Source organism: Mastigoproctus giganteus, chromosome 8 (genome assembly GCF_048544385.1).
Source record: "Mastigoproctus giganteus isolate SK-2022 chromosome 8, ASM4854438v1, whole genome shotgun sequence".
NCBI classification, from domain to species: domain Eukaryota; kingdom Metazoa; phylum Arthropoda; class Arachnida; order Uropygi; family Thelyphonidae; genus Mastigoproctus; species Mastigoproctus giganteus.
Genome location: NC_143582.1, coordinates 34,582,324 through 34,643,271, shown reverse-complemented (window position 1 = coordinate 34,643,271; position 60,948 = coordinate 34,582,324). Strand labels below are relative to the sequence as shown.

At 37.0% G+C, this 60,948-nt stretch overlaps 1 protein-coding gene across 1 annotated transcript; it reads right to left on the bottom strand.

The window, feature by feature from the left end:
• Window positions 1-965: 965 nt before the first annotated feature.
• On the bottom strand, window positions 966-23,057 carry LOC150081435 (superoxide dismutase [Cu-Zn]-like). Its single transcript, XM_090379837.1, has 5 exons — window positions 22,870-23,057; window positions 12,099-12,195; window positions 10,770-10,839; window positions 4,305-4,416; window positions 966-1,135 (listed from the first exon to the last, which is right to left on the bottom strand). Exons 1-5 carry the CDS (start codon window positions 23,005-23,007, stop codon window positions 1,031-1,033), a joined length of 522 nt encoding a protein of 173 aa, XP_090235963.1. The 5' UTR covers window positions 23,008-23,057; the 3' UTR covers window positions 966-1,030.
• Between the last annotated feature and the right edge of the window lie 37,891 nt (window positions 23,058-60,948).

Here is a 60,948-nt window from a genome sequence, read left to right as displayed (position 1 = left end):
TTATCCGGCAGGCAGACAAATCAACCACAGAACACGCGAGTTACAGACATGATATACTTACACCTTATAGCAGGTGCGGACCATCCCAAGGGTGCAAGGGTTGTATTGTACCTGTGCGCCAACATTCAAGGAGCACCTGAAACTTATATACACATAGGGAGAAAATTTTAAAGGGGGAAACAACAAATTTTTATTGGCACCTGGACACCACATAATCTTGGAACGCCCCTGCCTTATAGCCTTGTTGCTTTAACACACACACACACACACACACACACACACACACACACACACACACACACACACACACACACTTGAAACCTGAGTCATAATTTCTGGCAATAAAAGTGCAATTTAAACTGTGTAAAGCTTCATTGTAAATTGTATAATTTTTAGTGAAACAATCTATTTATTCATTTATAAATTTTAAAAAAATCAATTTTTTTCACATTGGGAAGAGTGCCACCAGCAAAAGCCACTTGTGCTATGAGTTTGCCAAAATTTGTGTGGTTGCTTTGCTATAGAGATTAAAGTATCAAACAAAAAAAAAAAAAAATATATATATATATATATATATCTTTCTATCACAAGTACTTCTGGATGAAAACAAATCTTTTTTTTGAACTCTTCCCCCTCATAATTATAGTTTTTCAAAATTACTCATTTTATGTTACAATAAATTTCAGAACCTGACAAATCCTTTCAAAAATAAGTGCTAACAATAACGAAAAATATAATTTAAGTTTTAAATATTTCAAACACATACCTGCAAACAATAAAAACTACAAACTAACTGTTACACAAATATAGAAAAATAAGGGAGAAAAATGTAAAAATTAATTAAAATTCTAAATAATCAAAAATATTTTGACCCACTACATTTGTGTAACATGGTAGTTATGCATATTATTAACACACTTCATAAATTGAGAAAATACTCCATATATTATATATTAACAAATCAGGAGGTTTGAAAGTGGTTTATTATACAGTTTATGCTGAAGTTACATTTAAGTAAATATCCATTAACTTATGCAATGCCAATAACACAACAAGCCAGTCTGCCACCAGCATTTCCTGTTGTTTTACTTGATGGGGCACCACCTCTGCCAAGATCATCTTGGTTTTCATGAACCTATCAGAAAGTTTAAATTAAATAGTTAAAATTCCTTTCTTCAAATGTTTAATTTTAATGTAATCTTGTTAACACATTCACTGCCAAAACGCAAATTTGCATCAAAACATACTGCAATTTTTGTGCCTTAATGCAAATACACATCCATTCAACTGAAGTCACTAAAAGAGCACTGCAAAAGGAAAGGCATGTAAAATGAACAATTGAGTGATGTCGGCATATTGATTGACACATGTGTTATTGAGCCATGTGCCACGCCTCTGATCACAACTGCATCATGGCTGGGATTTTTCTTATTTAATCACTGTCTAGAGTGTTTTGAAAGACTGTATACTTGGTTCACAGTTTCACATGTTCTTTGCTTATGATGAAGTTATTTTATCTAGTTTAGTATTTTCCACAAGGGAAAAAAGGTAAAATTTTTTGAAGATTATGCTTGCTGAATTTCAGTTCTTCAGTTTATGAAAAACAAAAGACCATCCTTAGTCAGAAATTGGGCTAGCGTTTGTGGCATCCAAGGCAAAACCTTGTCATGGCACCCAATTCATATTGTATCTTAACATGCATATATATGCAGTAGTGCATCTAGCAACACCTATTTTAGGCGACACCTGTGGCCAGTGCCTCACTTGTGCACTCTTAGCACCAGACCTGTCCTTAGTATGTCTACTGATAAAATTTTTCCTAAACAGTGTTATCCTATAAAATTTTGCCCAGTAAAGGGATCCAGAGTCTGAAATTTTACCCAGTATAATGGATTCAGAGCCTGAAACAGGACTGAAAAGGAACAGGGATGGACAGCATGCTGAAGTTAATGACATTGAATCAGCTCCTTATAATATGTCATCTGATACCGAAATAGAATTCTATTCTAGTGATGCAGATTCTGAATCTCGTTCAAATGCAGCTGTTGATGTTTGAATGCTACAAACAAAAATAGTGCCTACTTGTTCCAGCATCTCAGAAAGTGCCCCAAGGCATGAGTGGCAACAAATGTGTTAACAATATTTTTATATGCATTCTCTAGTGGTGAAAACAAATTTTGTATTGTAATCATTAATTCAAACAGAAAAAAAAAAAAAAAAAATTATGCTTATTTATTACTACTTGGAATAAAAAAAAAAAGCAAAATGTTTTAGGAGGCCAGCAACAAATACATTCCGTAGGGGTGTATTATTAAATATAACCTGAGCAAGGCTTCAGTTGTCCACCAACTACCTTCTTTTTATGAAAACCCCAAACATAAAAGGTTGATCTGCTAAATACGCTGCTGTTTCGTGTATTCTCTTTATCTTGTGAACTCCTCTGACCATGTAGTCATTCTGGAGTATAAAAAGAAAATTTATTTTTTATTAGAACCTATAATATTTAGTGCAGAGCACAGGTTTACAGCAAAGGCAGAAAATACAAACTTGTTGACAGACTATTTTTGTAGATTATAATTTTTGGGGGAAAAAAAAATATATATATATATATATATATATATATATATATATATATTTTTTTTTTTTTAATATATATACAGAGAATAATATATATAAGTTACACAGAATAATGAAAGAGGTTTTGGACACACCACCCCACATGTGGAAATAATATTCCATAGCAGAGCAGATTTGAACAGATTGAGTAGTTTAGAGGAATGTGGATGGATAAGTGCAAATAGTCATAGCACAATCATAGCTGATTAGTCATATAGAAGTATAGGGTAATACCATGTTCAAATCTGCACAATGCCAAGAAACATGACAAAATGCTTATAAATAGTTATAAATTCTGTTACTTTCCAGAATACAAACATTTTATTTAAAAGCCTGCCAGGTAAAACCTGTTGAACAATTAACAGGTGCAATGTTGGCAGTACTAATGAGGATGCTGTTGCTGGATAACTGATGGTCTGAGCTGCTTAAATTTTTAGAACAAAGTCCCAGTATAACACAACTGCTTGTAGTGCTCTCCTGCTGCTAACATCCTTTCCTTCTGGTCTCAGGCGCCTCCATAGCCAGGTGGGCAGGAGCAGTGGTGCGTAGCACACGCTTCTTGATTAGACTGGGGTTCGAGCCCATGCCCACCAAATACGGAGGATGCAGAAAGGTCAGGGAATGACCACCGCATATCCCCGGAGCAATATGACCTTAGTTGCTAATGCTCCTAAAAGCCAAATAACATCTTCTGGTCTCATGGTCGGTCCTATGAAGTATTATGCATTTTTAACTTCTATTTTGCTCCTGTTTAAAACCTTTGTGTATTCAACTCATTATTATTATTATTAGCCCTATGGTGCAAGGAAGCCAGAGGCTTTTGCTGCACCAGCCAAAAAAAAAAAATTTTCTGAATTACCCCGAGAGAGAGAGAGAGAGAGAGAGAGAGAGAGAGAGAGAGAGAGAGAGAGAGAGAGAGAGAGAGAAGTAGAAGGGAATCACCAAGAAAAAGAAGAATGATGATATTCAGCTCAGGACCCCTGGGTGTGCCAAGCCCAAACTCACCAAATGTGAGCCCCTGGGGTTACTATTAACCACTGCTTCATAAAAAGTGCAATAAAAAAAAAAAAAAAACAATGTTATCTACCAAAATATTGAAGAAATATGGGGGGGAGAAAGCCCCCCTCGCCCAAAAAAAGCACTTCTACTTATAATACTTTCCGAGTTATAATATGCTTTGGAGCTAGTCCCTTTGAAAGTGCTATAATAGGAGTTTACTGTATAAATTAAAAAAAAATAAATAAATAAAAAAACAGCTGTTAAAAATGCATTCCCATCCCATATTTACAGTATTTCATCACTTTTGGTAAAAATTAATGCTGAAAAGTGTATTTAAAATCAATATGAGGCTAAGTTACACAGAAACTATATCATATGTGGAGGTATTGCCTTACCATAGACTTTCCAAGTTCAGATTTAAAATGCTATTACAGAAATAGCACTGTAGTTTGTTAATGGGAGCAATCTTGATTCAAAACAATTTATTTTTATCTTGCTCTAAAATAACCTTTATTCAAGATTTGTTATCTGAGACTTGCCCATCCACACACCTACTTGCCCTGGTGCATTATAGCCTGAGACACTAATGTGCCATAAAATCCTAAAACAACAAACCAACCTACTTGCCCATACATGAAGTTAACCTGCCAGTTTACAAATCTTGACATATTAGCTAGTATAATACATACCACAATTCCTCTTCCAGGAAGATTTTTATATAATGAAATCATGCGATCCTTTATATTGATAGAGGCAACACCAGCCTGAGATGCTTCTATGTTTCCAAGGTCACCAACATGTCTAAGAAAAATAAATTGTTTCATTTCAGATAACTGAAAGTTATTACTAGAAGCAAAACTTATCTTTTATCTAAAATTGAAAAATATTAATTAAAAAATTATTCTGTAAATTCTAAAACAAACTATTTATGAGGAGAGCCAAATGAAAACAAGTATTATGTTTTTAAACAATAATTGCTAATCTATTTTTTCAAAAAATCTCCACAGTTTAGGCACTTATCACTCCACATACCAAATTTTTTATACCCCACTCATAGAAGGCTTTTGGTTGATTGTTCATGTTAACTGATCAGTTCATTGTTTGGTCTTCTGAAACAATGAAAATTTCAAAGCAACAAACAAGTCAGGACTGTATGGAGGATGCTCACCCTCCAGTGTAGCTTCTAGATGATTGCTGTAGACTGTTGAAACATGTCATTGTGCATTGCCATGTAAGAAAATCACTGTCAGATAAACATTTAATTTTTTTTTGATGACATGTCACAGATTAGTTTTGCAAGTTGGCTGTTTCATCTCCAAGCACAAAATGACACAGCAGTGAGTCAAAGAACAGCAAGAGCATAAACATCTCAGCACCTTTAAAAGTTTTCAATTTCATTGGCTGTGGCAATAACTGATGTTTCCACCACGTCCCATGTAGTTTTCTCCCTGTTTCAAAGTGCATTCAGATGACTATAGATTTAGATATAAATCTATAGTCACTATGTGATTTAAGAATTCGTTTTCTTCTTCTTCATAACATATTAAGCGCTACAGACAATTCCAATAACAAATGTTCCTTTTCATTGTTGAAACACTTGGGAGACCTTCCTGTACCAAGGACAGATAAGTCTTCCTGTTTTGGAGACTGTTTTGGTGGGGTTAAGAGTATAAGAAAACAAGAGAGACTCTAAATGGAACCTGAGTAATCCAAATATCCCAATGGGTCATGTTTGAAAAAAATTTTTTTCAAGGAGAAAATAAAATCATTATTTCAGTTGTAGCAGCAAAGTTTACTTAACAACTTGAAGGGTTAATTTAGTAACATTTTAATTACTAATCTATAATTTCTGTACCAGAAGCATTATCTAAATTAATCTCTGTGAGCAAGCACTGATGACTGTCCTTAACAAATTTACCCAAACAAAATTAAATCTTATTATCTTATCTTATCTGCAGATTTTAACAAATTTGTTTGTTAAAAAAAATTTACTGGAAGCAACTATTTTTTGCAGCAGCAAAATATCAAAACTTCAGTTTAGAAAACTGAAAATTTCAATTTATTTCACATATGGATACTTCTATTTTGTTACCTCAAAAAACTAATTTTAATTCTGCAATGTGTTGTAAATCAATTATCTCTATCTTCAGATCTTTTTTTCATTACTTGGGTATTTTTCAAATCTAACTTTCAAAGCTAACATATTCATCAAATTTACATTAAAAAAAAAGGAAAAAAAAAAAAAATCCATTCCCAGGAATACAATTATATTAACAGTAGAAGGAAGAGATTGAATCACATTGGACCACTTCATGTCAATGGGGTAACTGTTGATGACTATGCTCAGGTTGCAGACAAATTGAATAGGCATTTTGCATTTACATTCACACATGAGGATTAGGGGAGAGGATACCAGAAGTTTATCAAACTCTAATGGGGAGCTAAATGATTTTATGAAAACTGAAAGGCAAGCTGTATATCATTGTATTCTGTATATCACTGACAAAATCTCATGAGCTGCCACAACAGCTCATGGGGTTATGTCAATGATATACAAAACTTTGCTAGCAGGTATAAGGAGGTGATTATCCCCTTGTACAAGGCCATGGTTAAGCCACATCTTGAATACTGTATATAGGTCTGGAGGTCTCACTTTAGGAAGGATGTAGACCTGCTGGAACAGGTGCAGAGAATGGCAACCAGATTGGTGGAAGGAACAAAAGGGTGCTCTTACTTAGAAAGAGCACCCTTTTGTTCACATTCATATTCTCTTTGTGATTAATATGAAAAACTAACAACATATTCAAATGTTAATTCCTCCACCTTTCATCCAAGAAATTTTGGGAGATTTCATCAGTTTGAGTTTATCTATAGGGCTGCATGAAGCTTTGTGGGGAGGAAACTGTGTATGGATTACCCAGGCCAGTCAGTCTTAAATGATCAAATCAACTGTCTGATATAACCCATCAAACCCTTAACAAAAATTATGACAAATGGGAACATCACGACCTAGCAGTTATCATGTTAGGAACAAATTCTGTATACAATACATTCAAATCTGTATTACACAACAAATATGCAGTACTAGAATGTGTCCTTGAGAGTAATTACAGATATTCTACCAGATGTCGGGGACTATACATACTGCGGTGCCAACTGACACTTTCATTAGGAATTAAAAATACTGATGAAACTAATATTTAGGTCATGACCATGAATTGCACACAGAATTTCAGTACATATCAGGTTGATCTTTGGTGATCAAATCCTCTGCTTCTTGATGTTGTGTCTATTACTAACCTTTGTTTACCTCTGGACAAAGAGGCATTTAAAAAAAAAAAAAAGTACTATTATATAAAATGGTTGGTTAAAATATTCAGAACACTGCATTTGAGATCATGAAGAAACAACTAAAAAGAGTTCCTAAAACCACTAAGTGCAGTGGTTTTAGAAAATTTTGACCATGCAGTTTTGTTGTTGTTATTAAACTCACAGGAAACTCATAGGAAACCCTACTCTCTTTGACTGAGATCACAACTAACTATAGCCCTAATTGAAGAGGCCTTCAAAAATTCCTCCATTACCTGATGGATTCGAATCCAGTCCTCTCCAATCATATGCAAATCTTGACTGACCACATAATATCATCACACTGAGGACATAAAATCAAACAAAAGATTAGTCTCATGTTGTCTATATGAAGACTGCTATACACCCCACATGTGAAATGCAGTGATAAGACTATTTCATTCAAGCTAGTACTGACCCTGTGTGCCTGCTAGTGTTGCCCTCTGACAGCACATAATTAGTTTCTGCACTCATCACTGAAATGCTTGGTCCCCCACCTTCAAACTTAGAATGCAACCCATGTGTCCTTTTGGCTGTGGGGCTTCTCAGGGACAAAGTATACTAGGAATTTATTCAATCTCTGCTGAATATAAAGCTAAATATCATAAAGATATATTGCCAACACATTTCTCAGTAAATGCTGCAGGCATCCGTGGAGCATGAAAATTTTAATTTTATTTAGAGTATTTTGATGTAAATGGTTCTTACATAAGAAGACATGAGAATGATGTGATATTTACCTATCTATGCAATCACTGCTTTATGGATGATTTTGGGAAATATTTTTATTTTACTGATAGCTTCTACATAATTTGGACCAAAAATCTCAGTGTGCTCCAATTACTTGTTTTTCTTTCTTCAGTATTCCAAATTGAGATATTGTACACATAAAATCTGAGAACATAAATAAACTGCTCTTTATTAATACAGTCTATTATGGTTATTTGGGACACACTGGGACTAGTGCATTTTGGCCTGATTAAGAGACTGCCCCAATTATCCGAAGTTTCACATAAATAGTTAAAAATACCATGTCCCCCCCGCCTTTTTACAATTGGTTCACTGTATAATCAAATCATGTTACGACGAACTCAACATAGTAAAGTACCGTTCACTATACGATGTGCAGTAAGCGCCGGTCATTGTGATCACGTTTGTGAATTGAATTTTAATTCTATTAAACAGCGATTCTAATTAGAGAAAATAGGCGGAATATTATCCACAGGCTATAAAAGTAAAGATATATTAAGCACAAATTTACCCTTTATTATCTTACCAATTAAAAAATTAAATGATACGTGAAATTCTGAAGAATGTACATGATAATCAGAATAATTAATATGTACTGTAATCAGGAGCGGATTAAGGTCGGTTGAGGCCCCGGGCGCAGAAGAAAATATTGGGCCCCTTAAAAAAAAAGAGAGACAGGGAAAATAAAAATACATGTTAACCATTTTTTTTTAAATAAATAAAAAAATATTATGTACTATTAATGTTTTATTTCCAATAAAATTTGAATATAATATATGTATAATATAATTAATAATAGCATAATGATAATAATCACAAAGTTTTGACTAATATGTTCAACTAATTTGTTGGGGTTTTGCGTGGGCCCTTCAGAAGTCGGGGCCCAGGGCGCGCCCGCCATTAAATCCGCCTCTGACTGTAATATGTACATACTAACTAAACTAGCTGACATTTCTGTTCACTGACATTTGTGGGTGAGGGTTAAAATTTAAAACAGGAAAAAGATAAGTAAATCAATAATAAAAAACATGGCACACACAAATTGCAAGTAATGTTGTTGTTTTTGGTTTTTAGGAGCATTAGCAACTAAGGCCATATTGCTCCGGGATATGCAGTGATCATTCCCTGACCTTTCCGTATCCCCCGTATTTGGTGGTGACGGGCTCGAACCTCGATCTAATCAAGAAGCGTGTGCTACACACTGCTGCTCCTTCCCACCTGGCTACGGAGGCACCCACACACACAAATTGCAAGTAATACAATACGTGCAAGTGAGAACGGAGTAGCAAATTACGAAGCTTTAAAAATAGGAATGAAGAGAAGATTCTGAAAATTATTTTTTTTTATATGATTGAAGATTCCATAGAAGCGTAAACACATTTTACCATAAATACCAACAGCTGGAATTCTGTGGGTTAATATCACAAATTCAATAAGATCGAGTTTACTATCAGTTTATGATAGATTTCACTAACACAGAAGCCCAATAAACAGGTGATTGCTAATTATTTTATGGTTGTGACCTCCAGAAATCCGACCGAACTACATGGTATGGTCGGAGACAATCGTAGGGTAATCTCCAGTGCTGCGGTCTCCTGCCCCAATTAAACGGCATTTTGTTCCAATTAAGCGAAGTAAACCCTGGCTATTTTCTCGATTGGTTTCTGTTTTTTTAAGATTTGCCCCGAATAAACGGCTGCCCTGATTAACCAGTGGCCCAAATAACCGAAATCCACTGTATTAGCTATATGGTGAGAGAGAGAGAAGGGAAGGGAAGGGAATCACCAAGGAACCTGGGTGTACCAAGTCAGATGTGAGCCACTGGGGTTATCATACACACAGCAACAATAAAATGTTCACTACAGAGTGGCAGCAATAAACCTGGGATGACAAAATTCTAATGCTGAATCTCAGGTCTTAAGTACTTTTGTTATTATTATTATTAGCCATATGGTGCAAGGAAGCATGAGGCTTATGCTGCACCAGCCAAAAAAGTTACCCTGAGAGAGAGAGAGAAGTAGAAAGGAATCACCAAGAAAGAGAAGAATGATGATATCCAGCTCAGGACCCTGGGTGTGCCAAGCCCATACTCACCAGATGTGAGCCCCTGGGGTTGATTTGCCTTCATATAAAAATTATTTCCTCATCAGTTCTGTCTTGATTTCTGATGCAAAAAGGCTCACGACAGCCATCTTTATAAATGCAAATTGCAATAAAAAACAACAGAAGCAAATAAATAATTGTTTTTCTTTGTGTCTCCTTAATTAAGAACTAACATACTAACAACTGTGTTCATCTGCTGATTCAATACCATTGCTGCTATACAAAACAATTATACACAAAATGCCAATTGGCATGAGCAGAATGATAATTTGTCCAGTTCTAAAAATGTAACAATCCAGTTCTGCTCCAAATGTTGTCACACTGTCTACTTCAACCAGCTTTGGAGTCAATTTATTCCAATAATTAACATGCTGCCAAAGGAAAACTTCATGAGATCTGATCTTCTAGGTGGTTCCCAGAATTATATATTTTGGTCTGCTTGTTCCACTTTCTGGGGTGAAAATAACCCTCCCCACTCATTCATTCTGCTTATTCTTTTAACTATCATTCAATATAAGGCATAAAATCCCTACATCAGGACATCAAATTAAAGATAAGTAACTATCGTTGAAGAACACAAACAATTAATACACAAATATGAATTACAAAGCAATACTTTAAATCTTGCCCAGTAGTACATCATGCTAGGTAGACTTGTTTAGTACAAATTCCACATTTGCCCTATATTGTTCCTATATCTGGAGAAGTATTCAAAAACTAGAAAATCCTAAAACTTTATTTAAAACAAATAAAATTTTTCATCCGCAAATCTGCCCCCTTTCTCTCTCACACAGACACCCTTGTCTGCTGCATGCCTAATTCATATCGATGGACATAAACTTTCTAAACAAAATTAAATTTATCAATTTATTCTAAACCAATCAAAGGAGTACAACAATTACTCAGCATCTTCCCTTGTTTCCAAACATTCTCAAATAATAAAAACTGGTTACCTGATTTCGTCACTTGGTGCTCCGTGATCTAGGCCAAATGGATTGTAATGAGCTCCCATACTGGTACATCCTACGTAATACAAAAATCTTATCAAAATTTTTAATTTAGAAAATTTAGTGACTGTAGTTGACAAATGCAAAACTATACATACTTAAGACATCTAGTAATAAAATTGTTTAAAGATAAAATGTCTGGAATATTGAACATTAGACATATTGAGCATTTCAATATCGATAATAAAATCCTTAATGAAATAAAATGAGCACAATAGTGTTCACTTTATTTTCACTAAGTTTTCTTTCTGAAAATAAAAGGCGTAAAAAATACTGCATTTTTTTTTTTAAATTTTTAATTAAAAACCAAAAAAATGCAGGTAGTAGTACGGCAGTCCATTAAGAAAAGATGAAATACTGGCATACTCCAAGCAGAATTCAAAACACCTGCAAGCCTTTTCAAGAAATTAAAAAGAAAGTTGACACCTGTCAAGTATAGTGCTGCCATGTTTGTAACAATTAGTGGCAGAGTTAATATATATAGTTAACAGAGTTATAAGTAGTGGCATAACTAGGGCGAGGCAGGTGGGGCACGTACCTTAGCCACCAAATTTGGGGGGGGTGCCTTTTTGATGATAAAAAAAATGCAAAAATTCCAAAAGAACAGTTTTCAAGGGGTGCCATTTTTTTTTTTTTTTTAATTTGCCCTGGGTGCCATCAACCCTAGTTATGCCACTAGTTATATGCAGTTATAACTTAAATTTCATTATTCACTATTATCTTTAATTTCGAATAATGTGCAGTTTCCTGACCACATCTAAACCTATTATAAAGATAGGTGGTAACAGCCATAATCAATTTTCAGTTTGGTTCCAAATTCAAAGCAGGTTTTCTTCAATTATTCATTTCTTCTGCTTACATTCTTTGGGTCAACCTTCAATCCAGCCTACGGCTGGATTGAAGGTTGGCCCAAAGAATTTAAGGCATAGCCAAGATTTTTTGTCAGCAGGTACATTCACATAAAAAAAAAAAAAAAAGGCACCTATTACCCAATGCTAAAAAGCATCACAATACCAGATTTCAGCATCAGGCAGTACAATGTACCTGCTGACCCTACCCTGGCTATGCCACTGCTTCATTCATCTACAATATTTCCAAAAAATTATTCCTTACAGAAATGGATATCCAATGTTAGCAAGTTTCTTTTTACTTCTCAACCCATCCATCATACTAGAATATTACAATCTCAACAAACCTTCACATGTGGGATTAACACGATACAAATACAAATAAAAAATAAATGTAAATAGGAGGTAAATAAAAAATTAAACTTACCATTAGTGAGATTTCCATACTGGTGGACATGAAATCCATGAAGGCCAGGAGTCAAGCCTGTTACCTCTCCAGTCACAGAGACTGGACTGTCTTCATTCTAAATTGTGAATGAAAAAAGTATTTTTGTAAATTCTTGCTCCAATTATGTGACAATGAACTACCTCAGTGGCAAGTCAAATTAAAAATCTCATAATTAAATTAATTGTTAAAATCAACTCTGATTTACTGATATAAGACAAAAGATAACAAAAAAAAAATAAAAAATACTTGAAACCAATACATTTATTGTATGTAATTTTATTTATTAACAATTCTAGTCTTTCTATAGTCTTTAACATATATCGGTAGTCAACTTTATATTATCAGATAACATCAGTATGATTATATCAACTCTTATCTTGGCAGGGTCTGGTGGACCTGCCAAGATGATGGCCTTAAGGCAGTTAAGAATTGATATAATTTAACATATATCAGCAGTAGTTTTTAGGGAATATCCCAGCCTTACAAAAATGTCTACAGCTAACTTGGTTACATATGCCAGATTTAGGTAGTTTGGAGCCCAGTACACATTTTACTGTCCAATAAACAAATTAAGAAAAACACTGGACACATAAATATCAGTGGTTTTTTTTACATTTTATAATTTCTTATTGTTTTATAAGTGTTAACTTAATTTCAGTTATAACTGCAGCTGTCTTCTTGAGTTTTAATAAATTTTGCAACCACTGTTTTTGTTTACTCAGAACTGTATTCTTAATTATTATTCACACGTTTTCTGAATAATTAACTTTTAACAGTTTCAATAAATTTCAATTTCTGTTAACAGAAAAGAAATATAACTTTGTAGGCTATTATAAATTACTTACTATGATCTATCCTTTTCCAATAAGACAATTCTCTCTCCCTCTCACTCCCGCTTTTATTCAATTTTTCCTTTTTTGCTTCAAACTTTCTTTCCTCGTGGGTGCCCAGTATTTTTATGGTAACCATCCCGAAAGATCACCGACTCAGAAGTACTGTAAATGAACAACGAAATCGGAAGAACTGCGCCTCAGTATATTGGACAGAAGAAATAAAATATTTTATAACATGTCTACCAACTTGTATATACATTATCCCTACAGCCCGCCCTTTCTACACCCTTTTAGTTAAGATTTCTCCGCGTCAGGTTCTCTTGTTGTTATTATTATTATTATACAGAGTCGTAAGATATCTTATTACTCTGTGTATTATTATTAGCTATATGGTACAAGGAAGCCTGAGGCTTATGGTGCGCCAGCCAAAAAAAAAAAAAAAAAAAAATTAACGAGTATTTATTCAAAACCCTATAAAAATGTGAACGAGTTAAAATAATGTAAATTTAAAAATTTTAAATAATTTATTTTAATGCTTTCATACAGTATATATATTTATCTCAATGAGTGCTTGAAATATGCGTCGCCTCTATTGCATTCAGCGTCACTCTCCAAAGTATTCTCAAGTTTCTTTTTTGATCAGACTGAAATACAGCAAGTTGCAGATAGTATACACACACTGGCCAAAAAAAAAAAAAACCCTTTGCATTAAGACACTCGCCCAGAGGCTCATATCTAATGAGTATGGGCTTGGCAAACCCAGGGTCCTGAGCTGGATATCATCATTCTTCTCTTTCTTGGTGATTCTCCTCTCTCTCTCTCTCTCTCTCTCAGGGTAACTGAGGTTTTTTTTGTTGGCTAGTGCAGCATAATAATAATAATAATAATAATAATAAATGCAGTAGATGCAAAGAAAAGTGACTTGGGGTGATCACTCGTTGCTTCGTTGAGTATAAAGACTACACAGACTGTTCGACTGCACTAATCTGAAGCAAGAATGGGGAAAATGAGTGATCCACCACACTTTGAAAAGGTATCGTATCACGTTTAGCAGGAGCCGCGATTCAAGAAACGAAAGACATAACTGGTTTCTCAAAAGCATCCAGCTCAAAGATTTTTAATGACTGGAAAGCGGTTCTTCCACATCTCAAAGACGTAAAGATGGCAGAAAAACAATACTTCAAGAGCGAAGTCGTAGTACTCGAAGGAGGAGGATTGTGCGAGAAAAATAGACCATCCAGTGTGCAGCAAATAACATCTGAATTCAACCAAGCTCGGAACTGCCCTATTTCACCACGTACAATGCACGGGGAATTGGAGAAATTGGGTGTCGGCAGTCGCCTGCCTATTCGAAAGCCACTGGTTTCAGAGAAAAACAAAAAATATGCTTGCACTGGTGCCGAGAACCTCGTTATTGGACAGTGAAACAATAGAAGAAAGTCACGTGGCCAGACAAATCACGATACACTTATGAATTGTTCTGCACTGATGGTAGGCAGAGAGTATGGCCAGAACAGTGGCGTAGCCAGGGTAGGCGCAGCAGGCACATTGCAACCCCTGATGGTACTATTCGGCAATGAAGTCTTCAAAACAGCCTGAATTCGTTTAGGCATGAATTGAACAAGATGCTGAAAACGTTGTGCAGGAATGGATTACCATGCAGACACGAGTGTGTCACACAGTTCCTTGAGATTCGACGGAGGTGTAGGCCTGCAGTGAACAGCTCTTTCCAGCTCATCCCAAAGATGTTCAATAGGATTGAGATCCGCGGACTGAGCGGACCGCTGCAGCAAAGAAAAGTCATTGCCATGTTCCTGGAACCATTCCATAGTGATTCGGGCTTTGTGCACCGGCGCGTTATCCTGCTGGAAGTAACCATCTGACTGAGGATAAACTGTCAACATGAACGGATGCACTTGGTCAGCAACGATGTTTAGGTACAGTGTGGCATTCAGACGTGAATCTATGGGTATCAGTGGACCCAACGTGTGCCAAGAAAACATTCTCCACACCATAACACTTCCCCCACCACCTTGCACAGTAGTCATCAGACATGATGGATCGAGGGATTCATGCTGTTTTCGCAAAATTCAAAAAAAAATAAAATAAATAAAAAAAATAAAATTATAATAATCCGGAGTTGACAAGTCACGGAATGTAGTGTCCATAATTCTTTTCAAGGCATGTACAGACCAAGAAATTCTTCCAACAGATTTCATAGATGAATTGGTTTATTTTTCACCTACTTCGAGCAAAGCAACAAATTGTGTGATAGCCTTTTGATAAAGTTCAGCAGTACCGTTTCTTTTAAAAACATTGGCCCAAGAATATGCTTTCATGATAGAGCACACCACACTCAAATTTTAATTAGGTGCTAGGGTGTTCAAAATTGTTATGGGGATTCACTCAACTCAAGATGTGATTGTTATAACTGACAAGACAATGAAACCACGCCTTGTCAGACAGAGAGAGAGAACAAACTAAGGTAGAGATGTTCTAGGCCCTAGGGCAAGAGTGCCAAATTCAAAAATATTCAGAGGTCAAGAAGCGGTTCTAGAGTGGCTCACGGGCCGCACTAGTTGCAAACAGCTATCAGTGGCATTATTCAGCAAAATATATTAAAAATAGTAATAGGTAATATTACTATTATTTAATTTAATTTAATTAGGTAATATTAAATAATAGTAATGGAGGTATGTGATGCAAGAAAGCAAGCTTATGCAGCATCAGCCAAAAAAAAAAAAAAACAATTTCACACATCCATTCCCTCTAAAAGGTTGTCCAGTTCCTTCCTGAATTTATTTAAGCTATCAACTTCCACGACAGATGAAAGTTTGTTCCAACAATTAACCACCAGCTGGCTAAAGTCAAATTTCGGCAAATCTATTCTACAACTGTCTTTCCTCAAATTTGAATCTATGCCCCCTCAGGTTCGTAATCTGAGCAAGCGGAAGAATCCCATCAGAATCCAGCGTGCTCAACCCATTCAAGGCCTTCTACACCTCAATCAGATTACCTCGCAAGTGCCTAATTTTTGCGCAAGTATAATTATTTTATCCTTGCGTAAAAATATGCCATCTCACAACCACAATATTTATGAAGGTTTGCATGACTTATGAATTTTATTGAAATTTTATATTTGTATATCTTCTTTACACAAAAAGTTGTTTCGCATTAGTATCCAGTATAGGAACTGTTTCGTTCCTTTCAAAAAGGAATCAAAATGACAATATTTGTATGCAAGATTTTATATACAAACAAATATATAAGAAAATTTCTTGGTATTTCAGAGAGAATCTTCAATTACAGTTGATTTTTGGAGGTGTCAATAAATTTCATTAGTTTACAACTCTGCTTTCATCTATTATTTTACAAGGATCATTGGAAGTGTTTACAAACAAGATTAAATTTACATGATTATTTCACCAGAAAGTGCTGCCATCTACTGCAAGTTCTAGTAATTTCGAATAGTTCGGATTCTTCGAACTGTTGCGACAAGCTATTTTTTCTTTTCACATGAAAATTGATGAATACAGTGTTAAGAAATGAATATCGGGATATTTTCCAACCTTAACTTTATAAAAATGCACATTTAGATCCTTTTGGAAAAATGGGGTAAGAAAAAACTATTTAAGCGCGGCTGGGTGTGTTCAAAACCTACCAGTGGCGTAGCCAATATTTTTTATGGGGGAAAGGAGAGTGGGTAGCTTTTTCATTAGTAGCTTTTATGAGGCTTTATCCTCCTCGCCCGCTTGGGTGCACATATAGTACACGCTATACACAACGATTTATCATTAGATAATAAGCACAGATACTGATGACAAATCTAACAGTAGTAAAATCTAACAGTAGTAAAATCGAAGCCCAATACATGCTGCTCTACTGTGATCTCTAGGCCCAAGCTGAGGAAGAAAAAAAAATAATAATAAAAATAAAAGATAAACTAAACACGCTATACAAGTAATGACCAACTTTATTTACTTTTACGTGATTATGCCCAAATTATACTTGGCTATTCATTTTTTTTTCCTTTTTAAAACTTATTAAAATCGACAGCAGTAAGAAGAGGTCAGAGTTTGAATTCCATCAGAGAATGAAGGAATAGCTAAAGGCCTCTTCAAACGGTAGTTAGCTGATCTCACATTTGCACGATAGAACTCATGAACTTATATACCAAGCCATAAGCCTATTTAATAAGACTGTTCAAGAGCTTTTAATTCAAATAGCTAGCACACATAGTAGAGACACCTTCGTAAAGTGAGAAAAGATAGTGGGGCCTGTATGGCAGTCCCAACCCTCTTGGGCATATGCTCTAACAACTTCCAGAAAAAAAAACTGTAATAGTAGGAGCACCTGAGAATTACCTCATCTACCGTTGTGTGCTATGTCTATTAAAAGTACGTGTGTTCTCTGGTCAGTTTGCCTATTTTACTAGACAAAAAATCCGAGTTTCCGAGGGAGGAGAACTTGTTGTCCACGCCTGAGACCGACTAAGTCAGCCACACAGTGAAAAATGTCCATAATAGTCCTCGCGTCACTTACAGGATTCGAATTCGGACCTTTTCCACTTCTTGTGGGAAGGACGGTAATTACAGCTACTGTGATACTGCAAAGACTAACGACTTCCGGTAAGTGCCAGTCGGAATTCGCCTCCATTCCATTCTCTATTAATTAATGTACTGACAGAACCGATTTCTAAGGTCATTTTGGTACAGCTAAATACGGCGTTCAAATTTGTCCTACAGGTGTTCAGTGGTGATTAAAGTCCGCCAGCCCATCTTCTCTATGTCATTTCCACAAACTGGTCCTATACAACCCTTGCTACATAAAATGGAACGCTGTCATGCTGATATATTGAGCCCGTTTAAATAGTAGGTCATGGCCTTCACTGTTTCAGCACTACCACAAACTGACCAAGTCCAAAACAGCTGAAACAATAACAGTCCCAAACCATCAGACCGTGTCTCCTAAGAATCATTGTCCAGACCAGCGTTTCCCGAACTTGTTTAGTTACAGAACACTTTTCATCTCACAATATATTTACGGAACACAAGTTTAGCGGGATCCAAAGAACTGTTTGCTAATATAGTATTTTCAACGTAATGACCAAGGGGAAATCAAAAAAGTTCGCTACATACAAAATTTCGCTATACAGAAGTTCGTTAAAGAGAGGTCCGAATGTATTTTATTACATAGGACGCATATGCATCAGGAGCATCTTTATTTCCAACGCATGTAAAGCCGAAAAATATGTGTATATATGTATATACACACACATATTTATTTATATAATATTAAAAAATATGTTATATGATAGTTATTACAATAATATAACTATAAACAAAATTACAATTCACAATGCAAATTATATATATAATTTTATTATTCATATAGAGGTACTAAATAAACATCAATTATAGATCACCACAAATTGAAAAAGGTACCGCACCTTTTTATAACAAAATAAATATATAAATTTAAAAAAATTAAATAACTTAAAAACCCAAATTACGTGGCACCCCTGGAATGTTGTTGCGGCATCCCGGTTAAAAAGCACTGATCCAAATCGAACTTCCCTGAACGATGGATTGGTCGCGGTGGTCCTGTTCATTGGCCACCAGGGTTTCCAGACCTCACTCTGTTAGCTTTTTGTTTGTGGGGGTGGATGAAAAGCGCAGTATACAAAGACAAGGTGAATACAAGAGACTAATTGCTCGCTCGCATTTTAGATACTGCTGTCCTCATAAAGGAACGCCAAGACGACCTCAGAAGAACAAAACATCATATTACCACAAGAGTTGCAAAGTGCATTGAGGTTGGCGGTGGGATTTTCGAACATTTATTGTGAACTGTAAAAAATTTGTCAATTATTTGTGTTTTGTGTCATTCAAAGAGTCAATATATACAAACAATAAGTCATTTATTGTTCTTTAATACCTCTCATAATGGTTTTGTGCGCGCCAGTTTCAAACAGCTGTATCTTCGTATCCATTGAGAATTGGACACACGTTTATATGAACTTTTTTTATTCAGAATAATCGATACTATAATCTCCCAAAATATTTATCTTGTATAAGCTTGCTTTTTTTGCTCCTGAATCACCCTGTATAAGCTTGCTTTTTTTTTTTTGTATCATATGCCTCTACTAATGCTAATACCTGGTGCACACGCCGACGGACGCTCGCGTATGTGGCGCAAGCTACACGAGCTCATGGATCCATCGTGCATGGTGCCCACTATCCAGACAGGTGGCGGTGGTTGCTTAATATGGGGCATGTTTCGCTGGCAAGAACTAGAACCCCAGGAGCGTATGCACCAACGTTTCACTGTTGAGGTCTACCGGCAGCTCTTCTGTCTGCACCTTTTTTTCGGAGAGAAATGGATCCTCCAAGACCCGTTTGACTTCCAATGAGCCGTGTCGCTGGGCGCGCACTACGCACGAATGGTTCGAGGAAGTGAAGATTCACCCATTTTGATTGATCTCCAAATTCGCCTGATTTCAATCTTATTGAATGCCTGTGGGATGTTTTGGTATAGGAAGTGAGGCATATTGACACGCATCCGTTATCTATTCCGACAACGTGGAAAGCCTTGAAGGCAGCATGGCTGCATATACTTACGCACGTCTTTAAACATCTAGTGGAGTTAATGCCTTGGCGAATAGCGGCTGTTATCCGTGTGAACGGTGGCCCAACATAGTACAGTATTAGGTAGTTGAGCATAATTCAGTGATCACTGAGTGTATAGTGCAGTGGTTTTCAACCGGGTTCCACGGCACCCTAGGATGCCGCAACAACATTCCAGGGGTGCCACGTAATTTGGGTTTAAACTACTTAAACTTATTTTTTTTTAAAATTTATATATTTATTTCATTATAAAAAGGTACATCCTCGTCTTACCTATGTGAGTTAGGATCTTCTGTGCTTACCACTATAAAAACTAACAAGAGGAAAAGACTAGAAATGATTGAGGAAGAAATGAGAGTATGTCTCTCCAATAATTTCACATAATATCAAAAAGATCTTCGAATCACACCAGTCACAAATATCTCATTGAAAAGTTATGTAAACCAAGTGTTTAAATACCTTCCATTGTACGGTATCTTTTTAATTTTGTAGTGATCTATAATTGATGTTCATTTAGTACTTATTTTTAAAGAATAAAATTATTATATAAGTACTATATAATTTGTATCATGAATTGTAATTTTGTTTATAATTATATTATTATAATAACGATCATACAATATATTTTTTTAATATTAGATACATATATACAGAGAGAAAAGAATCGGATCTAACGGGCAGAAAATTAAGTGGGGTGCCACAAAATAAAATAAATTACTTAAGGATGTCATTATTCAAAAAAAAGGTCGAAAACCACTGGTATAATGGTATGTTTAAGCCAAGTTATATGCCATTTAATTGATCACATGGCTAGCACACTTGTTATGATCGCTACTTCCGTATAATTATCGATGGGAGGAATTTTATTTGGCTTTTTTCTAACCACATCCTAGTTAGTTCGCCTTAGGTGTAAGTTGTATGGTTTGTACTGAAGGTAAATAGTTTTTCATCCGGTAAAAACTACAGAATACATACAGTTTCCAGCCATTATATACCAACGCCCGTTGGCCTTAACTGCTTTAATGGTAAATCCTTAAACACAACAAAGACAACTTTATGGGTAACAAGTCACTGGCATGGTGACCTTCGGCACTTTCAGAGACAGTTACTGATACGTAATGTGGCATGATCAAACACACACGCAATACCAGAATCTTGACGACTGGAGGTTCTTGCATCAGCTAAATATTATTACCTTCCCGGTAATATTAACAATGATTTCGCATATGATCTCTGAAATTAAAGAGGATCTGAACCAAACGACTGGATAAACCCGTATAAGTTCAATCATCCACCTCGATACTCTGGACTGCGGGTTACTTATCTTTCGATCTTAGCTATTGTGTAAAAGTTTTCTCAGTCTTTATTTTTATGAAATTATTTGTTTCAACATCAAACAAACCGATATCTGCACAAATATAGGAGTGATGCAATATTTAACTTTATTTTTGTATTAAAAAGGTGTTAGCTGCCCCTCCTCCTTTTTTCGGGGGGGAGCTAAGTTTCCAAGGTACAAGTGTTTAATGACGTTGAACGAACAGATAAACAGAAGGAATCAAATCATCCTGTGAGCAATGCAGCGAATTTACAGTTTTTAAAGCTGATATACCGTAAGCAATTAATAGCAAAATTTTAGTATTCGAAAGTAATTCATACTAAGAATATTCAAATTGTGCTCTATTCTATTTTCATTCCTTAAATTAAAAAGGCTAATTAAGATTAAAATTAATAGAAAAATCAGTATTAGTATTATAAAAGTTCTATGTCTTTAAGTGTGGCCTCCAGACCTGAATACAATGTTCTAAATACAGCTCGTCATCTTTGGGAAGGTAACTTTCCAAGGTACAAGTGTATAATGACATTGCAGGAAACAGATAAACAGAAGGAAGCAAATCATCCTGTGAATAATGCGCTGAATTTACAGTTGACAATTTACAACTGAAATACTGTAAACAATTAATAGCAAAATTTTAGTATCCGAAAATAATTCTTACTAAGAATATTCAAATTGTGCTCTATTCTATATTTCTTTCCTTAAATTAAAAAAGGTTAATTAAGATTAAAATTAACAGAAAAATCAGTATTAGTATTATAAAAGCTACGTCTTTCTTCAAGTGTGGCTTCCAGACCTGAACACAATTTCCTAAACACAGCTGTCATCGTCTTAGACGAAGGGACATATTAAGAGTTGCATTCGCCAGCCATCAATAACAAGGAGCATCCAACTGATGAAAAGTCAAATTAGAAATTTTCGAATCGTAAAAACTGCAAAAAAAATCATCCTGTTTCATATGAAGTGCTATCTTATGGAGATTAAAATTGATCTTAAATTCAAGCATTGCTTACTTATTGTAAAACTGATAAGAGCTCTTCAATTTCATGACTCAAGAAAGTGTTTGAGCAGATGACCAAAATAGCAATTCCAGTGATTCTCGATAAGTCAGCAGGAAAACCAAATGTAATATTTAGAACAAGTACTATACAAAAATGGCTGATGTCAATGTAATGACAACGACAAGCCTAAATGTTTTGTGAATGCATAAGCATTGTTTGTAAAAACAATGTTAAGATTATCACTTTATGATTTCTATTATGTGAACCAAAATAAATAAAACTCATACTGTTGCTACTGGATCAAAATATTTACGTCAACAATATTTCTATTTACTAAAGTTGTCTGTAAATAATATTAAAGACTTGCTAATTATTTATTTCATTACTTAGTTTTTATTCACTTATTATTTATTTTTAATTGATTTTCGACGAGTTTAACATTATCAGTATGAAATTTTATTTATTTAATTATGGAAATTCGTATTTTTTTATGGATTTTTAAAGTTCGACTATTTTAGCGAGGCTATTAAACATTTAATTCAACGCACGATTTAGTTACATTTTATATACTACACGTAAGTAAATAAATTATTTACTATAACTAACTATAGACTAACTAAATAAAATAAATAAACTAACTATACGTACAGATTAAAATACGAAACCAAACTATTTACCAATTGATTAAATAAACATCGGAATTAACGCATGATTATGTGTATAAAATAAATTAAAACATATAATAAGATAAATACATGCTCACACATTTTAGATGATAAAAACTGAATTACGCCATTGCAAATTAAATAACATTTTAACTGCAGTTTTAAATAAATGACGCACTCCATTCATAGTGCGAAAATTTAACAAGTATTTAATTTATGAACCAAAATTTAAAAAAAAAAAAAAATGCATTTTAAACTTGTTGGCTTTGATCTGTGATTGAGTGTTGCTTACCTCCTGGGTGAAACGAATCGTACCCCTCACTCCGTTTCCGTAGCCGAGTACACAAACGCCTTCCAACTGCGCAGAACTTGTTTCGAAGCAGAATGTGACACACAATAAAAACAAGTAAGCTATAAGTTGTCCTGCCATCTTGAAAAAGTGTGCTGCTGCTGTTATCTTCACTGTCGTTTATATACTGTATAAGCTGCGTATCTTTGGAGTCCCGCTGATTTCGTCAAACGCGTCATTTTTACGTTTTATTACGTCCCACTTATTAAATACAAATCACTGCTGGTTTCGTTTCAAGGATTTGCGTAACTCTTATAGAAATCAAAACCCGTTTCGGGAGCGAGGTGTATATATGAAGGTATATAATTAAAGAACTATTTCATTTTTTCTACTTGCTAAGTTGTCATTATCTCAATAAGTTTTTACAGCAGCGGTTTGCAATTATTATTATCTTTTTTTTGTTACGATTGTACAGTTATATGAATTTAATACAGCTTGAATATCTCAACCAGAGGACGGCCCCAGATAGGGACTAAAAGGGCTATATCCCCTTATCAAAACAATGCGGATTTCTTTTATTGCTACATGATAACCGTAAAACTGTTTTAGTCTTCCCCCCACCTAACTGCTTTGTTAGGTGGGGGAAAGACTAAATTTTGGGAGTGTCCCTGATCTCAACGGTTCGCTGCGATGAATACATCCAAGTATACCTAGGTAGGCTCCTGATCAGGGTAATGGCATTGATTTTCATCACCAAGAGTTGCCTCAGTCTGATATTTACAACTAGAAACGCAACTTCGATTTTTAAAGCTCAGATATCGTAAAGGGACCTCCATGACTGCTTTAAATTACATATTTCAGAAGCCCGTGGGATTTTTTTCAATAGGATGGTTACATCACTAATGAGAATATTGCAAGTTTCCATGATTTAAAAAATAAAGAAGGAAAGGAAACTACACCTAACCCGAGACCTGCTCATTCTATGCTGGAGGGAAAATGCCTCTATAGAGAATGCTTCCGGTCTACGACAGCAATCGAACTTTAAACATTTTTCGGACTAGTAACGACTGTCGTACCCGAGCAGTGCTGTCACGGAGGACATATTACCTTCAAGTTTAAACCCCCACCACCTCGGAAAAAGGTGAAGTGAATGGCTACCATAAGGTTCGCCACCGAGGAGAGGCGTGCAAAAACCCAAGGGCTAGAAGATTGGTATAGTATGGCATGGTTATTAAAGAGAACAGTAAAGGTGCGTTTTCCAAGGCTTAAAAGGTTCCCAAATCCTAACAAAGGAGTTCTGATAATCCAGGTAAGGAGATCCTCCTCTTTGCTGTCCTTTTTCTCAAAATTAATTCTCGCGCCTGGCCCATTGGGAGGATGCGTTCTAAAATCATACAGGAAGGGGGGAAGTTTACGCTTCTCATTCAATGGATTCGAATCACGATAGCAGCTTTGATAGTAGTCAGTGTCACTGTAGGATTGTGGGTGCATTGTCTGATTTCTGTTTGCATCGTTCGCAAAAATTCCTATATAAAAGAATGGCATGAGGTCTTCTTCTCAGTCTTCTCTTTAATAGTCAAAATACGAACCTTTTCAAATCCTAAATATTGACAACATGCTTCTAATCTTAACAATCTTCTGACAAAATAATAATATAACCGTTTTAGGTCACGCATCATTTTAACCTGATTTAACCATGACACCTTTCTTCTGTTAAACCTTCCATTGAGTAGTATTTTTGCAATTAAAGTGAAAAAAAAAAAAAAAAAAAAGGAAAAAAAATCTCTTACAGAAATAAAATCTTTACAACGAAACTGTCATTTGATGATTTTTATTTTATAGATATACAGTATTCAGCACCTTTTATTTTCACACACAGTTGAACTGGGTACCGTGTGCTTATGGTGAAAGTGGACTCATTTCATCACGAAGAATGGAGAGCCTCGATAAATAAGAAAGCGGCTTTAGGGCAAAATGTGGGAGTTCAGGGTCCTTAGCTCATTGGTGCAAGTACTATAGCTTAGTGGACAAGGTACCACTGGTGCTAAGTGTTTACAGAGTGCTCTAGAGAAATTGGCATAGTCTACTTTTGAAGGGATGATTTCACTGCTTCATTAGTTTTGTAAATAAACTAGTTTCTTTTTAAAATTGGGGTCACCTTATTTATTAATCAGGTTTCGTCTTAGCATAGCCTTAGAGGAAGCTCTAATCCTAGTAACCCTAATCATGGAGATGAACAATTACCCTGAAAGGCCCCTTAAAAAAAGATTTGTTTGTGCTATTGACTAGTGGTGGTCCCAGGATTTTCTGATGGGAGATGGAGGACCACTAAACTTTAATCATGTATCAGTAAAAAAAAAAAAAAAAAAAATCCACATTATTTTTATCATAAGGGACGGCTATAACCCTTTCAGTTCCTATTTGGGACCGCCAAGATTTTCTAAAGGTGGAGGCTAAACCAGTTTCTTGGGGAAATAAGAATTTTCTAAGGGATATGCTAAAGTAGTATTCTTGGAATCATTAAGCCTTACTCATCATATGGTAGTAAAAAAAATTCTCATTATTTTGATCATAAGGGGAAGGCTATCTATCTACCTCTAACTGGGACTGCCACTGGGTCGTTCGACATCTTACTCATGTACAGTTGAGATCCGTGTTCTCCTCAAAAACGCCTGCCACCATCAGAAAAATGGTTTAAGCAGAATAATGGCTGAAGTTGACTCCTGGATCCATCACTATGATCCTGAATCAAAAGAAAAAGTTAGCAATGGTAGCACAGAACATCGCCACCTCTAAAAAAGCTACGGTGAGTAAAGTCTGCTGGCAAGTGTATGATCATCACCCTTTTCGATGTGAAGGGCATTATACGTATATTGTTGAAAAATGCTGCAATATTCCATGAATAATATACAGTGAACTTTAATAAATTGAACCAGAAAATGGGCGAGAAAAGATGTTGAAACAAAAGAGGGTCCGATCTTCTCTATAACTAAATCTTGCCCTTTTTAACATTTTTACTATCTTCGTAGGAATGAATTACTTGTAAAAGTGGCTACTTTTCATAGTATCACCGAGCACTGAATTAAACGTCACACGAGATATCTTAAATCGTTTCTGAAACAACGGCTTTTATGATGTATTTGGAAAATGGGGGGAGAGAAAGGGCAATTTGCATTGAACTAAATGGGCGCAGTAAATTTATCTTAAATGTATCTTGTATTTATGTTAATAATTTAAATGAACTATCAGTTCAATAATAAAAAAAAACTTTCATATTTTTAATTTCATTTATCTCTCAATTTTTTTTTTTTTTTTTTTTTTTGTCGCCCCTCGGAGTAATGGGGATCGAATAGAACATTGTCCTAAACCATTGGTTACGAAAATATAAAGAACGGCACTTCCTTGTAGAAAGGTCCTCTGTTGCTTAACCCCCCCCCCGAGCATTTTCATTTCGGATTTCCCGAGCAAGTAGCTCATACATTTATAGTATTCTACTGTATATTATGTCTGTAAACTGTGTGTATATTCTCTTGTCCGTTTGCTTTTTTGCTAGAAGAAAAACTCCAGTATCCAGAATTAAAAAAAAAAAAACCTCAGGACCGACTAACTTGGCCACCCTGAAGAGAGAGAGAGATAATAATAATAATAAAACATTACGAAAGTTCCTTCCGCTTTTGTAGGGACTCGAACGCAGGCCACTTCCACACAAAGGAGGGAAGGCAGGGTGATTACAAACAGTGGCGAGGACGTGACTTGGATGTGTTCCAACCCATGATCTACGTGCCTCACGAAGAAAATTGCTCGAATTACCAGAGATACAAACCAAGCTGCTGCCAACGGTAAAAATATCTGATGTTCATCTGAAGTAGACACATCCACCTGAAGAAGTCCAAAGCCACCATAAGACCTTGTTATTCTTGAAGACCTCAACAGATTGTACAAAGCTAGCTTTAAAAAACGAAAGTATCCTCAATAACAGAGAACCCTCGGGCTTCGACATTCGCAGTAACTTAGGTTTCTGTTTCTGCAACTGTATGATCAGTTACAGCCAGTACAAGGATTTACAGAGGCTTAATCGACAGATGCTATATGAACAATTTAATATTCCGTGGGACAACCACACGTTTGAACCTCTTAACTAGGCTCAAACCTATATAAATATTACAGACTGTATCAGAGGCTTGCGACATTTTGCTAAATGATATTCAACTCGGTGTGTCCTGATTATTGCATGCTGGTCACTTTGGCATTTAAGAGAAAAATTTACTGCGCCGTCTAGGTCCTGCTGAACATCTGTTTCCTGTAGGTAAAAGAATAAAGGAGCAAAACATAACTGAATGTCAATCTGTAAACACTACTCTCAGTTTTGTAAGTAAAGAATAAACATTACAAACTGGCGATGCTGTTAACCTACTTTGAAAACCCCTGCAGTTGAGGGTGGTACCCTTTTCTTGTCCCCTCTGGCTTTCGTTACCATTTCTTAGATATAACCTTCCCCTCACCCCCATTTTATCCTTGACATTGTGCGGTTTACCTCCAAGTGTCTATGGCAAATTTAATGTGCTGTAGGCATGAAAAGGTTGCAGCAGACTATTCTAATAAACAATTTTCAAAGAAAAGCATTAATCTTAAATGCAGGATTTCCTGGTTTCTGAGTTATGGGTTTCATAACTTCCTTGTTCTCTAACTGCACGGTCTTACAATTGCGACACAATGAGTAAGGAGATGTGATACATTAACTTGTTTCTTCACTTAGTATTCCATGCTTACATACGACATTTAATTCTGGTAAATAGTACAGAAAAATATAAAAATGTTTCTCAGGGAAGCGAAAGAAAAATATCAAAATGTAATCAAAAGTTCCTAGGAAGTTTCCATCTCAAAATTTACTTTTCATCCAAAGTTTGTCAACAATCCGTATTCTCCATTTTTCTTTTATTACATGAATAAATAAAATTTTGTTTATGTTCCGTTTGAAAAGGCGTAGTACAGATAGAAATATAGAAACTTGAATACTTATAAAACTGAAAGTTTTGACAAATAGGAAAAGGCAGTAACAGTTTTCATTAGATAATTTCTAACAGGTAAAGAAATGTTATGATATTCGAAAGAGTATTATAGCCAAGTTGTTGGCAGTTTCATTTTGAGGAGTGATATAGTTTTAAAGTGAGCATATCTTGCTTTCGGCAAGTCAGTTCGTCCTTGCCTCAGGTAAAGAAACGTTTGATAGCAAAAGGCAGGTTTTAATAGTTGAGTAAGTAGAAAAATTGATGTGATGTGCTGTGATGCAGTGAGAAAGAGAATTAAAAAGCAGCCAAGAGGCAGTTGATGGCTGGAATAAGTCATCCAATAGAATGCTGCAGATGTAGCACTCCATTGGATGACTGCGATCTGTCGCTTATTATGAGTCAGAGCATGAGTATATTGAAAGTGTCTGGTTGAGCTCAAGTGTAGCAGATGAATTGGGAACTGGAGATGTGAAAATATAATGGTCTGCGAAAAGAATGAAGCACTCTTACGTCATGAGGATGATCGGTTGATGCATATGTGGAGGCGCCGTTGTAAAATTTAATCGATACGGGCAGAACCGTCCATAAACATTAAGAGCTGTGTAAGCCTCCGTAGCCGAGTGGTCAGGAGCGGGAGTGCAGTGGCACACGCTCTTTGAGTAGACCAGGGTTCAAGCCCCTGACTGCTGAATACGGTCGATCTGCCAACCCGCACTGGACCAGCATGGCAGATTATGGTCCATTTCCCTCAGCATGAATTGTTGAGGAGGCTTCCATCCTGCAGTGGGTTGATAATGGCTGCACTTTACCTTTTTTAAGAACTGACAATTATAGTATAAAGGGGGGCTAACGTATGAGTTAGTGAATAAGCTAAAGTGAATATTTAGCTAGATTGCACATGTGGAAAGAAAATGGTTGGTTGTTAACTCGTCTACAGCTTCCTGTAATACAACTGAAACAAACAGCCGGTTTTCTGAAATCTGCAACATTACTTCTGTTGCAATCAGAGAGCACATTTGAGTATCAAGGTTGGGGACAACTACACAATCCAGAAACGTTATGTGTGAGGACCTACATGGGATAATTGTAGAAATAAAGCAAGTTAAAACGACACCCAGCTTGTCTCTGTTTTATAATTTCACGTAAAATAACTCGCTTACTAGACATAGGCGCCTGATCAGTAGAAGCTCAAATGGGCAAGATCGTAGGTTAAAAACGATGCAAGATATCGAGCCCCAGTGGCAATCAAGAAAAGCACATTATTCTGTGGACGCGTTGGATTATATTCGCTGTTTTGCACAAAACGTGAAGAGCATCTCAAATAAGCTCCACGCCTTACAAACAATAGTGTTGCAAGACTACTTTGATTTTCTCTGATTAATACAGTACACACCTGGTTACGAAATGGTAAACAGCTGAATTGGCTAAAAACGGCAGCAATCACAAACGTGTAGGAGCTGGAAGAACGAATATATGAGAGGAGGAGTTATAATTTGCTGTCAAAATGAATACTAACGGACAAAATAACGAAAAAATCCCTCAAATAATGTTGAAGGAATATGCGTTACCTTTGTAAAAAGAAGATATCAGGGAGGACAAAAGATTTCAATATCGACAATTGAAAATTACTGTCAACAAAAATAGCAGGGAGCATGAATTTTCTGGGACCTTTGGTAACCCCCCCCCCCAGACCGAATCAGCTGCGGAGACGTCTGAAATTATGAACAGAATTTTGGAACTCCTGAAAGATTCACGGATGGGACTGGCTTCAATCTTGGAAGAACCAATGCAACCCTGAATGATGAAAGAGAGCCTAAGGAAGGCAATCAGCGATCTGCTCAACAAGGCCACTGTTCGGTCGAATAAATTTCCAATGTTTATAGTGAAATAGTCCATTTATAATAGATATATTACTACACGTATGGAAATTGTTTCCGATCAGATACGTTTTCATGACTGCAGTGTATGAGTTCTTTTTCCAACAGGATAATGCACTACTCATAGAACTGGTTCCAGGAACATGAGATTAATATCCTGCGATGCGATCTCCAGTTATCAGATCTCAAAGCAATTGAGCATCCACGAAATAAGCCGGAACAAGCTCTTCGGGGTACAGATCCGGAACCATACAATTTGCAACAACTATGGGAAGAAAGTGAGTTAATGTGGGTCAGCATACCTGGGGCACGCTATTGAAATATTCAGTGCCAAAAGCAATCTAGGCTGTTCTGAATGCTAAAAGAGACACCTGCTCGCTGTTAGACATGTCTAATACAGTCGTCACGCAGTGTATATTTATAAATAGCCTCGTTATTATAATAAATGTTTTATTCTGTTTAGTTTCAGCTTCAATTATCCACGAAATACAGTATACACAATTCTGCCCAATATACATATATATTTCTTAAGAAAATAACTCTCAGTTGTTGGATCTTCTGAACATATCGAAAATTAACACATTGGTCAGGTTGCACTGTGAGTCTTAGGGCTTTAACAAATACAGGGCAATGTTGAAAAAAACTCGCGAGTTAGGTTTAAATTTGAAAGTGTCTGCAATCCTGCTCAGACATGATAGGAGGGGGTATATGATGAGAGCATTCTCAATCAATTCGGCCCTGGAGAGATTGTATAAGACTCCTGGGCTAGAATTTTTCTCGGCGTGGCCTGTGCTTGTTAACAAGACAGGTTGCTTCTAGAGGGATGGGATACACTTAAATAGAAAGAGTGCAAGGATATTTGCTGATGCCATCGAGGCAGTGTTAGGTGGGTCGGAAAATTGCTAGCTTGGGGGGGACACAGACTAATAGATTAACAATAGCCGCAGGCAGAGGAGAAAGTGATTCTTGCACTGCTTCTATTGGAACTTACCTAACACAGCTATGTACTGTATTTACTTGTTTCATGATGACTTCCGGCAGTTCTTGAAATTCCAAGCACCTTACTTTCAAGGCTGCTCCTTGTTGCACTGCTTCTATTGGAACAAGGAGCAGCCTTGAAAGTAAGGTGCTTGGAATTTCAAGAACTGCCGGAAGTCATCATGAAACAAGTAAATACAGTACATAGCTGTGTTAGGTAAGTAATAGTAAGAACAGGTTCATGTATACTTGCATGTACACCAATGCTAGGAGGCACAGTAAATAAAATTGATGAATTTCAAGTGTTGGTCAAGACATCAAATATAGACATTGTTGGGATATCAGAGACGTGGTGTCACTAAGATACAAGGGATGGAAATTTGAATATGGAGAGTACAATTTATACAGAAAGGACAGACAAGACAGAAGGTGTGCAGGAGTTATGCTCTTAGTTAAGAAACACAACGTATAAGACAGTTCATCTAGTTCACATGAGTGGCCAGTGCAATGTTCAATCAGTTTGGTGTGACATAAGCACTGGGAAAACAAAAATGTGGGTAGAGTGTGTGTTATAGGCCAAATTACCCTAACGAGTACCGCGAACAACTGTGAGCCAGTATATCACATGTACGAACTGTACAAACTGGAGCAAATGTAGCATTAAGGGCAAGTTGAATAAAGGAATGGTTACGTAGAAGAGACAGAGAGTGGTAATCAATATCCACTGCTCTTTATGAACTAATGTTATTAGTGGAGTTCCTCAGAGTTCGGTGTTGGGCCCTTCGTTGTTTTCTGTATTTATCAATGATATTTTATGAACGCATATCAAGCTTAATGTCGAAGTTTGCAGATGATACAAAGGTCGGTATGATGGTTAATGGCAGGAATGACAGTATGCTATTGCAAATGAATCTAGAAATGTTAGGGAGATGGGCAGAGAAATAGCAATTGACGTTTAACATTGACAAATGAAAAGTACTGCATATAAGCAGTACTTTGCAGTACTGCTTATATGCAGTACTGTGCTAGCAAAAAAGAAACAAAAGAACATTGACAAGTGGTGGGCAGGAAATTATATTAACAGTCAAAATATAATTACTCTACACTCGAAGTGAAACAAAGTACAAGCAGTGCATTCGTATGCATAAAGCCAACTGTCTTCTATGGAATAAACATGAAAGGAACCAAATTCACATATAGATGGGAGATTTGGAAGTCCTCGTTTGAGGATGAGCTGAAAAGTATTCGATTCCTATATGATATTAACATTGGTTCGATTGCCAACCTCTCAGCCTTCCTGCATCGTAAGATTTCATCCGATCTCTTTCCCCTTTTCATTACCGTGTCACTTATTTGTGAATATTCCATAACCATTCTATCCAAATAATCAAAATAATTCAGCATTTTAAATGCTTATCTGCAGCATTAGTTTTTCATCAAGATTCTGATAACCTTAATGCTAGCAAACACTTTTCTTATTTCTGGCATTGTGCTCACTTTCACTTACCTTTTGTACTTGGTCTCCAAACAAAACAGGATTTGTGTACATAGAATAACCTTATTTCCAACTTTTCTGGAAACTTACAACTAAAGCTCTCTATACAAATCAAGAATAATTTAGAATATTATTTTCACGTCCCGATGGGAACGAGGAGTATCAGAGTTATCAATAATCCTCCACTCTGTCAAACAGACCTTCGGTTTCTACTATATATCTGTACTACGTATTATTCTTCGGAATTGGCATCTTTGCTTTCCCCACCTGCACAACATCCTTTCACTGGTGAACTTTAATCAGAAATGCAAGGATCCCCACTGGAAAGAAGAATTTAGGACAGGTTCCCGATCTAGTTATACCAGAACATAGTTATTAGCAGGAACCAAGAAGAACACATTAATCCTAAGTGGCGAACAACTCTAGACGTAAGGTCTTCAGCCAATCTCAGAAGCAATATCCAGTTTCACACCCTAACACCAGTAGAGCATAAACAACCAGACTCGCCAAATGCTTACAGATTTTGATTGTTAATGGTGACGTCATCCCACCTCTGATATAAACAACCGGATCCAGTAACTTTCCTTCACTCTATGATGTCATAGACTCTTCACACCAAACTACCTGCGTGATGTAACCAATTCTCAGCTAGAATCGGGAACCAGCTCATCTCCAGAAGAAAGTCATGTCAATCACGGAATCATGTTCATCTTGGAAGGGGTACCAGATTGTAAAGACTAACCCAGTTTTTTTCAATAAATAACGGGCTTGAAATAAAGTATTTCGTTGCATAATAAAAGGAGTAGGCCCTATTATTTTGAACTCTATTACTTTGTCAATGCCCTCATAATACGAGGGTCTTCACAAAGCTAATACATCACGTTACTTAACCTGTAAGGCTAGTTAACAAGATTAACCGATAACACAACCTCTTAACGCGTAATCTATTCGTAAATGAGCAAAAACAATCGAATAGCAAAATCTTCTATGCGAAATGAAATAAAGAACAAATAAATCAGAGTGCAACTGGGAGGTTTCGAGACGATCTAAAGTTGTAAATAAACCAAATTTTTGAAAAGGGTCAGCACGGAATTAAAACCCAGCAACTCGTTCAACCTCGTTTTACCAGAGACGAAAGGCAGATTTATTGCTACAGAGCGATAGTCAAAAGTGTTGTGCGCACCTTTAACAGCATTAAAAAAAAAAAAAAAAAAATAGTAGAAAATAGTCATTGCCGTTACTGGCACAATTACATACAAAATCAAGTTTATATTGAAAAAAAAAAAAAATCAAATTCAAGGTTCTTTGCTTTTGCTCTTTGCTACTTGGTTAATGATCATCGCTAGAGGTAGGCAAGTTAATAAGTTAGCTTTATTATTATTATTATGAGTACCGTGTCATGTTTAGATCATATTAGCTAAATAGTGGCAGTGGAGAGGAGGTGGCCCCGCGTGTGTGCTGTCCTCTCCACTGCCCGAACCTTGCTAACTCGCGCCTGGACACACTCCAGCTCCGCAGATGAGAGACTCAAAGAGATCACCAGAGTCAAAGTAGACCTTACGAAGTGTGGCTATCCCATCGACGTCCTTGACAGGTGTGATCTACAGGCACGCGACAACGTGACGACCAACAGCAACGCCAACAGTGACGAGTCATCCACGAGGGCATTTATCCCATACTACCCCAACCTGTCACAACAGGTCGGTAGAATCCTAAAATCATATGGGATAAAATGCATCCAACTCCCAGGCAAGAAACTGCGTTCTCTTATCTCCAACGTAAAAACACCCGTCCCCACTCTTCTACAGAGCGGTTTGGTCTATCGCATCTCTTGCCGTGACTGCACCAGCTGCTACTTTGGAGAGACTGGACGTCGACTCGAGAAACGTCTCTCAGAACATAAAAGGGCGATCCGTTTGGCAGATGTAGAACACTCAGCTATCGCCGAGCATGTCTGGACAACCCGCCACGACATCGACCCACACCGCGATGTCGTGGTTGTGGACAGGTCCCACCATTACCTAAAGCGCACCTGGTTGGAATCGTTAAATATAAAATGCTCGGATGCCTCTTTGAACAGGAACAGTGGTTGCCAAGTTAACCCCATCACAGAGGCAGTAATTCTATCAATAGACAAACGCTGGCCACGTCACCACCATATGTCACAGCCACAAACATCAACAAACCAATTAACCACGCGCCTCACGCACCATCCTGGCAGTGCACATCTCTATTCCAACTGCCATTCATGTATTCAATCTGAAGAAGGCTGCCTCCCAGCCGAAAGCTTATTAATTGTAATTGTGTTTAGTTTGCTCTGAGAAACAAAATAAATTTTCGTAATGAATCCAGAGCACGTAGGCCTTTTGTACTATGTTTTTTCACTTTCTTATTCCAAAGGTGTTTTTCCTTCTGCTTGGAAATTTGCTCATATCCAGCCAGTTCCTAAAAAAGGTGACAAATCCCCCCCCCCCTATCCAATTATCGTACCATTGCAATTACTTCTAGTCTTTCTAAAGTAATGGAGAAATCAATTAACCACCAACTCTTAAACTACCTAGAAACCTTCCGTCTGATCAACGATCGCCAGTATGGATTCCGTCAGTGTCGATCCACTGGTGATACTCTGGCTTATGTTACCCATTTATGAACAAATTCAATGGAAAAGTTCGGTGAAACACAAGCAGTTGCTCTTCACGTCTCAAAGGCTTTCGATCGTGTTTGGCATATAGGTCTTCTAAACAAGCATCTTATGGTCTGCCAACTGTTTTTGGTAAATTGGTTATCCAGTTTTCTCTCTGATCGCTCACTGAGGGTGATGGTAGATGGCTCTATCTTCTTGCTTCTCCACTAATGCCGGTGTCCCCCCAAGGTTCAGTTCTTTTCCCCACTCTTTTCCTCTTGTATATTAATGACCTTCTTCCATCGACTGGAAATCCTATCCATAGTTTTTCCGATGATAGCACGTTGCATTCCACTTTCCATTTTGAGAAACCATGCCCTGCTCAATCAGCTTCAACTTCTCGAATAACTGCTACCAATTCCTTAAATGCCGATCTCCAGGTAATTCTCCAGTGGAGCAAAAGCAACTTAGTTGATTTCAATCCTTTTAAAACTCAGTCTTGTCTTATATCTCGTCAAAAAGGATTTTTCTGCTCCTATGCTTATCTTTGGTGACACTCCGATTTCTAAGCAAAATGATATATCTCTTTTGGGGAAACCAGTCCGAACACGTTCCGCCACCAGCCAACATCCATTTACTGTCCAACTTCAAACTCACAGAACCAACTTTTCATCTTCCTCGTTTATTCATTCTACTGCCGTTTTCTGGAACAACCTTCCTTCATACGTATTTCCTAAAAATTAGTCTACAGAAGTTCAAGTCTATTCAACAAATATCTTCTTTCGTCTTCTCAACCTCCAACCCAAGCACGGTACTAAGTACTATAGGTTCTAATACATCTCGTATTTTGGTTTTCATTAAAAAAAAAGAAAAGAAAAGGAGTGCTGGATTTATTCACTCTAACGTCCTTGGTTGAAAATATCTTATAAATTGATTCAGGTTACCTTTACTTATCACTGCATGATTTTAGGTTTAAAACAAATCACAGGTAACCTTGGAAATAAAACAATTAATTAATCAATCAAAGAGACAGATGTTTTAAGCAATTTAGAAATTTCCCCACTGACTTGACTAACTATACTAATTATAAGATATTAGGAAATACGATAAACTCATTGATTGGTAAACAGAAGAACTTACATTATATTAAACTATTTGGTAATAAATCAACATAGCAGAAAATAAGAAAAAGACCTGCGATAATTGTGCAGTCAGATATAAAGTTCTCTGAACAGTCCAGACAGGCTGCCCGGACAGCTCATGGGGAGTGCATCCGTGATATACACTAATTTTTCCAGCGAGGATAGGATAGTGATTATCCCTTTGTATGAGGCAATTGTTAGGCGACATCTTGAATACTGCATACAGATCTGAAGCCCCATTTTAGGAAGGATGTAGAGCAGTTGAGGTGGGTACAGAGAAGGGCAATGAGGTGAGGGGAACAAACGAGTGCTCTCACCAAGAAACGCTTCAGTTCTGCAAATTGCAGTGTCTGCAGACTAGGCACCTTCGAGATGGTCTGACTGAGGAGTTTAAGGCTTTAAATGGATTGAGCAAATTCAATGCTGATGGATTCTTCTTCCTCTTGCTCAGACTTTGGACATGAAGGAGCATATATTCAAATTAAGGAAGGATGGCTGCAGAATAGATGTATGGAAGTTTGCTTTTGGCCAGCGAGTTGTTAATTGCTGGAACAAACTTCCATTTGATGTGAAAGTGGATAGCTTGAATAAATTCAAGAAAGAACTAGAAAAATTGTAGGAGGGGATGGATAGGTGAAATGGGAAGTTTTTTTTTTTTTTTTTTTTTTGCTGTCTCACACCATTTGCCACTACTTATACTAACTCAGAAACAGAAATGGGACAAAATTAATAATTCACAAAAGAGACTTTTCTTTTTCCTCCTCTTACATTCTAAAACTGTTACCTATCTTGCAGCAGAAAGATATCCTTGTATTAGCAAATAAGTTTGCTCTAACCTTTAATGATGTATCACATTTAAATGAGAAAAAAAATAAAATTATTATATTAGGATTAACCGTAATTTAATACATAAACCCGTATTTTTTTCCCCAGTTTCTGAGGAAAAAAACCTTGCTATCTACGCCTGAGACCGACTCAGCCACGGAGTGATAAAAGCCCACTAAAGTTCCTCGCATCATCAACGGGATTCGAACCCAGGCCTTTTCCACCCGGTGTGGAGAGGACGGTGACGATTCCACTGTGCTACCGCGCAGACACATTTAAATGTGAAGCTTTGTTCTCTACAACCAATTAGCAATTTTAATAAATTTAATACTATAAACTCCTGTTCTTTGGGTAGCACAGTTGGTAGAATCGCCGTCTTCTTCATACCGGGTGGAAAAGACCTGGGTTCGAGTCTCATCGATGACGTGAAGAACTTTTATGGTCATTTTAGCAACGTGGCTGAGTTAATCAGTCTCAAGCAAAGGAAGCATGGTTTTTCATCGAGCAAACAGAAAATCGAACTCAGAACACATGCAATTTACAGATAATATACGCGGAGCAGTATGGCCTTAGTCGCTGATGCTCCTAAAAACCTACAACAACAACAGATAGACAGAACCACAGTGGGCTCAGGGCATCTCCCTGAAAGATTCCTCTCCTGATGGGGATCGGTCTGATTGTGATATTCTGGACTTTGATGGTGGTACCCTATTTCTCCATGGCTGCCTCTAGGAAGTTTGTCATTGTCTGATTGACCATGTAGACCTCCAGCTATAAGGCTCGGAGTCGAAGGCCTTGCGGTAATTGATGTAGGCCGTGTAAATTGCATGTTCAGTGGTCAATTTTCTGTTTGATTGAAAAACCCGAGTTTCCGGGAGAAAAACCCATGCTACCCCCGCCTGAGACCGACTAACTCAACCATGTTGTGAAAAAGACCCATAAAAATTCCTCGCGTCACTGACGGGTTTCGAACTCAGGTCTTTTCCACCCAGTATGTAGAGAACGGCAACAGGTGCACTACAAAATGAAATGGGCGGCTAAATATCAAAATAAAAACAAAATAAACACGTCTTTTGAATTAGGACTAGTAGGAAATCAAAAAAATATATACAGCATAATCAAAACGGATGTACATGAAGGAGTGCTGGTGAACCAAAAGGAGTTTAATATCGTCGGATAATAAGAATAACAATATAGTGCTCCGAGATAAAAAGTTTTTTTATCATTAGATAATTAGTTTGTACTTAACATGGAATCTAAAGTGTTGATACTTTATATGGTGTAATTCATTCTAAACACCAATTAGTTGGAACGATTGCTTTGAAACGATTAAATTTAGGAAATTTTTAACTAGTAATGTCAGTGGATTAAAGTGTTGCAGGTTATGCTCACTTTCACTCTTGCTTCAAGGTGAACTAGGACTCCATGTCGGTTTCCTGGAAGTAATCAAAAATTATTGCGTAAGCTTACAAAAAGTAAAAAAAGGGGTTGGATTTTTTTTTTCTCTCTCTCCCCCTCTCTCTGAAGGACTTCCGAGATAAACATACTCATGCCACAGCACATGTAAAGTGAAGCTGGTGTTTATTTTAAGGAGAATTTTAAAAATTAATGGCACACTTTTCTTTGAAATAGGCAGGACTCGTTTCATGGAAACAAGAAACGGAAGGTCTCCGAAGAGTGCCAATTTTAGAGTTGTAGATATTCCGATATAAATTTGAATCGCTCAATATTTTTGGAAACACCAGATTACTAAGGAGTCAAGGGGGCTCAGACACATGAAAGGAGCGGCTCCAATCATTTACAATAATATATGTTGAAATATATTATAAGGTGTAGCTCCTGTTATATTTCTCCGTTTTATGACAAGCTCATATTCATTCTGTCCTCTTACCCAATGTGGTCGTCCCAGAATATGTGTAATGTTAAGCATCAAAGCAACTAAGGCTATGAGGCGTCAGTATATTGTGTCTATAAATTGTGTATATTCTGTAGTCGATTTGCCTGTTTGCTGGCGTAAAACGAGTTCCGGGAAAAAACAGGCATGCTACTCTCACCTGAAACCAATTAATTCAGCCATGTATTGAAAAACTCATAAAATTGCCCATATAATATAAACCCATATAATTGCCCTATGGATATTTTTGCTTTCCCGGAATTCATTAGCCGACTGAATATTTCGGGAAGAAGGTGCTAATTCTAAAATATTCAGCAGGTTTTTTCTCATAATGAGAAACAAACCTGCTTAGTTCACAAGAAATGCAACCTTGTGGGTACCACAGTTGATAGAATCTCTATCCTCTGCCACTGGATAGAAAAAAATCTGAGACCGAATCCTGTCGATGAGGTGAGGAACTCTTATGGGTCTTTTTCCACAACGTGGCTGGGTTAGTTGGTCTCAGGAGAGGTAGCGCTTTTTTTTTTTTTTCCTTCTGGAAAATCGAGTTTTTCGTCTGGCAAACAGGCAGTTGTTGCAGTAGGGTTTTTTTAGGAGCAACTGTACTACTATGAGGGTAGGTAAACAGAAAAATCGATCACAGAACACACGCAATTTACAGACATAATATATACGGCTCAATATGGCCTAAGTCATTGATGCACCTAAGACCCTACAACAACAATAAGAAACGTTCTCCTTCCCTAGGAGACGTTTTCCAGTTAGTGCGACAGTTGAAACATTTCTACGTACTCGAGGAATGGAGAGTAGGGTGCATCTTTGTTTGCATCGAACTATTTGATTCATCATCATCATCAGCCATTTTCAATCCACTGCAGAATGAAGGCCTCTCCAGCAACTTTCCAGTTCCTTCTGTTTTGTGCAATGACCATCCATTTACCACCCACAAACTCATGAATTTCATCTATCCATCTCTGCTGTTGTCTTCCATTTCTTCTAGCTCCTCTTGGGTACCATTCTGTTATTTTCTTAGTCCATCTGTCATCATGTCTTCGAGCTGTGTCCTGCCCAAGAATTTTAGTTCTTTAATTTTGATAAGAATGTCCTTTACTTGAGTTTGCAGCCTAATCCATGCGTTTCTCTTCTTATCTAACAGTCTGATTCCCAATATAATTCGTTCCATTCTTCGCTGTGTAGTTCTCAACTTCAATGTATACTCCCCACCACACTTCCATAAGTATGGTGGAGAGTATACATTAATTCATTATTTTACGTTTCAGACAAACTGGGATATTGCTCTTCAGTATGTGACTATATTTCCTGAATGCTATCCATCCAAAATTTATTCTTCTCTTGACTTCCAGCCATTTATCATTATTACAGCTAATAACTTGTCCCAGATAAGTATATGACTCCACCTTTTCAATTACTGCTCCTTCAATCTTTATGTCCCTTTCTGTGGTATACTTGTTCATCATTACTTTTGTTTTAGCCATATTCATCTTTAGTCCAAAATCCTTACTAACTGTGCATAACTGATTAAGATTTTCCTCTAATTCTTTGGGATCGTGGCTTATAACCACAATGTCATCTGCAAATCGTAAATGGTTTAGGTACTCTCCGTTCACATTGACTCCTTTCTGCGACCAGTCTAATCTTCTGAAAGCTTCCTCAAGGGCAGCAGCAAAAAGCTTCGGAGATATTGTGTCTCCATGTCGAACTCCTTTCTCGATTTTAAATTTGCTACTGTCTTTGTCTAGTCTAATAAAGGAGGTAGCGTTCTCATATATTTTCTTCAAAATCATAATATATGGGATATCTATGCCTTGTCTTTCCAGTGCCCGAAACATTGCCTTATGCTGTATGGAGTCAAATGCCTTTTCATAATTCACAAATGTCAGGCATAATGGTGTTTTATATTCATTTGCTTTCTCCATTAGCTGTGATATTACGTGAAGGTGATCCATAGTTGAGAATCCTGTCCTAAAGCCAGCTTGCTCTTTCGGTTGATTCTCATCAAGTATTCTTTCTAATCTGTTAGTACCTTTGTGAACAACTTGTAGATGTGGGATAACAAGCTAATTGGTCTATAATTTCCAATTTTTGATTTATCTCCTTTCTTATGCAACAAAACTATGATTGAATTATTCCACTGCTTAGGCGTCACACCTTTTCTAATGCATTTTGTGAAGAGCCTTGCTAGTTTTTGTGTTATGTCTCTTCCTCCCAATTTTAACAACTCTACAGTAACTTCATCTTCCCCCGGTTCTTTCTGATTCTTCGTTTTCTTCAACGCATGTTCTACCTCATCAGGAAGAATATCGGGTATGTCGTATGTGTTGCTAATTTGCGATCCATCTTCCCCACTGCTGGCATCATTCCCTCGCTCCTTGTATAATTCTCTATAGCAGTCTTCTGCTATTGAATTATACCTTTTCTGCTATTTATAAGTACACCATCGCTATTCTTCAGTTTCAGAATCATTTGTCTTTCTGTATTACTACTCATGGCTGCTAATTTAAGTCCTTTGTTTTCCCTTAATGCTTGCTTTTCTTGTGTTAAATCTTCTTACGTCTTCTCTCTCAGTCTCTTTCTAATGGCTTTGCAGAACTCAGTATACTCAATTTTCTCCTTGTCAGTGTTTATCTTGCTCTTCATTTGTCGTATTCGGTTCATCATGACAAGTGTTTCTTGACTAATTTTTTTTGATTCTTTGGATTTATTTTTCTGTATAGGTTTCTTGGGCTTTATCACTTTCAGAAAGTTGTAATATTCTTCGTCGACGATATCTTGGTCCTGAGCAGTCTGCAGAAGCTCAAACTTGTTCTTAAGTTCCAGTACATACTATTTTTTCTCCTCTTTTTTTTATCTCAAAAACCTTCGTATTATTTACTCGAGTCAGTTTTTTCCTTTCCTTTCCTACATCTATATGAAGTGTGCATCTTACCATTCTGAGATCACTTCCAACATTTACCTTATTCAGGACAGTAACATCATTCACGATATATCTTCTGTTAGTGAAGATGAAGTCGATTTCATTAGTTGTTAATCCATTTGGACTCTTCCATGTCCACTTTCTGTTCATCCTTTTCTTGAAAAAAGTGTTCATTACTGACAATCCTTGAGATTCTGCAAATTCCACAAGTCTTTCACCTCTTTCATTTCTTTCACCAATTCCAAAATTTCCTATAGTTCCCCTTTCTGCGCTGTTTTGTCTTTTTCCAACCTTAGCATTGAAGTCATACATAATAATAGTGTAGTGGGTTTTCTGCTCATCTAGAAGACTCTCAATTTCGGTGGATTATTCAACCTCTTCATCATCATCATGGCTCGATGTTGGTGCATAAATCATTATAACCTTTGGCTTGTACCTCTTAGATATCTTGAGTATTAGTAGTGACACTCTTGGTGATGTACTTTTGAATTCCAAAATATTGTTTTTTTATATCTTTATGGACCAGAAACCCAACTCCACCTTCGCTCCTTTCACTGTTTCTATTGGTGTACAGCAGATTGCCACTTGATAAACTTATAAGTGATTCATTTCTTCTTCTTGTTTCAGCCAAACCGATGATATTCCAATTCACATTTTCTAGTTCCTTTTCCAGCTGTAATATCCTGTCTTCACCGATGAGCGATCTTACATTGTAACAGGCCAAGTTCAGTTTCCGTGCATGGCAGCCTGGTCGTACCCAGAGATTCTTAGCACCCTCTCGTTCCACTCTGATCCTCTCGCTGCCATAAGAGGGGGAGTGAAAGCCGCTGGGGACTGAGGGCCATTCGTTTCGTCGTGCTGTCATATGCTGGAGGGTTTGGTCTTTTTCTCTTCACGCTGACCAGGCGTCTTGAAGAGAACCACTCTACACGTTCGTTGCCACCTAAGTGAAGTAACAGGGCTTACCATCGAGGTGTGCGTGAGTGGATTTTAGGGAGGCAGGCCAACTGGACTTCTCCTAAATCTTCTGTAATAGAAAGATATTGGATCCATCACTGTTTTAGACTGAGTGTTTGATAATACACAGAATACCTGTTCCCCTCTAAGCCCTTTGATTAGGGTCACTTTATTCGCCCTTTGAAACCAGACGCAGGCGTCATATATTGCAATGGGAATGAATATGCAGTAGTACAGGACATTGAGCGCCACAGTCCAGTCTACAGTCTAGTGATTCGTGCCAGCATAGCGAAGTTTTTTTTTTTTTTTTGCCCTAATGATGTACATGTTAAAGAATGAGTTTTCTTCTCGAAAAATTCCAAAGTATTTATATTGAGTGACCCACTATACCGGATACACCTACCCTTTTCATGAAATGGAGCGCTCGTTCGATAACAGCATCAAGTGTTTGTGCCATGTAACATAAAGTAGGAGTGAATTCAGTGTAAGAATGGGCAATCTGAAAGGTGCAAAATGATGTAAGTGACTTTGAACGTGGCATAACAGCCAAAGTGAAAAGCGCCAGGATGAGTAGGAAACTACAAAGATGCATTTCAGTCGCACAATTCGTACATTGTCACGGATCGATTTCTACAGATAACAACTGAACAGGGTTCCATTCTCCTGTCAGCAAAAAAAGAACTTTGGCTCAGAAACACCAACATTGGATATTGAAAGACTGGAAGAACGTTTCCAAATCTCACGAATCTTGCTGTTTAACGCATATGAGAGTACCAAAATATTGCTAAAACAGCATAAGTCCATGGACTCCATCTTGCCAAGTATGGTGCATATTGAACGCTCTGATACTAGTAGAGCAACATTTGGATGCTACAGGCTATCTGGAAATTGTTTTCGATCGAGCGCATCCCTTTATGGCAGCAATGTATTATTCTGCAAATGGGTTCTTCCAACAGAATAATGCATCATATCAGAAGGTCAACATTGTACAGAACTGGTTACAGGAACATGACAACGAATTCAGCATACTGTGCTGGCCTCATCAGTCACCAGTTTTCAAATATAATTGAGTGCCTGTGGGATGAGATGGAGGGAGCTCTTTGGAGTAGGATCCAGCCATCCAATTTGCAACAATTGAGGAAAGCAAATGAGTCAACATGGGCCATGGCATATACTCAACAAGGTTGAGTATATGCCATGACGAATCTAGGCGTTTCTGAAGGCTAAAAGAGAAGGGGGAAAGATTACCCGCTATTAAATAAATAAATATTGGTCTATACAACTTCATTATAAGTAGGTAGTACCTAATAAAATGTATTTGAGCATCAACTTAGTCCCATTGTATTTTCACAATGGGACTTCAGCAAGATCCAGATATTCTTTCAGCATGGCAATCAGCATCCTATGTTTGTTCACGGAGATGGCTAATCATTGCAAGTTGCACCATTCCATAAGTTCGATTTACTTTCTGAATTTCAGCATGGCTGTTACCTTGTACGACAAGACAAGGTCATCTGCAAAACCAGCAGCTTCAACGTAAGCGAAAGACCGATGGAGCCACTCGTCCAGAATACATTTTACAGCATATAGGTTCAAAAATGGAGAGGTGACTTTTGCGTGTGACTGTTGAAGTTTACTACGGAGATATTTCTGGCACTGAAATAATACCGGATGACTTTGTAGCTGTTAATGAAGCAACGGACTACCCTGAAACGTTTTATATCAATGTCCTTTGAAGCCAATTAAGACTGCAAGAATATGAGTGTTATTACAGGATTTTGTTGTGTGGTGATATATGATATAACAGGGCATCCTCTGTACCACAGTCCTGTTTAAAACCCAACGATTTACCGGAAATAAAGCCATAGTCAACACATATGATTGCTTTAAAACGACGCTCAATCAGTAGATAACAGATTTTACCCAGCACTAAGAAAATTGGGAAATTCCTTTGGGCTTTTTAAAATTCGTAAGCGAACCAAAGCAGTCTTCCACTGGGAGAAGAATGTGCTTTTACAGACATGAGGTATACAGTAAAAGAAGAATGTCTGAACTCTCCCAGAATTTATTAATTCCCTTAACTTTGATGAGGTTCATCCCAGACCTCTTGACAGATTTTGTTTTCTGGGCAGTCCTTGAAATTTTCTCATGTATGGCTCCTATAAATGCGATTTTTAACAGAATAGCATTTATAGTAACCTTCCAGATGATGGTATCAGCAGATCCAACTTGTAGAACTGTAAAATACGCTTTTTGTCAGTTGATCTTGTTACACATGATCTTATAACCCAATCTCCAGAGGTCAGTATTTCCTGTAGTAGTTTCTACTGGCCTGAGCCATGAGTTCCTCTTTTGTTAGTGAATGAGATCAGTATATGTTTCTTTTAAGGCGTTTTTTTTATTTTTATTTTTTTTAGGAGCTGACCAGGAGTTCTGTTAAAATTCATGCATGACAAAGTCGTCTTGTGTTTTTAAGGTAGATTGCAACGCTTGCAGTTTGGAAGGGTGAAATGCTGGTGATGTTCTTCAAATATGTTCCATTTGGCAGATGACAACGCCAGAGGACAACAGCTCTGACCATTGTTAGAGACCATTAGACGGCCAGTCATATTCTTTTGAATGTCCAGGATGATATGAATCATTTCCCTTTCACCTTTAATTTTAATTTCGAAAGAGAAAGAAGTCAGCCAGAGCCAAACTGGTAATTAAGAGCGGGAGGGTTGATCTCAGTAACTCAATTTTTTTGCTAAAGAAACTTTTAAACAATTAACGCTGAATGCGCAGGTGCATTGGCGTGAAAACAAAAAAAAAAAAAAAAAAAAAAACGTTTACATGAAAGTTTACTCTGACCTGTCGAATTCATTGCAACAATCGTTCTGCCACTTCTAAATAAATTTGGTTATTTACACATGCCCAATTTTATTTAGAAGTGACGAAACGAATGTTGCAAAAAATTTGTTAATTGTTCGAAAATTTCTTTCGTAAGAAGGTGTTACTGAGGTCAACCCCCCTCACTCATAGATTTGGCTCCAGCTAATTTCTTTCTCTTAGCGAAGTTAAAAAGTTCCAAGTTTCTCTTTCCGAAATTATTTTGAGTCCCATGGGGAGTATTTTTGAATGATTTTCATAAGTTATTTTTCTAATCTGAACATTGCTTTTTTTTTTTTTTTTTTAGAATTTTTGTATCATTACTTTTCAGATGCACTTGCGTACCCCCTGGCTTGCTTGTGGGATATCGTTACTGGAATGAAAATCATACGTTTCCTAGTATTGAGTACGTTATATAAAATAGTACTTTAATACTTTTAACACATTTTGATACTTTGATATAATAGTACGAAACAATATAGCTTGATACTCTATGGTTCAGCTGACCGAAATTTTGACAAATGGAAAGCGTAACATAGTAACAGTTTAAGTGGATAACAGTTCGTTCCTTCTGGCGCCATCTATGGAACAATATATATATTAATGACAGGAATATTATAAATTATATCCTGCCCATTGGGACAGCGATAAATTCATTCATGTCTGGCAGGCTAAATCTGAATGATTATAACCAATTTTTCATCTTTTTAAATAGCAAAGATGTTCAGTAGACGAATTTACAGTAATCTGAATTTCAAATTATATTGTAATGAAATGATAACTTGGACATTGTTCATTTTTAACCTGTATAATGACGATTTTGACGAAAATTTTTTTTTTTAATTTTAAAATGATTAAAATACGAGGGCAAATTATGAAAGGATTTAATTGCTAATGATTTACTAAATAGAACATGAAATTAAATGGGCTGTTCTTTCGTTAATTAGTTCTGTATGTTATTTCAAATGTGGTTGGGTTTCGAGTTTTCCTAATAGACACTTTATTTTAATATTTAATAAAACCGAGTCGTTTAATCAATGACTATGAATTAACTTATATATTAGTTTTAACCACTGAATTTGCCTTCTGATTGATAGCGTTAAAATAGATAGATTATTTCAATTATCTGTATATTTTAACTTATAATTTCTTGCAAATACGTATTCAAACTTAATCACTTTCTTTTAAAATCTATGTCAAAGTCAACCTGATAATTTCATTGCAATGCTTGTTTTATTTAAAGAGTGTATTATACTCTTTTTATGTACACTTCCAGACAGGAGGCTGTAAGGGGGGGGGGTCATGCAAAACAGGTTGTGAATAATAAATAATTAAAGAAAAATAAAATCCTTATCAACGATTTGATTACCTAATGCAATCATTATAATCATAGGGGAATCCATTAAAACATTATTTAATGCTTCAACAACCGAGGGTGCAACATAATACAAAATTTAATTAAAAATTATGCTTCTCAAAGTCAAGAATTTAATAACCAGTATTTAATTAGTTAAATACCAGTATTAGTTAATAACCAGTATTAAATTAAGTTACGCTATACTTATGATCTAGTTATAAGTAGTACTTGTAACTCGATTTTATTAAAACAGATAATTAAATTAAAATCAAATATGCCAAATTAAATTTAATTAACTAATTAATCGAAATAATTAATATGTGTCGACCAATTAAAAATTGTGATTTATCCACAGACCAAGATATGATTTTCCTTAGGTCTCTAAATGAGATCTTACATTTACTAATATAGTACTGTATTAATAAAAAAAAAAGTAATTGTTAAACGTCCCTATTCTCTCCTTCATCCACTGGAGAAAAATATCATAGTAAAGCTAGTAAAATAAACTCAGTTCTCAACAAAAGGTCGAATAGGATAATATATAAAACTAGACAAAGTTCACGGAATATTTTTAAGTACTCGTACCTGAAGATAAAAGAATTACTTGTTGTAAATGCATATACTTGTGGATGATACGCTAGTGTAACTTGACACCATTTAAAATTACACATACATTGCCATGCCAAGATGGAAGAATAAAAGCACAGAGTATACCATTCTATGACTGCATGCAGGCACTAGCTCGAAGGGGTAGAAAAATGAATAGTGTTAGTCCCTCTACAGGGATGAATAGTAATTCCCGTAGAGGGACTACAAATTAATACGATATTACTAGACTTTTTATGTAGAACGTAAAGGAGGCATTTCCAATATACATCTGGGCCCTTAAAAGTCCTTACATGGCCCTGTACACTCTCGCCTAAAAGGTTGGAATCACGTTTCATTTTTCTTAATTTTCTTTTTTTTTTTTTTTTAAATAGGACCAACTTGTTTACCAATTTTTATTAAAATATTTTCTATTATGTATTTAAAAAAATTGAATAGTATTTAAAGACATATTTAAGAAATTTCTAGAATATTCCAGAATGCTATAGAACACTAGATGATTCTAGAAAGTAGGAGTATTGTTTCGATATTACAGCAGATTGTAGATGATTCTAGAGTGTTTTTCAGTAATATAAATTGAGAAGTATGAACTGTAAAGTATAAAATCGAATACCCGTCATTCAAAAAGAGTATTTGGTGTAAGTTTTGTGTTTCATGAGAAACATTAAAATAAGAAAGTGTGTTGAAAAAAGAAGTGCTATTAGTGTAAAGAAAGTTTTTCCATGAGAAGCATTGGCAAAAAAACTAGGTGTTTCATTTAAAGGAGTATAAACTCGTAAATACTACAGGAGTATGCGATGATTCAAGGAGACTGGCAGTTTAGAGGGCAAACCACGATCAAGACGACCGCGCGTCAACAGAATCACAAGATAAGACCATAATACTGATTTCTGAACGCAATCGACGACTAACTGCACCTTAAATCTGAGCTGAGTTCAATAGGAACAGAGACTTAAAGCAGGACTTCATGGTCGTGTAGCGGTCTGAAATTCCTTATGAAAACCGGAAAATAGAAAGAAATAGTTGGCTTGGGCTAAAGAGCCATCAGTGTCGAACAGTTGAAGAGTGGAAAAAGGTGCTGTGGACGGATGATCCAAATTCGCAATTTTTGGATCCAAGCGTAAAGTTTATGGAGACGATCAACTGACGAAAAAATAGTGCCACATTGTTTAGCGCCTACAATCAAGCGCGGTGGTGGTTCCATCATGATCTGGGCTTGTTCGCCTCGTAAACATAATGCAGTATCCTCTGGACTTCGACTCTGTGGAAGAAATTTTATTTTATATTACAAGACACTCACCAGAAGCACAGCTCTAAGCTGTATAGGGATTTTCTAGAAACTAAACAACAGGAGGGTTATTGCAAATTATGGTGTGACCACCTCAATCAGCTAACTTAAACCCAGTGGAGCTTATATAGGATCATCTAGCTAGGGGGTGCACAAAGCGGGGGTCGCGGAAGAAGCTCGAGGGATGGTGCCAATTAAGGATCATTGAAAAAGAAATCATACCCAAACATAATACTTTTATCATATCTCGTGACATTGTAGTTCCTACAATGCCTACAACTTTTATCATATCGCGTGACATTGTAGGAACTAAAATGTCACGCGATATGATAAAAATACTATGTATTGTAAAAGTATAGTGTGTTAGCTGTCTGACGCCACCAGGGGTTCCCCCCACTTCGCGTTGTATACTCTGTTGGTGCATCACAGTACTCTGTGGAGGCCAGAGATTAAAAGTGTGTGGGGAGTGGAATGTCGTGTAGTGTTATGTTCTGTTGCTCTTCTGACCATTTAGCCGTTGGGCCTCTAGCGAGACCCACCGTTGCCCACACTTTGCCACGAGGAGGCAGGTCAGGTACCCAGTAGATTTTTAAGTAATCTGGCAGGCCCTGCCACCTACTGTAGTTTCCGAATATTTCAGTGGCAAAGACCTATAAAAAAAAATTTTTAAAAAGGGGAGCATTGTAGTGAATTTACAGCCGAATTGGGGTATAGGTTTAAGTGAGAGGGGTTAAATTTAGTGCTAGTTCAATTCAATTACTTTATAAGTACAGTACTATGTCTTGTAGAAACTACAATGTCATGCTAAATGATAAAAGTATTATGTTTGGGTATGATTTCCAAAATTATTTAATTGGCGACACTCCCTCGCAACCCCATTGTAGTTCTTACAATGGCAAGTGATATGATACAATAAATAAAATGTAGTTGAACAATCAGGATAAGCCTTCTAATCTTCTCCTCCGCTTAGGATGGCTGTTATTGTACTTGTTACTGAAACTTGTTAGTCTGTTTCATGGACGTGACATTCTTGGTTAAATGCACAGATAGTGAAGTGCGAGAGAGTTTTTATATTCTTCTGTTTTGTTTTTTCTATTCTTTATACTGTACCATCTTCAGTGTATAAATATAATAAATACTTAACAAATAAAATATAATAAATAATAAATATAATAAATAAATAATAATAATTATTATTATTATGTTATTTTTTATTATTATTATTTATCTATTTATTATTATTATTATGTTATTTTTTATTTTATTTTATATATTTTTTTTATTTCTCTGCTGGTACCACCGGGTTGGGCTCCCAGTGATACGGGATTTGCTGGCATCAACTGGAATTGATTTTTCTTACAGTGAATGTGGGATCCTTACCCTGTCACTTTCGTTTGACAATACGCGTATTGTTGTGGCCCGCCTCCTCGTGGCGTGGACGGTTAGGTAGTAGCCATCCTGGTGATCGCTGCTGCCTAGTAGCTAAGTGGCCAGGTACAACAAAACACAGACATAGTACCATACTTGTATCTGGCCATTTCACAGAGCTCTGTACTCATCACAGTGTAGCATGGCGGAGTTGAACTAACGTTTAGGTGCGCCGTACATAAGACACAACAGATGTCCACATTTACTCCACACCGTGGATGCTTGTGTACGGATTTGGCGTCAACAACATGAGGCTCTTGATCCATCATGCATGGTATCAAACGTGCAGGCTGGTGGAGGCGGTTGTATGGTGTGGGGCATGTTTTACTGGCAGGAACTTGGACCCCTGGTACATATGGAACAACGTATCAGTGATCTCCGCTATCGTTAATTAAATAAATAAATTTTCTGTTTATACTCCGGCACGACAACCAAGTCAGTAGAGTTTACAATACATCGTCAATACAAATATTTATCGTATTTAGTAGTCACGGGCTTGAACCCCGGTCCACTCAAGGAACGCGTGCTATGCACTCTCGCTCCTGACCACTGGGCTACGTCAGGCCTTGCTTGCTGACTGTGTACACCCCGCTATGTTACAGTTTTTCCCGAATGGCGATGGTGTCTTCCAAGATGACAATGCGCCGAGCCATCGGGCATTTGTTGTGCAGGAATGGTCTGAGAAACACAGTTCGAACTTCCAGCATATCGATTGGCCTTCGAACTCTCCCGATATCAATCCCATAAAACACTTGTGGGCCGCTTTGGAAAGGCATATGATACATCTGGATACACTAGTCAGCTCCATACCTGCATTGCTGACTGCATTACACACAGCTTGGTTGGCCATACCTCCCGAACGCTTCCGACATCTTGTTGAATCAATGCCACGTCGGATAGCTGCTGTACTGAGGGCAAAAGGAGGACCTACGAAGTATTAGGTAGGTGGTCATAATTCAGTGATCACTCAGTGTATATATACTGGTGTACAAAGCTTAAGGACCAACACTATTTCTAAAGGTTACAACCATAAAATCCTTACTTAAGGTACTCTTTCCTGATGAGAGTAGATTCATTCTCGACAGCAATTCTGGACGTCAGCTAATCTGGCTAGAGGTTGGCACACGGTATCACCCCACAAACATCACTGAAAGGGATCGATATGGCGGTTGAGGTGTTCTCGTCTGGGGAGGCGTTATCTTGGATGGACGTACACAACTCCAGATACTGGAAGGCGGTACTGTAACCGGTGCATGCTAGTGTATTGAAGTAATCCTTCCCCATGTGCTTCTGTATAGAGGTGCCATTGGCCCCGAGTTCGTGTTTATGGATGATAACTCCACACCCCATCGCACTGCAGCTGTTGATATGCTTTTGGAAAGTGAGGACATTGTTCGTATGGATTGGCCTGCCCATTCCACCAATCTAAATCCCCTCGAACACATATGGGACGCTCTAGGGAGACGCCTAGCGGCACATCCGCACCCACCAGAAAATGTTCACCAGCTGAAGATGGCACTGACAGAGGAATGGACGATGTTACCGCAAGAACTTATCAATAACATTGTTCTAAGTATGGATAGGCGGTGCAAAGCCTGCATCGACAATAGGGGTGGCCATATCTCCTACTGAGGACCACCTCTTACCTTTGTTCCATCTTTGGCAGTTATGTGTCTGTATCATGGCAGCCGTTGCTGTTGCCATTTTTGGATAAAGTCTCTGTGTACCGTATTGTTTCCGTTGTTGTTTCCTGTATCATTTCTGTACCTCACGAGGTTCCTTTGATATGCTTTTCCCATATCCAGGCCACTCCTGAGAAGCTACAGGTGAAAACCTGACTGGTCCTTAAATTTTGCACACCAGTGTATATATATAATTGGAAAAAAAAAAAATACTAGATATTATTGAATGCATAATTCAATAATGCCTAGTAATAATCTGGCAAAAATTACATAACAGAAGCAATCTTCAAAAAAGTAATGCTACAAAGGACGTGGGATCAGCATGAATCCAATAATACAATTCGAGCAGCTCTTGAATTAGGAGAGCTGCATATATTGACATCCTTCCCACATTTATTTTCAGCCCTGAATTAGACTCATTTAAAAAAAAAAAAAAGATATCAAATCTGATGGGCATAGCAGATAAGGCACAGGATAAAAGTAAAGGATTCGAGCAATGTTTGGGTGTACGTAAATAGTTCTTTTGTTAAAAGACACGGTACATGAGGAATCCATATTCTATGTAGAGAACAAGTGTTGATTATTATTTAGAGTTATAAAAAAAGGCATAGCCGATGAGACTTCACTCTGAGAGGCGCCGGGGCCTTGTTCTGGCTCTAGAAGCCACAGATCACAGTTGCGGGCTGGTGAAATACGTAGATTCCTGGTCAAACTGGGGAATTCGGACCAACTGAGAACCCTACGTAAGAAGCCTTCCTGGTCACTCGGCAGATATATAACTTTTTACACCCACGTGATTGGAATCAGGTTTACAATGGTTGTAATTTACAAACACAGTATGCTAACGCCTTATGGGCTAAGTTACCTATGCGCTTACTTTAAACAGCACAACTGTCCGTTACAACCTTGGGGTCAATATAGTTTAGACCTTCTCACCCTGCGAACTTCTTATATAGATTTGTTCCAGGGCTCGAAATGAAAAATTTAACGAAATGAAACACCCCTAAGGATAGCATAATAGAAAGCAACTAGCGTGCGTACATGACATTGCCGATGAGTATTTCGTCAGAGCATAACAGATAGCATAATATAACCGGTTACAGGATAGACCTACACGGTTGAAATACTACTTGAACTAATTTGTATACAAAGTGCATTACAGTATATCTACAATCGACTCGCAATGGGAGAAAAAAAAATAATATAAGAATTATTTATTAAACCTATGGATCTGAGCTGGATATCATCATTCTTCTCCTTCTTGGCGATTCCCCCCTCTCTTTCTCTCTCAGGCTAACTCGGAAATTTTTTTCTTTTTTGGCTGGTCCAGCACAAGCCTCAGGCTTCCTTGCACTATATGGCTAATAATAATAATAATAATAATAATCTGCTTCTTCGAAGATTTGCACCCCAAAATCCCCACTCACACTTTTCGAAGCGTCAAAGGTTAAAACTACAGTATATATATAACCCCCTATAAACAACATATAGCATAACATAACATAATATTGTTAGGGTCAGATGGAAAAAAAACCAAAAAAAAAACAACTTAGGAGTCGTTTATAACAAAACACACTTAGACCTGCAGGTGTGAAATGTGTTTTGGGAACAATGCACAAATCACTGATTATTATTTCATTTATTGTTTTTTTACGTCGAATGCATTTTATGTTTAGCATGCAAAATATGTCTTCGCTTTTTCCTATTTCCTTACTGCTTCCATACTATTTGCATTAATATTAAAACATAACACGAATACAGTATAACGTTTACTGTGAGCATTAAGTCCAGAGATTTCTCTTTCCGAACTTTCACACTCGTGTGAATGGCACCGTCGGTTTCGCTCTCGCAGTCATTTACAGCGCCAAGGTCAAATGGGGCGAGTGTCTCGCATAGGTGTAACGCTTGTTTCGAGGCGGGAACAACGATATGATCGATATTACGGCCCGACCACCGTCTTTGCACCACTTAATAATGTGGCAGCTAAACATATTAAAACAGTGGCTATTTTGTGTATTTTGAAGGGTATTGTGGAGTAAGCTCCACACGCAAATACTTTTAAATGTCGGAGATTCAAACTTATATTCTAATTTGGTTAGACCTGTTTGAGTTGCTTGAAGTTATGAAGTGCAGTGATTCATATTAATCAGACATACTCTTCGTAATTTGGAAAACAATTTTCCTTAACATTTTTGAGAAGGGTGTATTTATGAAGTAAATACACCTTAGAAAGAGTCCTACCCCCACTTCTTAAATGGATCAGTCTTGCCCAGTGTCTCTCATTTATAATGTTCTAGCACTAGCTAAAACCTGATATGTTTGTTTCAGGGATACTATTATTGAGAGTACAGGAGTTAAAACAGTTTTTATTATATTATTTTTTATAAGAGAAGTGATCGTTTATGTTTAAAATTACTCACAGATCTGTATACCTTTCTTTAGCGACATTGCATTTTTATTTTCCAAGTCACATTATTTATGTTTTATTCGGGCACCGTTTTCTTTTAAAAACAATATTAAACTGGGTTTTGCTGGTTTACCTTTCCTTTTCGGTTATGAGAGAGAGAAAAAGAGAAAAATGGTTTTCCCGTTTTCAGTACAGTATATAAACAACTTATTTAGAATACTGTATATATTTTGTATTGGAAAACTGGCTTTCTCCTACGGAATTATTGTGAGAGGTACGTGACGTTTATTGATGCTACATAAACTACAGGGCGTAAACGTACATTCAAGAGAAACGTAATTTATTATTTTAATTTGTAAAGGAAATGGAGGAGAATTGTGCGTTGCATTCACAAAATATATAAAAATAATTTTGATTATCGATGTACTGTCATAGAAACGTTGTATATAAACGGCCAGATTTTCTGTGATCTAAAGCAGGGAAGTTCAATTATCTCCTCTGTACAACACGATCGCGTTATCACTTTAGTTCCTGAACTTGGTTTTTTTTTGGGGGGGGGGGGGGACTGAGAAATGCTGTTTACAAATTACGTAACAGAAGGAGAGAGATGAGATAAAATACTGTTAAATTGTAGGGAGGTGTAACGATCGCTTGAATGTTATACAAGTTTTTTTTTCCTTAAAACAAAACAAACAAACAAACAAAAAAAAAACTAGAATATTTCATTATATTTAAAACAAAACAAACAAACAAAAAAAACCTAGAATATTTCATTATATTATAATGGGAAGGAAGATCAAAGCCATTTGTTAGCAGAGGAAGGGAATGTCTGAAAAGCAAAAATGGCACTTGCGTGTTACCAGGTAACCCAAGTTTTAAATTCATCAGTTCATTATATTGGTACCTTGCGAACTTCGACGCATGGGCCGTTTTTACAGTACAAATATACACATCTGGGCTGGTCAACTGGCTCCTGTTTTTTTTTTTTTTTTTTTAATTTGGGATATTTCTGTTGAGGAATGTCAGTAAGAGCCTCGTTTAATTAGAAGTTAAGCACTTATCACTAAATTTTAAAACTGGAAAAGAGAATTTTAAATGAAACCGAATTAAATTATAATTAAGAAAGCAGGGGAGAAATGCAGGGACAGATCAAAGAAATGGGGCTGTAGTTGACAAACCAAAATATGGGAGGGGCATGTGCCATACAGATTATCAGGTCCGTAGTTTATATTGGAGTAGACTCACAGTTACCAATCTTTTTTTTTTTTTTTTACTCGCGAACCCCTCTGCCTTCTTCACACATCACTCTCTTCTTCGCGCCAAAAGGCCATATAAAATATGGAATTTTGATTCAGAGCCAAAATTCCCTTTATTTATAATTTATACAATAATATTTTTATTAATAATTTTATATAATTATTATAATTTATTCCATATAATATATGAAAATATAATATATTATTATTATTATTAGCCATAAGGTGCAAGGAAGCCTGAGGCTTATGCTGCACCAGCCAAAAAAAAAAAAAAAAAAAAAAAAAAAAAATCCCGTTACCCTGAAAGAGAGAGAGAGTGAGTGTGTCAGAAGTAGAAGGAAATCACCAAGAAAGCAAGAAAGAGAAGAATGATGATATGGAATTATATCCATTACTCATTTTCCACTATCTAAATAGCTACTTATTTTCCACTATCTAAAGTCTATTCTTATCCTACAATTTGTCCTAATCATTTTGCCCTGTTCATTTCAAAAACTTGTTTCAAAAATTTCCTATGTAACTCTAAGCAGATGCCATTACAGAATTTTTAGTGTGGACCCCCCCCCCCCCCCCAGAACAGCCAGTGGTTCATGAACCACTGGAGTAGAGTACCGTGAAGGATGAAATTGTCAATAAACAATCAAAGGCTAGCAATTTATATTTCAAAGCATTTTTATATTCATTAGAATAACAGTAAATAGTAATATGTATTCAGAGATGAAAGTCTTGGGGCGAGATTGCTATTGTGGATTTATACTCTGCAACCGGGTTGTCATCATTGCAACACCATGGTACCTGCCCACCCACCCACTGATGAAGAGTCAATAAGCTCTGAAACGGTGCCGTATGGGTGTGGTATTCGCTGAGAATAAGTAACAATAGTCTTCTCCTATGGTGAAGTGTTACTTATTCGAGGTAGTGCAATATCATGGCAACTCATTGTGAAAGTATTCCCAATATGAGATATACAGTACTTGATCTAGATGATCCTGCAAGAAGCATTGCAGGATCATCTAGACAAGACTGCAGTAATAGTTCAGACACAGCATAGGTTTGTTAAGGACAGGTCTTGCCTGACCAATTTAATTGGATACTACAATTTGGTCACAAAGGAACATGATGCAAAAAATAATTCTGATATTATATACTTGGATTTCAGGAAAGCTTTTGATACCGTTGCACATGGAAGACTGGTGTACAAATTGGAGCAGTATGGCATTAAGGGCAAGTTGCTGTAATGGATAAAGGGATGGTTGAGTGGGAGACGACAGAGAGTGGTAAAAAATGGACACCGCTCTTCGTGGACTAATGTTATTAGTGGAGTCCCCCAAGTTTGGTGCTGGGCCATTGTTGTTTTGTGTATTTATCAATGATATTGATGAAGGTATATCAGGCTTAATGTCCAAGTTTGCAGATGATACAAAGGTTGGCAGGGTTGTTAATGATAGTAAAGACAGTATGCTACTGCAACAGGATCTAGAAAAGTAAGGCAGATGGGCTGAGAAGCGGCAATTGAAGTTTAACATTGACAAATGTAAAGTACTGCATATGGGTAGCAGTAACCCAAGAGAAACGTACCAACTGTGTGGTACTACACTCAGGGAAGTGAAGGATAAAAAAGACCTGGAGGTAATTGTGCAGTCAGATATGAAGTTCTCTGAGCAGTGTAGATGGGCTGCCAGAGCAGGTCATGGAGTTTTGTCAATGATATATAGGAATTTTGCTAGCAGAGACAAGGAGGTGATTATCCCCTTGTATAAGGTAATGGTCAGGCCACACCTTGAGTACTGCGTAGAGGTCTGGTGGCCTCATTTTAGGAAGGATGTAGGGTTACTAGAATGAGTACAAAGGGCAACAAGATTGGTGAGAGGAACAAAGGGGTTCTCTCCAAGAGAGGCTTAAATTCTGCAAGTTGCAGCATCTGGAGACTAGGCACCTGCGAGGTGATCTGATTGAGGTGTACAAGGCTTTGAATGGTTTCAGAAGGCTCAGTGCTGATGGTATATTTCTGCTTGCTTAGACTAAGAACCCAAGGGGCATAGATTCAAATTGAGGAAAGACAGTTATAGCATAGATATGCGAAAGAGTGCCTTTAGCCAGTGGGTAGTTGATTGCTGGAACAGACTATTCTGGCTTGAAATGGTTGTCTAGTTCAGCCCAAATATATTTAAGGCTGAACTAGACAACCATTTGGAGTGACTAGATGGGTGAAATAGAAAGGGTTTTTTTTTTTTTTTTTTTTGGCTGTTGCTCTATAAGCTTACTTTCTTACATCGTATGCCTCAACTAATGCTAATGCTATTACAGTGCTAGATTCTCTAATTTGTCTCCTGTCGAGCATGTCTGGGGACAGTGCTAGATCAAGGTATTTTTGCACCCCAGGCAGAAAGAATTTTCAGCACCCCTTTACTAAAGGATATATATATATTTTTTTTCATGATGTGTAAAATTTGTTGCTCCTTATAGAATGGCACCCTGGGCAAGGGCCCTGCTAGCCCGTGCCTCAATCCGGCACTGTCTGGGGACATGATAGGGTGGTGACTTAGCACAATGCCTTGACCATAATGGCTTTAATGTAACAGTTATTCCTTGGAGGGATATTCCTCTAGAAGATACAGCATCTTTTTGGACTCATTGCCAAGATGCATAATGGCTTGTATGGCTGATGATGAGGCCATACTTCATATTGACATGTCTTCTACATTAAAGATATTTTGATCATTTCTTGCCTTTACTTATTTGTATGCCAAAGCTCAGATAGATAAAAACTTTTATGATACTGAGTTATAAAAATACTTTTATATTAAATAAAATATACACAGTGCAGGCAAAAAATTCCTAGACTCATATTAAACATAAATAAAGCTAACCACAGTCACTCTCACAGTGCCCTCTTGAGCAGTAAAGAACTTTTGCCACTATCAGTACAATTTCTGGTTGCAGTTCTGGAACTATTCTGGCTGGAAAGTATGGAGAGTATCTTGGGCAGCATCAATTATCTGTTTGCTATGAAGCAATTGCCTTCAAATATTTCATTTTAAGAAATGAAAAAAAAAAAAAAAATGCATGGAGAGTTCAGGTGAATATGGAGGATGTTGTAAGGCAGCAGTGCTGGATTAAGGCACAGGCTAGTAGGGCCCTTGCCCGGGGTGCCAAAAACAGAAGAACAATGAGGCAAGAAATATATATCCTTAGTAAAAAGGATATATATATTTCCTGCATGATAGACTCTAGGAAAAATGGATCATTATCAGATGTTGAGATTGTTGCAAATTGAGATGATTGGTCGGTAAGCAAATGCACATTCAAATCATTTTTTAAAATTACACGACAGCTTCCAAGTGAAATGTGTAAAGCTCTTGCAAGTTTATAAAGTTACACAGCAATTCTGATGCATGAATTGTCCATCTATTTCAATTTTTTGGAGCATACAAGCAGATATAAGTCTTCCAGAATGGCGATTGCCTGCTAAACCTTTTTTTCCCTCATTGAATGTATGATGCCATTCGAGATGGAGAATCCTCTCCATAATCCTGATACATCATTTCCAACATTTTAGAAGCAGAATTCCCTAAATGTTGGAAAATTTGATGTTTCAGACTCAGAAAGCATCATTAACATAAATGCACTACAAAGGAACACAGCAATGAAACATGTACTGAACAAGTGACAAATTCCTACAATGTGTAAATGCAGGTTGAAACTTGCAGTCTAACAGCAGTGAATCACACTGTGTTTATTGACTGCAGTGTGGTTTTGGCAACCAATCTGGAAACTTCTTGACTATACTGCATAATACTGCTTCTTGCCTATACTACATTAACATTAACATACTACATTAAGAGTAGGAGAACAGTGGAATTACAGGTCAACATTGAAAAAAAAAAAAAAAAAAAAAACCCATGAATTAGGGTTGAATTTGAAAGTGTCTGCAATTCTGCCCAGACATAGGAGGGGAGAGTATATGATAAGAGCCTTGTCAATCACTTCACCCTGGACAGACTGTGCAAGGGGTAGAATTTTTCTCAGAGTAGTCTGTGCTTGTTAACAGGAGAGAATGCTTCTACAGGGATGGGATGTTAAATAGAAAGGGTGCAAGAATATTTTCTTTTGCTATAGAGGTGATGTTAGGTGGGTTGTAAAACTGTTAGTTTGGGGGTATACACAGACTAATAGATTAACAGTAGCCGCTGGCAGAGGTGAAAGTAATTCTTGTACTGCTTCTATTGGCATCAGCAGCAGCCTCGAAAACAAGGTGCTGGGGATTTCAGGGACTGCTGGGAGTCATTTCAGAACAAGTAAATACATGGGCTGTGTTAGTGTAGTTAAGAATAAGAACAGGTGCATGTAAACTTGATTGTACACCAATGCTAGGAGTTTAGTAAATGAATTTGAGGTACTGGTCAAAACATAAAAGGCAGATGTTGTTGGGATATCAAAGACGTGGTGTCACACAGATATAAAGAATGCAGAATTGGAATTTGGGGAGTAAAATGTGTACAGAAAGCATAGGAAGGGAGAAGGGGTTATGCGGTTAGTTAGGAAACACATAAAACCTAAGAAAGTCCATCCACTTGACATGAGTGAACAGTGCAATGTTCAGTCAGTTTGGTGTGACATAAGCACTGGGAAAGCAAAATTGAGAGTAGGAGTGTATTATAACATTAATGACTCTAATAAGTATAATGAACAACTGTAGAGAGAAATAGAGTGAGCCAGTAAATCAGATTGTCTTATAATGGGGGATTTTAACTTCCCAGATATTGACTGCAACTTGTGGGTTAGTCACTTCCACACTAGCAAGGCTTTTGTGGATTTATTGGATGATTGTTTTCTACATCAGCATGATTGAGAGGCAACCAGAAGAAGTAATACTCTTGATCAGCAATCATTCATTCTTCATGCATTAAGAATCTGCAGATAAAGGAACCACTAGGTGGCAGTGATCAGTGTGCTGATGTGGAATTTACTCAAAGATGTAACTACCATTGGGGTAAAGGGAAGGGTTTTTGCTTCCATAAAGGTAACTCTGGTGATTTGAGACAGTTTTTAAATTCTATACAGTAGAACCAACTGATGATGTTACCGAACAGCAAATTCTAAACGGAAAGCATTCAAGGAATTAATCTTGGAAGCCACTAGGGTTTTCATACCAACTAAAAAATACTGTTCAAGGTTTAGGCCCAAATTATTATTATTAGCCATATGGTGCAAGGAAGCCTGAGGCTTATGCTGCACCAGCCAAAAAAAATTCCTGAGTTACTCAGCGAGAGAGAGAAAGGAATCACCAAGAAAGAGAAGAATGATGATATCCAGCTCAGGACCCTGGGTGTGCCAAGCCCATACTCACTACATGTGAGCCCCTGGGGTGAGGGATGTCAGATGAACTAATGAGATTTGTGGGAGGGAAGAAAAATGCATTGGATGCATATCATATGAATTATCAGGTGACACA

What these genes read in the sequence shown, in the direction of transcription:
- LOC150081435 (XM_090379837.1), bottom strand. Translation starts at nt 23,007, where the DNA reads ATGGCAGGACAACTTATAGCTTACTTGTTTTTATTGTGTGTCACATTC. An exon ending in CGATTCGTTTCACCCAGGAG is followed by an intron (nt 12,196 to 22,869) that starts GTAAGCAACACT and finishes TTCACAATTTAG; the next exon opens with AATGAAGACAGTCCAGTCTC. An exon ending in GTATGGAAATCTCACTAATG is followed by an intron (nt 10,840 to 12,098) that starts GTAAGTTTAATT and finishes TGTATTACGTAG; the next exon opens with GATGTACCAGTATGGGAGCT.